Source organism: Chlorocebus sabaeus, chromosome 14 (genome assembly GCF_047675955.1).
Source record: "Chlorocebus sabaeus isolate Y175 chromosome 14, mChlSab1.0.hap1, whole genome shotgun sequence".
Lineage (NCBI taxonomy): Eukaryota > Metazoa > Chordata > Mammalia > Primates > Cercopithecidae > Chlorocebus > Chlorocebus sabaeus.
This window is the reverse complement of record NC_132917.1, coordinates 1,529,173-1,600,872: the sequence shown is the minus strand read 5'-3', so window position 1 is coordinate 1,600,872 and position 71,700 is coordinate 1,529,173. Positions and strand designations below refer to the sequence as shown.

Sequence of the window (71,700 nt, the reverse complement as noted above, 5' to 3'; positions counted from 1 at the left end):
CTAAAAATACAAAAAATTGCCCAGGCGTGGTGGTGGGCACCGGTAGTACCAGTTACTCCGGAGGATGAGGCAGGAGAATCGTTTGAACCCGGGGAGGCAGAGGTTGCAGTGAGCTGAGATCACGCCACTGCACTCCAGCCTGGGCAACAAGAGCAAGACTCCGACTCAAAAAAAAAAGAAAGAAAAAAAAAAATGCAATATCTGTGAAGTGCAAAAAATCAAAGCATAAAATGAATTGTGCCTGTGGTTTTTTTGTTTGTCAAAGCATTCACTAAAAGATTCTTGCATGCGTCTAGTGAACTTCCCCAATGTTTTCTGACCGAATTTCAGGAAGGCACCTGAAGGTACCCACTGAGTTTCATGCAACAGTTTTTCTGGTGAAACCAATTTATCACCACCCACAATTCTAGTCACGACACTCTAGAATCTCGGAGATGGAATAGATGAGTGAGCAAAGTGTATTTGCAAAAGTCATTTATTCCTAAGCTCTCACATGCTTTAAGTTTATCCAAATCCCTGCCATGTGACCAGTTGGAAGCCTCAGCTTGAACAGATTTAAGATTATCCTGTAATTACAGATGAGGAAAAATGGTCCCAGAGGGCTGACCATTGCACCAGGCCACCAAACAATATGAGAGCCCGTCCAACATCAGCCCAGCCCCATGCGCTGTTGCACACAGCTGTGAGCATTGCACCTGTCGATACCCCAGCCTGCTCGTATCCACGCGGGTTTACACACCACTGTGAGGAAGCATGCCCCGGTCACGGCTCCTTAGCTCAGTCCTGCTGATGGGTTGCCATTCCCAAGTTGTCCTTAGCATCCTAGTGGCTATAACAAAGGCACCGAACGACCACTACAGTGTTGGTTTTCGTGTAGTAAGTGTTAAGCCTTTGTGCTTAAAATCTTCACGTTTTAGATTTACTTTCTTTTATGGTAACAACTATGCTCACATCCCAAACCTGGGGATACTGACCGTCAGTTAGCACGTTTGAATCTGGAAGATTCCTGAAACTCCAGTAATGACTGATTTTATGTTTGTGGGATTTGTTAAAAATAACTCTGTCTGTGTTCACCATCACGGTATCTGGGTTTTCTTTGTTCCAGCTGTGGGGACTCCAGAGGGTGGAAGCCAAGGTTGAAAGGCTAACTTCTCCATTGTCCTTCCCGTTATGTCATGAACGTGTCCCTAACTTAACAAAGTGATCCTTTTTCCATCATAACTCTGGATGTCACCCTTATGGTCTAGTACAGTACCACCAAGAAACCACAATTTTCAGGCGTCACTTTGCGGTTCCTCGTTTGGTGTTGCTGAGGACAGAAGGAAACACTGTGTACCCCTTTATCAGCTGCAATGACTGTTGAGATATGGATGGTAAATTGGTGTGGCTTTTCTATTACCGCGGGTTGGGGAAGAGAAGGAATAGAAACCTTCAGATTTTCATTATTATTTTGTTTTCCTGACCTTGAGCATAATCTTAAGTTATAGGTAAAATTTTATCTTCAATGTGTTTTATCAAAAACATACCTTCTTAATGGCTATTAACCCACAATTAAAAGCCCTAAGTTGACCATCCTGGCTAACACGGTGAAATCCTGTCTCTACTAAATATACACAAAAATTAGCCGGGCGTGATGGCAGGCACCTGTACTCCCAGCTACTCGGGAGGCTGAGGCAGGAGAATGGTGTGAACCTGGGAGGCGGAGCTTGCAGTGAGCCGAGATTGCGCCACTGCACTCCAGCCTGGGCGACAGAGCAAGACTCCATCTCAAAAAAAAAAAAAAAAAAAAAAAAAAAGCCGTAAGTTAAGTAACTCTATGACATTACTGTCACATGCTTTTACAATTGTCTGCGTCCTTCCCAGCATACAAACTGCTTTTCTTGTTGTTTGGTCCTCAAGAAGCAAACTCATCAGGACGTAGGAGTGGAGCCTTGCTGAGTGACTAGTATGTACCTGTTTATAGAGGGAGTTCCCGGAAAACATTCATGTTTGTATTCTTTAAAAATTACTGCCCCAGAAATTAACTCAGAGAATGACCACTGGTCATCATTTCTTATGATTCAGGGTGTGTAGGGGAAGGGAGCAGGATGTTTGACGCCGTGTTGTGGCCACGCACTCTGTGGAAACTTGGGACCCTGAGCTTGCCGGGAAGACTCTTGGCTGGGCTGTGTCCGGCAACCTCTCTCTCAACTCCTCGGTGCCCTGCCTCCCATGCCCTGTAGTCAGGAACTGCTGGACTCAAGACTGGAACCCACTGCTTCTGACCCTGAGTCAGGTACTCTCTTCATTTTACCAAATGTAGAGAAACAAAGTCTACATTGAACTAAAACTTGGATTTGTTCCTTGCTAGCCCTGAAACATGGATAGAATTGCAGAGTTCATTGAAAGCTTCGCATCCGAAAGACAAAATTGTGTAACTTTAGGAACCTGAGTGCTTGAAATAAAATGACTGCAATTTATTAGCTCTGTGGCCTTTACCAACTCATGTGACCTTTCCAAATCTTTTTTTTTTCCTTTATAAACCAGAAAGAATTACGCCATCCACCTTGCGAGTCTGCTGTACAGATGACCTGAGATGTTCCTATCACAGTGCCTAGCTCAGGCATAGATGCTGAATTCTCCTTTCCTGGGCATTTGAGCACAGCTGGTAGAGCCCTCAGGCTCAGAGACCCTCCCCCACATCCCATAGTGAGTTTTAGAAAAACACAAAGACTCACTCATGCTTCCAGGCAGCAGGGGAAGGAGAAGATTCTGGACCTCTTCCCTGACTTCCTACACTGCCTGAAGGTAAAGGCAATGAAGTTATGATGAGAAGCAGCCAAAGTTATGATGAGAAGCAGCCGCATCAGACCCAGACCATCGGGCAATTAGAGGCCAGTGGCTAAGAGCTCAAGCCTTGCAGAGGCCAAGACTGTGGTTACAAAAGGTGCACCTGGGCCCAGCGGGAGTCTTCCAGACCCTGCCACACAGCGCTCCCCAGTACCCCTCCTTCCTGAGTGACTCAGTTCCCCCGACTCTGCCGCACAGCCCTCCCCAGCACCCCTCCTTCCTGAGTGACTCAGTTCCCCCAGGCATTCCAAACACACCTTTCCTGTCTTTGTTTGCTCAGCCTGTCTTCTCCCCTCATCCTTGTTTCTTGAAATAATCTCCATATCTCCCCATTGCCCACTGCGGATCCACGGTGACTAATCTCCAGGAAGGCGTCCAGTGTGAGCTGTGAGGCCTGCACCTGGGCCAGGCTTTACCGTTCACCAAGAGTCTCTGCCCACTGCGACCAGCGCAGGTCTTTTCCCTGCTAGATGTAAAGTCAGGGGACAAGCACAGCCCAGATGAGCTTTGCTCCACCAACCTCACCTTAACTCTAAATTATGGCTGATTCCGCCCCCGTCCTACTTCGGTAGTGGCTCCATGAGTTTTTCTTTCTCTTTTTTTTTTTGGAGACAGAGTCTCTCTCTGTCGCCCAGGCTGGAGTGCAGTGGTGGCACGATCTCTGCTCACTGCAAGCTCCGCCTCCCAGGTTCAAGCGATTTCCTGCCTCAGCCTCCTGAGTAGCTGGGATTACAGGCGCCCACCGCCACACCCGGCTAATTTTCGTATTTTTAGTACAGACAGGGTTTCACCATTTGGACCAGGCTGGTCTGGAACTCCTGACCTCAGGTGATCCGCCTGCCTCGGCCTCCCAAAGTGCTGGGATTACAGGCATGAGCCACTGCACCCGGCTCCATGACTTTTTAAAGTGAAAATCTTTGCTTGTCGCCTGATGGTCACACAGTCTTTGTATTTTTGGCAAATAATGCACCTGAAGCCGTGAGATTTGGGTGAGCTCCATTCCTGTTAATTGCTGTTTGAGCTCCAATTATGTAACTCATTCCAGACTCAATTTTCAGCTATAAAATTGTCTACCTAATAAGACTTTTTTGGCCAGGTGCAGTGGCTCCTGCCTGTAACCCCAGCACGTTGGGAGGCCGAGGCTGGAGGATCACCTGAGCTTAGGAGTATGAGGCCACCCTGGGTAATAGGTAAAAACCCATCTCTACCAAAAATACCAAAAAACCCAAAAACAAACAAACAAAAATTAACCAGGCGTGGTGGCTTGTGCCTGTAGCCCCAGCTACTCTGGAGGCTGAGGTGGGAGAATCGCTTGAACCCACAAGCAGGAGGTTGTGACAGAGGGAGACTCTGTCTCAAAAAAACAGAAAACAGTATCTTTCATTTGAACAAAATAAATGTCAGTAAAAATAAAAAAAAAAATAGAAAGGACACAGCCGTCTGAGCTGCCAGGGGGCGGTGGCAGCTTGTTGGGCAGAGTCGTCGTGTCCTGCGCCCAGGTCCTGGCAGAGTCAACCCCTTCCCTGTAAAGAAAGAGGAGGTCCCACCCTCTCAGGGGTCGGAGGGCCACAGCTGTGTTATCTGTGAAGATAACTGGGGAAAATGGCTCTTCTGGATGCTCCAGAATTGTCTGTCTTATGGACCCTGTGGGTAAGTACCTCCCTGGTCTCGCGTGTGGAGGTAGCTAGAGCTTTGCCTGGGGCGTTGTCGTGCTGCCAGCTGAGCAGGCACTAGAGTAACATCAACCCGGTGGTGGAGACTATAAGCAAGTCCAGGTTAGCAATGATCATTCATCTTGCCATCTCTTCCTTCACTTGTTCATTCAGCTAGCGGGAGCCTGGCTCTGTGCTCCTAGCTCTGTGACCAAGGTAGACATAAAATAGGCAGAGACTCTATGCAGGTTAGATACAGACTGGCTGGAGACTGTGTACAGATTCAACACAGACCAAATATAGGCTAAATATAGACTATGTATAGACTACATATGGACTATAGACTAGATGGAGACCGGGTGTAGCTCTATAGGTTTGCAGCCTATATAGCTTAGCTATAGACCAAGTGTAGATTGGATATTGATTAGATACATACAGATTAGATGTAGACTACATGTATTAATAGATGAAATATAGAGAAGATATTGACGAAGACTGGATATAGATGAAAATAGACTAGATATGGCCTAGATACAGACTAGACGTCGAGTACATATTGACTAGATACATTAGACCAGACGGACTGAATCTACATGAGATACTGACTAGAAATAGACTAGACACAGCCTAGATGTAGACTAGATATAGATTAGACTAGATGTAGAGTGGATATTGACTAGATATAGATTAGACTAGATGTAGAGTGGATATTGACGGCATATAAACTGTGTATAGACCAGACAGCCTAGATGTGGACTAGGTAGAGACTGTGCTGGGTTCTACTCCATTAAGGAGCATGGCGACAGAGAAGATGGACGAGTGACGTGTCAGGTTGTGTGATGAATGTGGCGGGGAGAGCACAGGACCACCCAGGAGCACACAGCAGGGGCTCCTTGCTCCACTTGGAAGTGAAGAAAACCTCTTGGCAGTGAGGAGGGGCAGCCATTGCAGGGGACAGTGACATCATGTCCCAGGTGGAAGGGCCTCGGGCTCCAGGAGAGTTCACAGCTAAGCAGGGTCCAATAGCCTCAAAGAAGGTGACCATTTTTTTCTGAGTGTCCTGGGGAAGCCCTTGGCAGGGCTGAAGAGGGGGCACATCTGAATGGAGCACTCAGCAGCCAACCTTTGTCACATCAAGGTTGGGGACGGATCCCCTAGAGCTGCAGGGGAAGAGGGCACCGTCCTTTCCACTCCCTGATGTGGAGGAAGGGTCCAAGAGGAGTTCTGGGGCAAGCAGTGTGTCCTGTGAGCATAAAGGTGTCAGGTGAAACGTCAGCAGGAGACAGGAGAGGAGGGGACTCCACAGGCAATGGGGAGCCGCGGGTCAGCTACAGGGGAGTCAGCTTCAAAGCCACTGGGTTGGAACGGCAGCAGCTCCACTAGCCCAGACGTCACTGTGATGAATCCCCGTCCTCCAGACCCATGACCTCCATTGGCTGGAAAACTCTCACCACAAATATACAAACACACTATGGCTGCCACGTGAATCCAGCTCCCAAAGCTGCATGACGTGCAACCTGCCCAGTTGCAAGCCATCACATGGGGGCCAAAGCTTTGTGTATTAACCTTGCTTCTGTGGGGCATTTGTGCATTTGGCATCATCCACACCCACCCAACTCCTGGTTAGGGCATGCCTTACTGGTACACTGGGGCTTCCGCCACCTCCCTCCTGGGCTCACTATGTCCTGAGACTCCAGAGCAGCCTCATTCACTGATTTGAGATGCCTGAAGTAGTGCCAGCATTAGATTGTTCCTCTGAGGGAAATGACACAGTCAGCCACCGCACTGTTCCTCTGAGGGAGACGACACAGTCAGCCACCGCACTGTTCCTCTGAGGGAGAGGACACCGTCAGCCACCGCACTGTTCCTCTGAGGGAGACCACACAGTCAGCCACCGCACTGTTCCTCTGAGGGAGAGGACACAGTCAGCCACCGCACTGTTCCTCTGAGGGAGAGGACACAGCCAGCCACCGCACTGTTCCTCTGAGGGAGAGGACACAGCCAGCCACTGCACTGTTCCTCTGAGGGAGACAACACAGCTGCCGCACTGTTCCTCTGAGGGAGAGGACACAGTCAGCCACCGCACTGTTCCTCTGAGGGAGACCACACAGTCAACCACCGCACTGTTCCTCTGAGGGAGAGGACACCGTCAGCCACTGCACTGTTCCTCTGAGGGAGACGACACCGTCAACCACCGCACTGTTCCTCTGAGGGAGACGACACAGCTGCTGCACTGTTCCTCTGAGGGAGAGGACACAGTCAACCACCGCACTGTTCCTCTGAGGGAGAGGACACAGCTGCCGCACTGTTCCTCTGAGGGAGAGGACACAGTCAGCCACCGCACTGTTCCTCTGAGGGAGATGACACAGTCAGCCACCACACTGTTCCTCTGAGGGAGAGGACACAGTCAGCCACCACACTGTTCCTCTGAGGGAGACCCCACAGTCAGCCACCGCACTGTTCCTCTGAGGGAGAGGACACAGTCAGCCACCGCACTGTTCCTCTGAGGGAGAGGACACAGCTGCCGCACTGTTCCTCTGAGGGAGAGGACACAGCTGCCGCACTGTTCCTCTGACGGAGAGGACACAGTCAGCCACCGCACTGTTCCTCTGAGGGAGACGACACCGTCAGCCACCGCACTGTTCCTCTGAGGGAGAGGACACAGCTGCCGCACTGTTCCTCTGAGAGAGAGGACACAGTCAGCCACCGCGCTGTTCCTCTGAGGGAGACCACACAGTCAGCCACCGCACTGTTCCTCTGAGGGAGAGGACACAGTCAGCCACCGCACTGTTCCTCTGAGGGAGAGGACACAGTCAGCCACCGCACTGTTCCTCTGAGGGAGAGGACACAGCCAGCCACTGCACTGTTCCTCTGAGGGAGACGACACAGCTGCCGCACTGTTCCTCTGAGGGAGAGGACACAGTCAGCCACCGCACTGTTCCTCTGAGGGAGACCACACAGTCAACCACCGCACTGTTCCTCTGAGGGAGAGGACACCGTCAGCCACTGCACTGTTCCTCTGAGGGAGACGACACCGTCAACCACCGCACTGTTCCTCTGAGGGAGACGACACAGCTGCTGCACTGTTCCTCTGAGGGAGAGGACACAGTCAACCACCGCACTGTTCCTCTGAGGGAGAGGACACCGTCAGCCACCGCACTGTTCCTCTGAGGGAGACGACACAGTCAGCCACCGCACTGTTCCTCTGAGGGAGAGGACACAGTCAGCCACCGCACTGTTCCTCTGAGGGAGAGGACACAGTCAGCCACCGCACTGTTCCTCTGAGGGAGAGGACACAGTCAGCCACCGCACTGTTCCTCTGAGGGAGAGGACACCGTCAGCCACCGCACTGTTCCTCTGAGGGAGACGACACCGTCAGCCACCGCACTGTTCCTCTGAGGGAGAGGACACAGTCAGCCACCGCACTGTTCCTCTGAGGGAGAGGACACAGCTGCCGCACTGTTCCTCTGAGGGAGAGGACACAGTCAGCCACCGCACTGTTCCTCTGAGGGAGATGACACAGTCAGCCACCACACTGTTCCTCTGAGGGAGAGGACACAGTCAGCCACCACACTGTTCCTCTGAGGGAGACCCCACAGTCAGCCACCGCACTGTTCCTCTGAGGGAGAGGACACAGTCAGCCACCGCACTGTTCCTCTGAGGGAGAGGACACAGCTGCCGCACTGTTCCTCTGAGGGAGAGGACACAGCTGCCGCACTGTTCCTCTGAGGGAGAGGACACAGTCAGCCACCGCACTGTTCCTCTGAGGGAGACGACACAGCTGCTGCACTGTTCCTCTGAGGGAGAGGACACAGTCAACCACCGCACTGTTCCTCTGAGGGAGAGGACACCGTCAGCCACCGCACTGTTCCTCTGAGGGAGACGACACAGTCAGCCACCGCACTGTTCCTCTGAGGGAGAGGACACAGTCAGCCACCGCACTGTTCCTCTGAGGGAGAGGACACAGTCAGCCACCGCACTGTTCCTCTGAGGGAGAGGACACAGTCAGCCACCGCACTGTTCCTCTGAGGGAGAGGACACCGTCAGCCACCGCACTGTTCCTCTGAGGGAGACGACACCGTCAGCCACCGCACTGTTCCTCTGAGGGAGAGGACACAGTCAGCCACCGCACTGTTCCTCTGAGGGAGAGGACACAGCTGCCGCACTGTTCCTCTGAGGGAGAGGACACAGTCAGCCACCGCACTGTTCCTCTGAGGGAGATGACACAGTCAGCCACCACACTGTTCCTCTGAGGGAGAGGACACAGTCAGCCACCACACTGTTCCTCTGAGGGAGACCCCACAGTCAGCCACCGCACTGTTCCTCTGAGGGAGAGGACACAGTCAGCCACCGCACTGTTCCTCTGAGGGAGAGGACACAGCTGCCGCACTGTTCCTCTGAGGGAGAGGACACAGCTGCCGCACTGTTCCTCTGAGGGAGAGGACACAGTCAGCCACCGCACTGTTCCTCTGAGGGAGACAACACCGTCAGCCACCGCACTGTTCCTCTGAGGGAGAGGACACAGCTGCCGCACTGTTCCTCTGAGGGAGACCCCACAGTCAGCCACCGCACTGTTCCTCTGAGGGAGAGGACACAGTCAGCCACCGCACTGCTCCTCTGAGGGAGAGGACACAGTCAGCCACCGCACTGTTCCTCTGAGGGAGAGGACACAGTCAGCCACCGCACTGTTCCTCTGAGGGAGACCCCACAGTCAGCCACGGCACTGTTCCTCTGAGGGAGAGGACACAGTCAGCCACTGCACTGTTCCTCTGAGGGAGACTACACAGTCAGCCACCGCACTGTTCCTCTGAGGGAGAGGACACAGTCAGCCACCGCACTGTTCCTCTGAGGGAGACCACACAGTCAGCCACCGCACTGTTCCTCTGAGGGAGAGGACACAGTCACCCGCTGCATTGTTCCTCTGAGGGAGACCACACAGTCAGCCACCACACTGTTCCTCTGAGGGAGAGGACGCAGTCAGCCACCGCATAGTTCATCTGAGCGAGAGGACACCGTCAGCCACCGCATTGTTCCTCTGAGGGAGAGGACACAGTCATTTGGTCAAAGCCATTGCATGTGTTTGTTTTCTTAGGACACTTTCTGGAGAGAAGATTTTGATGGGGAAAGATACGAGAGCATTTGGAGGTCTATGCACTGCCAACAGAAATGAGGCTTCAGGCCAAGCCTTCTAAAATGCAGGATTCCCAAAGTGGCAGTCAGGTAAGACAGATCCCTCCATCGCCCCTCCATCGCCTTCTAGAATATTGAGAAGATCATCACGTCTGGGACTGGCTCACAGCGCTAATCTTTTTCCTGTTAGCAGAGACTCCAGGAAGCAGAGGAGCAGACCTACGGGCCTGCCATGTGCACCGCGGCCCACACTGCCGCCTGCCTGGGATCCTGCATCGCCCCGAGTCTTCCTGTGGACCACCCTGGGTGGTGCACGTGCAGTCATCATTGTGCAAAGAAGTTTTAGTACTATAATGAAAGACCCTTTAATAAGTTATGCTCCTTGAAGACTGGGTCAGCGTCTCGTTCACCTCTTTATCCCCAGACTTAGCACAATTACAGCCCCGAACCGGCAATGGACCTTTGACCAAATGACGTGTCAGTGCTTCAGGGAGCTTCATCGATCAGGACAGACATGAGTGGCTGGAGGAAGGTGACCCGGACGTCTGTGACCCCCAGAAAGGGCGAGATGGCTATTTCATCAGCCAGCATTGCCGAGTTGTTTGTGTGATGACATCCTGTCTGGCTGCTGGGCCTTACCAGTGTGTGCTCTGCTGGAGACGTGGCAGTTTGAGTTGAGGACATTTTACGTCAATCACTGAACTGCACAAAAGATGGAAATCCAGCAAGGGACCCGGTCGGACCTGACTGACCGCAGAGCTACCTTTTGCTCTTTCTGGATGCCACATGCCTCCTCCTCCCGCCTGTCCTTGGAGCTTGCGTTGGTCCACTTTCACGCTGCTGATAAAGCCATACCTGAGACTGGGTAATTTATAAAGAAAAAGAGGTTTAATGGACTCACAGTTCCACGTGGCTGGGGAGGCCTCACAATCACAGCAGAAGCTGAAAGCATGTCATACATGGCGGCAGGCAAGAGAGAATGAGAGCCAAGCAAAGGGGGTTTCCCCTTATAGAACCATCAGATTGGCCGGGCGTGGTGGCTCATACCTGTAAACCCAACACTTTGGGAGGCTGAGGTTTGAGGCTCACAAGATCAGGAGTTCGAGACCAGCCTGATCAATATGGTGAAACCCCGTCTTTACTAAAAATACAAAAATTAGCTGGGCATGGTGGCGTGAGCCTGTAATCCCAACTACTCAGGAGGCTGAGGCAGGAGAATCGCTTGAACCCAGAAGGAGGAAGTTGCAGTGAGCTGAGATTGTGCCACTGCACTCCAGCCTGGGTGACAAAGTGAGATACCATCTCAAAAAGAAAAAAAAAAAAATGAACAAACAAAACAAAACAAACAAACAAAAAACATCAGATCTCATGAGACTTATTTGCTACCATGAGAACAGTATGGGGGAAACCACCCCCATGGTTCAGTTATCTCTGGCTGGGTCCCTCCCACAACATGCGGGAATTATGGGAGCTACAATTCAAGATGAGATTTGGGTGGGGACACAGCCACACCATATCGGAGCTGTGCTCCCAAGCACACAAGGGCTGCCGAGTTCTCAGGCTGGCAGCTCCAGCTGATGGCGTGTCACGGCGGGGGTGAGGGGTTGAGGGTCTGGGCTGCCCCCAGGCTCTGCTGTGGGAAGCATCAGGCTGGACTTGGACATTCTGGGTGGGAAGTGTCTGGAACCTGGACGCTGGGTTGGAGAGGAGCCTCAGGAGGAATCGCCAGGCTTCTCAGCTGTTGAGAATGTCACCTGCTGCTGTATCCCCAACAGCAAGGGAGGCACCTGTCACGTCGTGAGCAACTCTCGTGTATTTGTTGCATGATCTAGTCCAAGAATGGCCAATGAGTTTCACCTGCCAGTTTTCACAGGCCTGTGTGCTGAGACTGTTCCTTACCATTTTTTTCATTATTAATCTGCTAAGGAGGATTTTTAGACATTATGTTCCTAGTCAAGCCCTCACCTCTGCAATGAAATTATAATACCACCATTGACCCAAAGCTGAACAGTAAACACTAGAACTGAGGGAAATCATGGTGAGACTTATTCTGAGCCAAGCTGGAGGACTTAAGCCCAGGAACACAGACTCTGTGTCCACTGAGAATGTATCTCAAAGCAGGCTCTGTGAGGCACCGTGCACTTATATTTTCTAACAGGTGTGTGGCCCAGAAGGTGGGAGAGGCAAGCGGTGAAACAGCCGTGACATTCCTGAGATTCTGATGGGCGCTCGGTGGCACTGCCCAAACGATAAGGTAAATATGCAGTTGAGTGGGGGGCTGGAGGGAGACTGGTTCCCTCCTGTCTTTATTCTACAGGTTTATGATAAACAGGTTTATGACCAGTACCTGCCAGTGAAATATTTAACAAACCCCAATGACATGGGCAAGAGGCCAGCTTTAGGTTAGGGGCCTTGGCTTTATTAGCTCTGTGTCCCGATGCAGCCATTAGAGGCTACTCTTAAGATCTTCTTTTGAATGTTCCTTTTCTCGTCGCGCACAGGAATGATAAACCTGTTCACGTGTTGACCCTCCCGAGAATCGCAAATGTTGCAATGGCCAAGAATTTTTGTCCACCCACGAGCTAATGTTGCCCCCTTGGGAGTGACTCTGCCAGAATGAGGATGCCTGGCCTGGGTGTAGGGCTGCTTTGGGTGTGAGGACAGGAGTGGCCCGCAGCCCCGTGAGCAGCCACCCCCCGTGAGAAGCCCAGGTTCCCAGCAGCAGGGGGCCTTGTGTCTCTGCCCCCGCACGGGTACAGACAGGGGCCGGGGTCCCCACCTGCTAGCCTGGTGCTCGCTGCACAGCAAGGAGGTTTCCCAGTGGGAACAGACTGAACCAGGCCCTGGTCCTCCAAGGACACAGAGGTCAGGGACAGAACTGAACTGTGACCAGTCGATGGATCTGCCATCATTGATCTCAGGCTGCCTTCTTATCACAAGTTCAAAGTTCTTCAGAGTGAGGAAGATCAACTGGAGGATTTCAACTGTGTTCTTTGTTTTTGTTTTTGTTTTTTTTTCGTTCTCAAACCTAACTTCTGGGCCAGGGTTTCCAGCCGTCTCTGTGCCCAAATGGGGCCGTTTCTGATGGCAGCATCACTGGTGCACAGCAGTGGGCGACGGGGACCTGCGCTGCATTGCGCCCCCACCGTGCAGGGTCACAGAGGTGCTGGGAGTTAGGGAGACAGCAGAGACCTTCCTATAGCAGTGACCTTGTTCGCAGTCCCAGGGCACGTCCCAGTCACAGGGCACGCAGTGATTCGTTGTGTGCTCAGTGAAGGCAGATCCGTGCTCCCAAATAACCAAGGGGTAGGAGAGGATGGCGGCAGCCAGGCCCATGCTCCTGGGTGCCACCTCGGGACATTCTGACTCTGGTTTTGGGAGGGACCCGAACATATGCATTTGAAGCAACTTCCCCAGGTGATTCTGAGGCCCGGGTAGTTTGCGGGATCCCAGATCAGCCAGCAGCACCCCAGGTTCAGCAAGGATGCTGGGTTTCCGCCCGGCAGCTTCCTAACCTGCAATAGGAGAGGTGCTTCCACCCTAATCCGATCTGCAGGAAGCCCTAAAAAACTGGTCTCAGCCCCAGTTTCCCAGGAGAGACGAAAGTGCCCTGGGGCTGCGTGGCCTGAGGACAGTGTTAGGACAATTCATAGAACAGGAAGTAGGGAACCCCAACCGAGGGCTGGTGCACTCTCTGGGTCAACAAGAGCCAGCTGTGGGGACTGAAGGGGCAGAGGAAGAAGACACCTGGGGAGAGGGGCTGCCTGGGGAGCATCTCTGCAGTGGCCTTGCCCCAGGGCAGCACAGGGGCCAACCAACCAGCTCCAGTGACCCCTCTAGAAGGAGTCTGGGCCAGCGAGCTCTCATTACCTCCATGCTCCAGTCTCTAGGGCTGCCTTTCAGGCCACACCTGATTGCAGCCAGGGCAACGTGTGGGGTGGAGCCATCCTGCAGGAGGGGACACCATCAGTTCTGTGCAGGCAACCACTCTGGCTGACGATCACTCTCTAACCTGTCTCCCCAGCCTGCGTTATTGAAGTTACTGAAATATGACCATTTTGAAATCATCTGCTAATCTTGTCTATTGTTCCCTTCTTTGTGTTGTGAACCTGGAAAATTTGAGCCAGGCCTCAGTTAATTTAAAAAGTTTATTTTGCCAAGGTTGAGGACGCACACCCGTGACACAGCCTCAGGAGGTCCTGATGACAGGTGCCCAAGGTGGTGAGAACACAGTTTGGTTTTATACATTCTAGGGAGACATGAGACATCAATCACCATACGTAAGATGAACATTGGCTCAGTCTGGAAAGGCGAGACAGCTCGAAGCAAAGGCAGGAAGACTCCAAGAGGACAAGGGACTTCCAGGTCATAGGTAGGTGAGACAAATGGCTGCATTCCTTGGAGTTTCTGATGAGCCTCTCCAAAGGAGGCAATCAGATATGCATTTATCTCAGTGAGCAGAGGGTGACTTTGAAAAGAAGGGGAGGTAGGTTGGTCTTAAGCAGTTCCCAGCTTGACTTCTCCCCTTCTCCCTTTAGCTTAGTGATTTGGGGGTCCCTGGATCTATTTTCCTTTCACTGTGTCCGTGAGTGTCCAATGTTTGGCTTCCACTTGTAACTGAGAACAGGTGGTGTTTGATTTTCTGTTCCTGTGTTAATTTACTTATTACTACAATGGCCTCCAGCTCCATCCATGTTGCTGCAAAGGATTGATTTTGTTTTGTTTTATGGCTGCATAGTATTCCATGGTGCATATGTACCACATTTTGTTTATCTAATCCACCAGAGATGGGCACCTAGGTTGATTCCACATCTTTGCCTTTGTGAACTGTGCTGTAATGAACATATGGGTGCGTGTGTCCTCTTGGTAGAACGATTTGTTTTCCTTTGGACATATACCCAGTAACGGGATTGCTGGGTTGAATGGTCGTTCAACCTCAGAGGTCTTTGAGAAATCTCCAAACTGCTTCCCACAGTGGCTGGACTAATTTCCATTCCAGACAACAGTGTATAAGTGCATCCTTTTCTCTGTATGCTCATCAACATCTGTTACTTTTTGACTTTTTGGTAAAAGCCATTCGGACTGCTGTGAAATGGTGTCTACTTGTGGTTTGGATTTCCATTTCTGTGATGACTAGTGATGCTGAGCATTTTTTCATACATGTGTTGGCTGTTTGTATTACTTCTTTTGAGAAGGGTTCATTCATGTCTTTTGCCCACTTTTTAACGGGGGTTATTTGTCTTTTGCTTGTTGATTTAAACTCCTTATAGATATTACACATTAGACCTCTGTTGGATGCATAGTGTGTGGAGTATCTTCTCCCATTCTGCAGGTTGTCTGTTTACTCTGTTGATAGTTTTTCTAGCTGTACAGAAGCTCTTTAGCTTCATTAGGTCTCATTTGTCAATTTTGTTTTTGTAGTAATTGCTTTTGAGGACTTAACCATAAGTTTTTTGCCAAGACTCATATCAAGAAGAGCATTTCCTAGGTTTTCTTCTAGGATTTTTATAGTTTGAAGCCTTACACTGAAGTCTTTAATCCATCTTGAGTTGATTTTTGAATATGGTGAAAGGGAAGGGTCCAGTTTCAATCTTCTGTGTATAGCTGGCCACTTATTCCAGCACCATTTATTGAATTAAGGGCCTTTTCCCCATTTATTGTTTTTGTCAGCTTTGTTGAAGATCAGATGTGTGGCTTCATTTGTGGGTTATCTTTTGTGTTTCATTGGTCTATGTGTCTTTTTTCTACCTATACCATGCAGTTTTGGTTGCTGTGGTTTTGTAGTATAGTTTGAACTCAGGTAATATGAGGACTCTGGCTTTCTTTTTGCTTAAGATTGCTTTGGCTGTTCAGGCTCTTTTTTGGTTCCATGTGCATTTTAGAATAGCTTTTTCTAATTCTGTGAAAAAATGTCATTGGTAGTTTGAGAGGAATTGCATTTAATCTATAAATTGCTTTGGACAGTATGGCCATTTCAATGATATTGATTCTTCCAATCCATGAGCATGGGATGCTTTTCCATATTTTTGGTCTCATCTTTGATTTCTGTCAGCAGTGTTTTACAGTTTTCCTTGCAGAGATCTTTCACCTTCCTGGTTATCTGTGTTCCTAGGTATTTTACTGTTTTTGTAGCTATTAAAAATGGGATTGTAAATGCAAATTTCTTCATGCCTACTCCTGTCCTACCAAGCTGGGATTACTGGGGCTGGGGCCCAGCAATGTGTTTCAGTAGAGCCCTTTGGATGATGTAAAAGTTTGAAGAACATTGATGAGGAGAGGAGGTGGGGAGGGGTAGCACAGGCTTCCAAAACTGTGCCGAAGGAGACCCCACTGTCTATCTCCTGCTCCAGACCCCAGCACTCTGCACCCCCAGCCCCTTCCCTGAAGGGCCCTCCCCCACTCCACCTTCCCCTCCCCTCGGAGACTCCTCCTGGAGCACCTGCTCCCCTCACCTCTCCCAGCAACCTGGGTTCACACCCCTCCTCGGCCTACTCCCCTCTCAGGCCAGGCAATTCCAGAATGAGGGATTTTGGAGGTAGAGCCCCACTCCCTCCCCTTCCAAATTTGTTATTCCACAAATAAAAGACGTGCCACTTAGAGAGTGGAACTAACCTGCGCAAGGTCACAGAGCCAAGTAACTCAGCCCTGGAGGAAAACCCAGGTTGATTTGCATGTGGGGCCGTTCATGTGTGAGTGGATTTCCCAAACTTGATGGCAGTTCATAATGGCAGCGAGCCTCTCTCTCTCTTTCTCTTGCTCTCTCCATCCTCTCCCTTACCCAACCAACACATCCCCTTTCCACCCTCAGCGGGGGCGACACTAATCGCAGCTGAGATGCATGGTTAAGTCCAGATTGAAGTCATTTGTTATATTGTGAGAACATTCACATTGCATTTCAATCAATGTCACGCTTAATTGAGGAGTAGAAGGCTTCGCAGTCTTTGTTTGTTTACAATTCCTTCAAGAGTAATTAAAATAATAAGACATTTATATTCCTGTTAAATTTCAAAAACAAATTATTCTTTTATTAAAGATGGGATAAATTCAATAGCCTTAATACTAAAGGCCTATGCCTCTTGTAAAAGACTCATGGAAGTTGACATTTTAGAACATATCCAGAGGGAAAATACAGTTTTTTAAACTTATAATTGTTCCCATAGACAAAGCCAAAATTCCTTTTGGCAACTTGTATTTGAAACGAGCCATTGTGTGTGCACGGCTGCATAGGCTGTGGGTCCCGCCTTTCTGTCCCAGGAACCCAGAGCCCCAGCTTGGGCACAAGGTCCCCACACCCCCAGTGGGAGAAGGCTGGGCGGTGACCCCACCCAGCATGCTAGCTCTCCTTAGAAGTTTCCAGCCAAGAATTTTAAAACTCCGTCAGAACTTGGTTTTCATTGTTCACTTCTGAATTACCGAAACATCTCCTGGGAGTTCATGGATCCACTAAGATTTTGTGTAGGGAATGTTCTATTCATTTGGTAATATTGGCTCACAGGCATGAGTAATTACTGAATTCTGTCTGTGTGTGTCTCTGTCTCCCTCCCTCTCTCTTTGTCTTTCTCTTATAAGAGCAGATGACCCAGGGAGATCAGCTGGTCCCGCCCTCTCCCAGCAGGAGGTGTGGGTGTGGTTTTGCTGACTTGAGGCTGAGTATGGGAAAGTGGGAAGGGCAGCTTCAGGGCCAGTGCTTCTGGATTAGGGCCCAGCTCCCTCCACCCCCATGACTGTTTCAGGCCCGCAGGGTCTCTGCCCTCTTGAGAGATGAGGATGGGGAACCCCTGGGCCCCCCAAACACAGTGGGAGGGCTAAACTCAGTATGTGAAATGTGAAGGCATTTCTATAACCAAAGCACCGTCTTCCAGGAGGGAGTCCTCAGGAAGCCACAGCTCTGGCCCTGTGAGAGGGAGTGCTCTCGGAGTGACCCACATTTTCCTTACTGCAAAAAGGCACCTGCAGACAGATAGCAGATTCTTTTTGTTTTTAGGTTTTCTTTTTCTCTGATTGTGGATTAGAATATAGTTTTCAATTCCGGTAAGCACAGGTTAGAAAATTTCATCTCAAGCAATGATCATTATTGCTGTTTTGAACCTTTTTTTAATAGATAAATGGACCCCATAGCTCCTTGTTGCGTTTCTTCGTTGGCGTTTTTCCCCCAGGCTCTCAGGTAATGTGGTGGTTGCCTCCCAAGTGAATGGGCTGTGGTGTGTTCCGTGCCTGTTACACCTCAGAGGGACACAGAGCAGGAGGAGGCGAGGCCAGGTGCGCTGCCGTGGGCCGCCTCGTGCACACATCCTAAAGGACACACGCTGACTGGCGTGGACAAAGCTCTGCTGGGGTGGGAGTGGTGTCTCTTTCTGCACAGAAACCGCAAGAATAACCGCGTCTCTCTCTGCACATCAGCCAGTTAAATCACACTGGAAATGATACCCTCAGTGGGGGATGTGGCCTCTTTAAACATGGGGGAAAGTCCTGAAACCGGAATTCCTTGAGGATGAAAACAGAATCTTTTTGTGCTTTGGAAGGGGGTCTGACCTCCAAGGCTTGTGTAAAACGGAGGCTGTTCACTCCTTGTCCTCCTCGGTCTCCTTGTGTCCTCCTACCCGAGTCAGGGCCCAGCACCTTGCCTGGGTTCCACCCAAAACCACCCCTTCCAATTTCCTCCCTTCATCACTGCCTCTCCTGAGCCTTTTTCCTCAGTGGTCTGCCCTGAGATGCCCGTAGGAAGGAGACTGGTTACTGGACACTCAGCGCATACTTACTGAACATTGATTCTTTGTCAATTGTTGATGAAAAAGGTTATCCTGAAACTTGTCTAAAAGCAGGAAGGCAGGCTATATTCATGGGACTGCAGGGGGCACTGGGATAGGTGCAGGAACCGTGACAATGGGGTTTGCAGTGGGGAGAGGTCAGGGTCAGCTCCAAATACAACAAGGACACGTGGGATTTTACAGCCAGGAGCAGGGGGTGGTCAGTGGGCGGAACATTGGGAGAGGAAGCATCAGGCTAAGCCACCGAACAGGGTCCCACAGAAGCCAGGCCAGGCCAACAGGAGGATGAGGAACCGGTTGGATATCAAGGATAACCAGGCAGCAAGGGCATGGGGTTCCACTTAAAATGATTTAGTGGGATTTTTGATAAAATTGGACAATGCATAAAAGGACACAAAAGCCCCCAAGTCAGGACCCCGTTGAGAGGAGAGTTCAGAGGAGCCTGACTAGAATTACTCAAGGAGAAGATCTGTGTCACCGCTTGCACTGGAAGTATTAATGGTGGGAAAGACAAAGCTCAAGACCAGGCAATGCAGTGAGAAGCGCGGAGAGGACTGAGCCCATGGGCCACAGCGAGGGGCGAGCGGGGACGCTGGTGCAGAGAAAGTGGGGGAGGGTGAGGACGGCCTTTAGAGGAAGAGAAGTGGGAAGGGAGAGGAATGCTGGGTCACAGATCCTTGGGGAATGGGCGAGGAGGGGCTGGAGCACCGGGAACCCTCAGCCACCAACTGAACTGAGAGAGCAGCCAGTCAGGGACGACGGGGCCACAGGTGTGGTACTGATTCCATTTTATCCCAAAGACAAGAGGCAAGTAACCTTGGGCAAAGCATGCCACCATGCTTTGGTTTCTGAGATGGCATCTTCCCGAGACTCCTGGCCTCATCCTTCCTTCTCCCTAATAACAGGAGGCAGCTGGGGCACCCTGCTCATTCGATGGGCTCCCAGTCTCATCCTTCCCTCTCCCCAGTAACAGGAGGCAGCTGGGGCGTCCTGCTCATTCGATGGGCTCCTGGCCTCATCCTTCCTTCTCCCCAGTAACAGGAGGCAGGTGGGGCATCCTGCTCATTCGATGGGCTCCCGGCCTCATCCTTCCCTTTCCCCAGTAACAGGAGGCAGCTGGGGCATCCTGCTCATTCGATGGGCTCCCGGCCTCATCCTTCCCTCTCCCCAGTAACAGGAGGCAGCTGGGGCATCCTGCTCATTCGATGGGCTCCCGGCCTCATCCTTCCCTTTCCCCAGTAACAGGAGGCAGCTGGGGCGTCCTGCTCATTCGATGGGCTCCCGGCCTCATCCTTCCTTCTCCCCAGTAACAGGAGGCAGCTGGGGCACCCTGCTCATTCGATGGACTCATGGCCTCATCCTTCCCTCTCCCCAGTAACAGGAGGCAGCTGGGGCACCCTGCTCATTCGATGGACTCCTGGCCTCATCATTCCTTCTCCCTAGTAACAGGAGGTAGCTGGGGCACCCTGCTCATTTGATGGATTCCTGGCCTTATCATTCCTTCTCCCTAGTAACAGGAGGCAGCTGGGGCACCCTGCTCATTCGATGGGCTCCTGGCCTCATCCTTCCCTCTCCCCAGTAACAGGAGGCAGCTGGGGCGTCCTGCTCATTCGATGGGGCTCATCAGAGAAGAGTTCCATCTCTGTTTCTCCTCTCTGGATGGTAGGAGGCAAATATCATGAATACAGGCCACCTCTGTGGACCCAAGCTGTCCTTCAGGTGGATTGTCCCAGGATCTAGACTGAGGGATGTGGGGTGGAGGAAGGGAGTTCTAAAACACTCACCAGGCAACCAGAAAGAAGCCATTCGCTTCTCTATCAATTGTTGGTAATAATATTACATTTCAATCTTCATTCGTGTGAGTTCGATGGGTTTTGAACTCAGGCTTCAACTTCCCCCAGCGTAGAGGAAGAGCCACGTATCTGAAGGAATAGAATTTGGGGGCCAGAACGACGTGTGCACAGACCTTTGGCTGAGTGAAGAAGTGTGACTTCAAGCCTCAGGTAGGACCATGTAGGGTTTTTATCTTAGTGGACGACTGCAGTTGTGATGCTCAGTGACGGCTGCACTGGAGGGGCCAGTGAGTGTCCATTTGTGGTGGCTGCACTGGAGGGGCCAGCGGGTGTCCAGTTGTGATGGTTCGGCTGTGGCAGGCTGCATTATAGGGGTCAGCAGGTGTCCAGTTGTGGTGGCTCAGCTGCGGCAGGCTGCACTGGAGGGGCCAGCAGGTGTCCTGTGCCTTGGGGACAGGGTGGCTGTAGCATACGGGCATGGTCAGGAGCATCAGTAAATAAGGCACACTGACGAGCCTCAGCAGGCACAGCTGAGCAATGTTAGGAAAGAACAACTTCCTCCGTCTCTCTGGCATACACAGGTTATAAAAAATATTGCTACTTTTACTGTGTTTCTTAGCCAGGAAGCATAGAATTTAAAATTCAAAGAAAGCATGTTTCCATCTGTTCCACATCTCACATTAAAACTGAACGCACACATTACATTTAGCTGTGATTTGAGTGACCGTGGATTTCTCTCTAGAAACCAGCACATGAAGGTGAAGCTTGAAAGTGTTAAAAAAAGGAGAACTGTCAACCAATAATTCTATCCCCAGCAAAAAAATAATCCATCCAATGAAGGCAAAATAAATTTAGTTTCAGATGAAGCAAAACACAGAGAATTTTTGTCACTAACAGACCTGGCCTAGTGAGTGCCTTTATACAGAACTTGTTTAGCATGAGTGGAATGAGTGCCAGGGTAAACCTGGATATTTAGGAATGAGGAAAGAGAAGTGGAAACAGTAAGTATCAGAACAAATATAAAAGACTACTTCTTTTTCTCTTTGTTATTTAAAATTTGTGAGCATGGAAAGGAAAATTTATACCGTTTGGCGTGGTTTTCAATGTACATGAATGTAAAACACCTGACATCTGTGACAGGGGTCACTGGGGAGGACTGTGCCGCCGCAGGTTTTCCACACTCTACAGGAAGTGGTGTCACATCTGTGACGGGGTCGCTGGGGAGGACTGTGCAGCCGCAGGTTTTCCACACTCTACAGGAAGTGGTGTCACATCTGTGACGGGGTCGCTGGGGAGGACTGTGCAGCCGCAGGTTTTCCACACTCTACAGGAAGTGGCGTCCTATTCCAAGCCAACTGTGAAAGATTGCATGTGTCTAGTGCAATAATTAGAGCAGCTGTTAAAAGAATGATTCAAAGAGATATAGCAAAATGCAATACAAATTTAGATGGAATACTAAAAAGACTTAATCTGAAAGACCAAGAAACAGAAACGGAACAGATACATAGAAAAAAATGGTAATTTTAAACCAAATTGTATCCATGATGACATGTTAATAATTACACATTATATATTAATAAATAATTTAACTAAAAGGAGACTGAGTGAATAAAAACAACCCAGGTACTGTTTTCAAGAGTCACACCTTAAAATTAAAGATACACATAGGTAGAAGTTCAATAGATGACAAAAATCATACCATGGAAACATTAAGTACAGAAGACTGGATGGCTATGTTAATACCAGATAAACAGACTGAATACAAATAATATTACCAGAGACAGAGAAGGGCATTTCATAGTAATAAAAGGAAAAATTATCAGGAAGGCCTAAGTTACCAGTGTATAATTATGATTACATGAAAAGTGAAGAATTAAAGGGAGAAACAGACTTTTTCACAAAGCAGAAGACTTTAATACTCCTCTCTCAGCAATTGATAAAATAACTAGAAAAAAAACCCCTAAGACCTAGATGATCTTCAAGTACTGCCAGTTCCCATGATCCAATCAACATCCATGTAACACTGCACACAACAATTGCACGTGCTGTTTTCAAGGGCACATGGGGCATTCGCTGAGGGGATGGCTGTCGTCCCGCGGAGGGAGAGGAAGGGCAGGTGTGAGGCTGGAAGCTGCGGCAGGTGCACTTCTGGGAGTCTTTATTCCGAGTTGAGATGGAACTGGATCCGTGTTCGGAGCAGAGGTGGCCTGCACTTGTCTCTGAGAAGTGGTTCGAGGCAGGGCTGCTTTTCTATTTGTGTTACTAATCATCCCCTCTCCATTACTAGACATAAACTAGGGAAGGAGAAGAACCATTCAGTGAGTCAAACTCTTGACTTGCCTTCCCCAGCTGAAAAGCACCACTGTGCAGAAACGGTGTCTCCCAGGGTGGAGGCAGGGAGGGAGAGCATGTCCTGTTAAAATTCCCCAGAAGTATTTGTTAGTACCCATGTGCTTGGGTTTTACCTTCCAAGATTATGACATGCCCGATGACTGAGAGCCTGCTCGTGCTGGGAAAGAAAGGATCTTGGTGTTCTGATTATTCTTCCTAATGACGGGTCTAAATCAAACCCTAATGGCTGTATTTCTACCAGACTGAGGGGGAGTATTTTAGATCAGTGCTACTCAACTTTATTGCACTTAGAAATCAATAACATCTAACATCTGCAGATCTCAAAAATGAATGTGGCCTCAACTATCAGCAACACTCAGTCCCTGGACGAACCAGAAGACTGGCCAAGCAGCTCTGGTGCGTCCTCACGTTCCCTTCCTCTCTGCCTGCCCAGACGCCTACACACTGCACCTGCATCTGGATTGGTCCACAGGGAAATTCCGTGGGTGGAGAGAACCCTGCTGTTGTGGGCACAGGATGTGAGGTCACAGGGGTATTTTCTGTTGCCTTTGGTGCGTAGGGTGACCTCAGAGCCCATCCTCATCTTTCCTGTCCTTCATCGTCAACCCCAAGGGCCTCTCTCCTCAAAATTTCCTTCTGTCCCTCTCTGGGAAAGGTCTCTGCCTGCTCTGAGCATTCTTGGACTTGCTCTGCCCTCCTTGGGGTTCCTTCTGATATGCCTTGGTTTCCCTCCCTGCCCTCTGCCACCTGAATCTCTGCGAAGAATGCCTGGCCTGAGTCCTCCTGGAGTCGGGGTGCCCAGTTTTGCCAGGTTGTGTCCTGGCAGCTGCACTTCACTGGACCCGGGTCCCCAGTTCCGCCAGGCTGTGTCCTGGCAGCTGCACTTCAGTCTTCCCCTGTTCTCGTTCCTGGTGGCCATGGTGAGGATGTTCGTCCCTGCATGCCTCCAGGAAGAGCACATCACCAAAGGTGGTTCAAGTTTTTATCCAGGAATTTTGGGGGAAGTCTTGGGAAGCAGAAGACCCTTGTCTACTGGGACAACCAACACTCAGGTTAACGTGAGTGCGGATCTGCTGGGAGCCAACGTGTGGAGAGGGGTCTTGTGGGGAAGGTGAAGGCAATGAGGACGACAGTAGGGAAGAGAGCTGGAAGGGGCAGAAAGGTGGAGGGGAGAAACTGGGGCAGATGTGGGGCTAGAGAGAGATGGGAAAGAGATGGCAAACTTCATAGAGAGAGAGGAGCAAGGGAGAAAGGAAGAGAGTCTGACCTTAGACACACTTTGAACATCTGGACCCAGCTGTTGTCTCACGCCTCCCCAGGAGTTTTGCATTATTTGAGCCAACAGACTCATTTCCCTTTTTACTTAAAATCATTTCAGTTGGGTTTTCCATCCCCTGCAGCACGCACATTTCCCATTCCTGCTCTGCAGGGTGCAGCCCAGCACCTGCACCTCCTGCCACGTCCCACACAACCTGACTCTGCCCCTCCCCAGGCTGGTTTCCTGTGATTGCACCTGCCTCCACCCAGATGCCCTTCCTCCTTTCAGGACCTCCCTCCAGGTGTACCTCCCGCCCAGGCCGACCTCCCGGAGTACCTCCCACAAAGCTGTGCTTCCCACCCAGGTGGACCTCCCATCCATGTGTCTCCCCTTAGTACCCCCCACCTAGGTATACCCCCCACCCATCCAGTTGTATCACCCCTCAGGACTTCCCACATAGGTGTGCCTCCCACGCAGGTGGACCTCCCCTCAGTACTTCTTACAGCTATACCTCCCACCCAGATGTACTTTCCACTTGGGTACCTCCCGTCCTGGTGTACCTCTCACTCAGGTGTATCCTCTATCTAGGTGTACAACCCACTCAAGTGGACCGCCCACCAGGTGTATACCTCAGCTACCTCCCAATCAGGTGTTCTTTTCGTCCAGGTGGACCTCCCACTCAGGTGTGCCTCCCTTTCAGGTCCTTTGCACTCGGGCGTACCTCCGCCACACCTTCCAGCCTGAGCCTCCAGCCTTCCGAGTTCCCCACCACATTTGGTCAGCAGCATTCCTTCTTGGTAGCCCAGGACTGGGTACAACGTGAGTTGTGTAGAAAGTGCTCAGTCCATGAGGACGGACTGGACCCTCCCTTGGCATTGTGTGGGCTGTTGTATTAATTGGTGCGAGCTCTTACCCGTCATATACTTTAATATCCCAGAGAGGGAAATTTGGGGGGCACAGAGGGGTTGTTCCCTGTTTTAATGGAGTGTGAGTGAACACATGATAAAGGGGCTGAACAGAACCCAGTGCAGGGTCCTCCGGACTCAGCACGCTCTGGAGTTCGAAGAGTGTGGGCAGATGAACAAGGAGAGCACACAGTTAGAGTCAGGATCGCCCAGGCCTTCCTTAGAACCCGCGTCTGCCGGTCAGTTCTGTGGTGGTCGGCCAGGTCCTTCGGTGAGCCGGGCAAACCTTGAGTGCAGGACAGCTGTGGGAAGGCCCTTCGTTCCACGGAGCCCCTCGGCTGTCCCCTCCCACAGATCCTCCCAGAGACAGGCAGGCGGAGCAGACTGCCCCAGTTTACAGATGGAGAAGCTGATACTCAGAGGACGAGGCAGAGCCGTGGCTGGATGGGAATTCCTTTCTCTCTTTCCTGCTTGTCGCTGCGGGAAATGTGCCTTGGCGGCTGCTGCTGTCTGGGGGCTCTCCCCAGTGCTGCCCCGTGTTACCTGATCCTGAGACACCAAGGGGGAAATGGGAGCGGTCTGCAGACTGGGTTTTGGTGATTTGGCCGGGTCGTGCCCCATGTTTAGACGTGGGGCTAAGAGGCTTCCCGAGGATGGACGGATGGACGTGCTGCAGCTCCCGGCCCGGGGTGGTGCCTGGCTGGTGGCAGCTGCTCAGACGGCGTTTGTCGCCAGTCTAATGAGTGAATGCCCAGGAACGACCTTCTGCATCCAGCATCACCTTAAAGGAGGTGCCGCTTTCAAGTGTATTTTCCACATAATCTAGATTTTGTCTGTTGTCACTTTTAAAAATTATATTGCCCTCTTCTTCACTTTCTTAAAGAGACAGACTCTGCTAAGTGGAATTGAATTATTTGCGGTGGAGACCACTGAACAGCTATTCCACACATAGGTGATGCTGAAGTCGTTCAGGCTGGGGGAGCTATTTGACCCCCAGTCAGGGCCACAGGCTGCCTGCGGCGTCAGCACTGCCTCCTCCTGCCCGGGCAGAGGCCAGTCACTCTCCCACAGCTTTCCTCACCGTTTTCCACGCCGGGAGGCCGCCTCTCCCCACCGGCTGTCCTGTGCGGGGCGGCAGTGGCTTCCAGGCGCCGGGAAATGACTTCTCTGTCTCACTTCCTATGTACTTTCTGGAAGCAGACGCTGCCTCTCGTGATGTTTTTATCTTAGGCCCAAGCAGAGTCCCTGTCACACGGGAAGTGGCCAGCCTGTGTTTGTGGAAGAAACGAACAAACAAAATCATTTATCCGCCTCCACTTTCCAGCCGTCCTGTCTGCTGGGGGGTACCAGAAGCAGGCCCAGGAGTCCATTCGCCCCTTCTCAGCTGAGATGGGTCAACCTCGGTGACTCTGTCAGACCCTGTGGAATAGTGTCCACCTAAAGTCTCAGAGTTAACAAGGCACAGGGATTTTTAAAAATGTGTGTTTGTATATGTGGGTCTGTGTGTCTTTGGGCCTGTGTATATGTACCTGCTGTCTGTGTCTCTGTATGTGTCTGTGCATAAGTGTGTGTATCTGGGTCTTTGTATCTGTGTGTCTCTGTGTGTTTGTGTGTGTGTATGTCTATATGTCTTTGTGTGTCTATATGTGTGTCTGTGTATCTTTGTGTCTGTGTGTGTTGTGTGTGTGTAGGTATGTATAAGTGCGTGTGTGTGTGTGTGTATGGGTTGTATATGTGTCTTTGTGTAGGTGTGTATTTGTGTGTTTTTATGTCTGTGTGCATGTGTGTGTAGGCTGTATATGTATGCATAGGTGTGTATATGTGTGTGTATCAGTGTATTTGTGTGTGTCTGTGTATATGCTGTATATGTGTCTGTGTCTTTGTGTGTTTTTGTCTATGTGTATCTGTATGTGTCTTTGTAGGTTTGTGTAGGTATATGTATCTTTGTGTGTTTAGGTGTGTGTGTGTATTGTGTGTGTATGTCTGTGTGTAGGTTGTATATGTGTGTAGGTGTGTATATGTGTGTCTATGTTTTTGTGTTTGTGTGTGTCTGTGTGTATTGTGTATATATCTGTGTGTAGGTTGTATATGTGTGTGTAGGTGTGTGTATATATGTCTGTGTGTAATTATATGTGTATAGGTGTCTATATGTGTGTGTATTTGTGTGTATGCTTATGTATGTGTAGGTTGTATATGTGTGTTATGTGTGTATCTGTGTGTGTGTCTGTATGTAGGTTGCATGTGTGTGTGTCTTTCTGTGTTTGTATGTATGTGTGTAGGTTGTGTATGCTTGTGTCTATGTGTGGGTTATATATGTGTGTGTCTCTGTGTGTGTGTGTGAATCTGTGTGTAGATGTGTATGTGTGTGTGTTTGTGTGTGTGTCTGTGTCGTGTGTGTGTCTGTGTGTGTGTGTTGTGTGTGTGTCTGGCTGTATAGCTCTGTGTGTGTGTCTGTGTGTTTGTGTATCTGTGTGTAGGTGTGTGTGTGTCTGTGTGTGTGTGTGTTTAGGTTCCTGACTGGGGTCTAAGAAGATATTGTTGTTGGACAAGAGGTCTGGGGCTTACTCACTCATCGGAAAGTTCCGTGGCATGTGCGGCCTTTCCTGTTTCCTGTCACTGCCATCCCTGCTTAGCCCCCCGGACCCACAGAGGACCCCGTCTTTGGGATGGGGATGGGCGGGGGATCCTCTGCGTGCCCTTGTCGGACGCTCCGCCCTGGCGTGGCGGCTTGCTCACTAACCGAGAGCTTGGGCAGAACGGCAGCTGTCGTAACACCTTCTGTCTACAATTCGAACAGGTTGCATGACCCTGTTGTCCAGTCTGGTTACAATGTATTTTCCTGATAGTGAAAACACAAAGAACAAGTCCATTTGCTTCCTAGGGCGGTCTAGGTAGGTATGGTAGCTTATTCAGACCATCAAACAACCCCACACTCGCGTCTGTCACGTTCTCTCTACCTGACACGCTGGAGAGTCGGGCACCACGTCAGGCAGCGTCTGTGCACAGAAGGCACGGGTCCGATGGCAGCCCCAGCCTGGCCGATTTGGTGGAAAATCCAGGGAATCCAGGAGCAGGCCACCAAGGCCGAGGGTGCTCCCAGGTGTGCCAATGGCCCCGTCTGCTCCTGTGACTGGGGAGGCGCCACCGCACGGAGCTGGGAGAGGAGCAGCACCTTGGCTCTGGATGGCACAGGGGTCTCCCCAGCTCGCCTTGGTAGACGGGACCTGTGGCATCTATTTTGATGAGAACTTAGCAGATGGTGGCTCATCATCAAAAAGCAGTTCAGTAATACCGGGGTTTGGTGTGGGAAATTCACTTTCTTCCTTAAAATCTTGTTTTATGTTTTTTCTTAATTCCTTCTGGTGACATTTCTTGTACTGATATTACCCATGGGTTGCCCTTGGGAAGAATCCAGAGATGGGGTGAGGTTATGGTAAGAAGACGGAGATTCCAGCACACTGGAGACCCCAGGGGAGGAGCGGGGAAGGGCCTTGAACCTGGGCCCCTGTGGCCGCCTGGTGCCTGGTGGGCTGACCTCCTAGAGCGACCTGACAGGGCAGCGAGACCCCAGCTTGCACAGGGCAGGCACTCAGCTGCGTAGACCCCACACAGCCTCCATTTGCTGCGTGACGCTCGGCAAGTTGCTTAGCCTCTCTGAACTTTGGTTATGTTGTCTGTAAGGATAAGGATTTCTAGTCTAGGATTATTTTCAGATTCAATGACATGGTTGTGGGATACTTAGCACAGTGCCCAGTAAATCGTCCGTTATTCTCATGGTCCTCATCCCCTCTGTTCTGTTGGGTTCACGCATGTTCCTGCTTCACCCCTTTCCCCTCTCACACCATCCTTGTAAGCAGGTGACCGACTCCACTTCAGCACCACAGGGGAGAAAACAGCCGGCCCAAAGCTCAGGAGTCCTGCTTTTTTTTTTTCCTCTTGCCTGTGATTTTCCAAAAGCCTAGATCGTTATGAGAGTTTAGAGCGCTTTAGGAGAAGGTACAAGGCAGAGGAGGCAGAGGGCCAAGCGAGGAGCAGACTGGCCTAGAAGAAATGTGAGCCTCTGGGTGGGAAATGAGAGGGGCTGTCCAGGGAGCAGAGAGAACCCTGGAGGCCCAAAGCGACAGGCCCGGGGGCAGCTGAGAGCGTCCTGCGTGGGCGGGTGAGGAGGACGCTCTCCCTGACTCCTCATGCTCACTGCAATCCTGGGCGCCTGGCATGACCCTGGTTGAATGTGGGGACAGGATCTGCAGGGATTGAAGTGGGTTTCCACTCATGCAAAGGGTGTTGTTGGCTTATAGAAAATAACAGCAGAGGTCAATTCTGCACATCCACTCCTGGGTATAGAAATCTATCCCTGCATGTTTTAAATTATGTCGTAGTCTTCATATTGCTCCTCCGAACCCAGGTTCATTGCAGTGAATGCCACCTTTCCTGTCTGGCTGCAGAATGTGTTCCCCTGTCTTTCCGACCAGTGCCTTGTGTCCTCTGACCACTGCCTCCTACCTCTCTGAACCTTGTGCTCCCAACCATTCTCCACTCTGCTGCCCACATGATCATTCTAAAAAGCAAAACAAATTACACAGATTCCCTGCTTCACATCTGCTGAGTCCAAAGAGTGAGTACAAGGGACATCGCAGCTTGGCCTTGACCCCTCTGCCACCCAGCTGGTTCCATTTCCCGAGGCCTCAGGGGCCTTCCACACTTGGCCATGTCTGCCAGGGACACCCTCCACCCACTCCACATACTCAGCGGACAAAACCTCATTTATCCCGGAAGGCCCAGCTCTGAGACCAAGTGCGTGGTGAAGCCTTCCCCAGCTTTGCTGAGCTGAAGAGGCCGCACCCATCCCTGGCAAACCCAAACCTTCCCTCTTTCTCGAAAGACACCTGGGGAATCCCCGGGGTATTCAGGGAGGAGGAGGAATGCCTGCCTGTACCTGGGGCCCTGGGTCTGCTGTGCACTGGACCAGACCGTTATCTATCCACCCAGGTAATTATTTTAAAGTACATATTTACATAGTACATGTTTATGCAAATGTTATAATATAAACTGATAAATATTTATAGAGGTATGTTCATATGTAGTAGACACTTCTCTGTATGTGCATATTTACATTTGTAATCCAAGCCTCATGACACAACCAGGGCCAGTGCAGGAGGGTCCTCTGAGTGGAGGTGGAAGAACCGGTGTCCTGAAGGGAGCTGGCACCACGGGCAGCGTCTGGGAGGCTCGGGCACCTTTGGGTGGAGTGTTGGACAGGAAGGGCAGCCGGGAGGAGGCTTGTTTGGATTTCAGGCCTATTTCCCCAGCACCATGTTTAGACCCTGGTAAACAAATGACTAAGCCTGAGCCTGCTCTGCCTCTTCCATCTCTGGGTCTCATGTGGAGTCACAACCTCTCCCTAAGAATGGCTAAGGAGGTCATGGCAGGTCAGCTGTGGCTTGGACTTTGGACGTAGCAGGCCTGACATCACTGGGTTAGGGGGCACAAACACAGTGACATCACCTCCAGATGTGGGGCCCTGTGGGGCCCTGCACGTCTGTGGTTTGCAGACTGATGAGCCGGGTTTTCTCTGGGAGGGCAAATCTTCCACATCTGGGAAGAGTCCGAAGCACACAGAGTGCCCTTCCCCTGCTTGTTCGTTAGCAGATGCGATGCTGCTGACCGTCCTTGCTGGAAATGGTCAGCAGATGACGGAGGAACAGGCCCCAGGGGTCCCACACCAGCTCTGTGAATAAGCCCTGTCCTCATGAGCAACACAGATCCACGCCTCCCTGAGACCGGGGCTCCTGACGGCACAGGCCGCAGCTCATCTGCTCATAGTATTGTTTTTAAAGTCCAGCTCTCATCCAGGGCCCAGCATGGTTCCTGACACGTGGGAGTGTGTCAGTCAGCACTTGTCTAATCTCTCATTCCTTGAACACACATTTATTGAGGACTGGTACTTTCAGGGCACTGTTCTAGGCTCTGGCAATGCCTCAGTGAACCAAACAGAGACCCTGCCCCAGGGAACTTCCCTTCTAGTCGGGTGGGTGTGGAGGGACAGGTGGCAATCAGTTAACGATAAGCATCATTAATAAGAACATCACAACAAATGCTGGAAGATGATACATGTTACAGAAAAAGAAGTTGAACAGGGTGAGGGCCCCAGGGAATCAGAGGGTGGTGGGGTGAGCTGGGTGTGGTGCTAAACAAGGTGTGACATGAGCCGGGTGCGGTGTTAAACCCCGTGGTCGGGGGATCGGCGGGTGGTGGGGTGAGCTGGGTGCGGTGTTAGACCAGGTGGTTGGGGGATCAGAGGCGTGTGGCGTGCACAGAGCTGTGGAGGAGACTTGCTGGCAGAGGGAAGAGGCACACAAAGGCTGCAGCAGGGAGACCCCTGAGCTGGGAGGGCAAGGAGCAGCAGGAAGAGGAGGGGCCAGGGCACAGCGCAGTTGGGCCCTCCAGGGCGTCCCAGGCCACTGTGAAGACGGTGGCTTATCCTGTGGGTGGAGAAGGAAGGCTTTGCTATCTTAAGCTGAAGAGTGAAACACTCTGGTTTGGGTTTGGTGACGAGCAGAGGGCAGAGGCCATGAGCAGAGCTGTCACGAGCCACCTAGAGCCGGTGCCTCACCCTGGGTTCCTGGAGAATGAGCTTCTCCCCGGGAGGGCTGCAGACAAGCTCACTGAAGACGTGGGAATCACACTGTTTCTGTTTCTCTTGTCCCCATGGTCCCACCTCTTTGCCAGGAGACTCTGCAATACCCTGGAGCGGGGAGGTGGCAACTCCTCTGGCCAGGAGACGCTGTCCATGGCCACATGGGAGGGGGGACAGGCCAGGGCACCTGTCTTCTCCTTCTGACTCTTGTTAGTTTCACCTTGTACAATGTGTCTTGTTCCTTAATGTTCACTCTGAAGTGCTGTGGGATGCAGTCCCCAAAATCATGCACAGTAGTTTTGAAGGTAGAATCAGCATGATTTCTAATTGGTTAAGTGAACTTTATTAGAGAAAGAGAGGGGCCAAGAAAGGCTCCAAGGCTGATGGCCTAAGCAGCTGGAATGAGATGCTCACCAGACTCACCAGCTACTGAAGCAGAGAAGGTGGTTCCCAAGCCCCCTTCCCAAATCTGGAAGGGGCCCTGGTGCCCTCTGGTGAGATGAGACCATTTCTTTACACGGTTAGGAAAGTGAGCCTGGAGCCGGGTGCCAGGCTGCATCTCAGAGGGACACAGCCAGCCCCGGGAGGGCGCGTCCACCCCCGAGACGACCTTCTAACTTTATGAGCCAGTGAAACTAACTTGATGGGCTTAGTGAACTCGGATCTGACTTTAGTAAACAACTTTGAGAACAATCCCCATTTTCAGGGGATTCTGAGGCTCTGTTTGCTCAACAACTTTTCTAAGTTCACGGAGCAAGGCCGACGGCCGGGCTTCTGCCTGCAAATCCATGGCTTGTTGTGATGGAGCCTGACAGCATGGACCTGCTCAGATACAGACTCGCCAGTGCCGCCTACAAGCCCTGAGGAGTGGGGACCAGAGGAGGCATCACAGCATCTCCCAGGGCCAGGCCAGGAACACCTGGAGGTTCTGAGACTCAGGGCAAGCTTAGACACCAGAGATGCCACCGAGAGCAGGGAGTCCAGAGGGTGCGCAGGGCTGTGCAGCCAGTGCCTGTGCGTGTGTGTCTGTGATCTATGTGTGTGTATGATCTCTGTGCACGCATATGATCCGGTGCCTCGTGCAGCCTCCGCGTGCTCAGCTTCTGCTGTGGGTGCCCTGCCCTGGGGCCCAGCCCAGTTTGGGATGTGAGAGACTCGAGGGTGCTCTGTGCCCATTGCCAGCTGCCTGGCACCTCCCTCCTTGGCTAGGAGTCAGCAAGGTCTGTTTTTCACCTTTCGTGTTTCCCGCTTTCCTGGGACAGCTGTATCTGCGGTAGTCACCAAAGGCACTGATGGTGTCCAGCTCCTCAGCCCTGACCCCACGGGGTCACACCTCCTCCTGCTCCCAGGGCAGTGGTTACCTCCGGCTTGCTGTGTCCCAGTGCAGTGGCAGCACCCTCCCTCCCCTCTGCACGCTGTCCTGCAGGCCTCTCTTCATCTCCCTGACTCTTAGTGCTGCAGGTCGTCATGAAAAGGAAGATTGGAAGGCAGGAGGCTGTGTGTGCATGTGCACATGCGTGTGTATGATCTCTGTGTGTGCATGTGTATGCATGTGTGCGTGATCTCTGTATCTGTATATGCATATGATCTCTGTGTCTGATTTCTGTGTGTGTGAATATGTAGGTGTGTGTGCATGTGTGATCTCTGTGTGTGTGCACATCTGTGGTGTGTGTGTTTGCATGTGTGTGATCTGTGTGCACATCTGTGTGCACACATCTATGCTGTGTTTGCATGTGTGTGTCTGATCTGTGTGCGTGCATCTGTGGTTTCTGTGTGTGCATGTCCATGGCCTGTGAGTGTGCCTGTGCATGCACGTGTCTGTGCTCTGTGTCGTGTGCCTGTATTATGTGAGTCCTTTGGGCCGAGACTGCAGCTCAGTGCTGCCATGCACTCCATCCCTGGGCCCCGCACAGAACCCCGGGGGGCTTCCTCCCTCATGGGCGCCCCCTCTGGGAAGGCTGCCAGCCCCCTGTCTGCTGTGTGCAGCCCTGTGGACGCAGGGACAAGAGCCACCGTCCCCACCCCAGGTCTGCCCCAGACAGTGGGGCAAATGAAAATGTCTGTCCCGACCACAGAGTAGGCTCAGCTGCAGGAATGGGCTACCCAGCATGTCCAGGAGAAGAGGGCAGTAAGCGCTCAGCAGGGGATGCTCTGGAAGCTTCCTGGAGGGTGAAACGTCTGCTGAGCTGAGGTCTTGGAGAGAAGTGAATGCTAGCCTGCGGGGTGGGAGACCAGGGGGCAGCAGAGCCTGGTGCAGGGCTGGAGGCTGGGCCTGAGTGCTGGGGGTGGTGGGTGCTGTGCCACAGGCCTGGGAGGATCCCACTGTGTTGAAGCGCTCACAGTTTAAAGGACCTTCTGGCAGCTTTGCGAAGAACAGAATGAGAAGGGGCTGGGGCGGCCGTGGGAGGGAGGCAGGCCAGAAGGCCTTGTTTGAGGATGAGAATAACAGACGAAGGCAGAGGTTGGAGAGATGCGGCTTCCAACTGAGGAACACTGGGGCATGCAGGGGCGGGTCCCCAGGTGCCCGTGGAGCAAGGAGACCTCGTGTCTCAGGTCTCAGCTCAGCCCGGTGGTTGTTTCCATGGCGGCCAGCTCTTGGGACCTGTCTGCAGGAGCTGCCCCTCAGGTTCAAGCACCACCGGCAGGAGCCTCTTTCCTTTCTAGGCGTTCCTGAAGCATCAAGCTCAGCAAAATTCCTTTCTTCTTGTTCATTATGAGTCAGGGTACTATGGTGGGAAAAGAGTCTTTAGAAGTTTTTGTTTGAGACCATTTATTATGATGTCCTTTGACACTTTTTCTCTTTGGGCCTCCTTTCTCTACAACTTGTATTTGTGGATTCCTATGAGACTTGAAGAGCTCTAGATGCCGAGCTGACAGCCTTTGGCTGACATTCAGAAAACTTCAGATGAAATGTTAAGTGCCCCAACCACAACTTAAGCAGATGTGTGAGTCAGAACCCTCACCGCCAGTGACAAAACCTCAGTTCAAAGGAGCAGAGATGGGAGTGGGGGCCCAGGCCTCATCTCTATTTCTCCCCACTATCAGCTTGGGCCTCTCTGCCAGGCCTCTCTGCTAGGCTGGGAACAGGACTCCTGGCGGGTCCCAGCAGGCAGCATCTGGCTGTTGGCAGCGAGTCCAGGATTCTCTGTGGCCAGACGCCTGCTCACAGCCCCAGGGAGGGGCAGCAACCTGGCGGCCTGACTCAGTGCCTGCGGCTGGGCTGGTCACTCGTGGAGTCTGTAAGATGACAGCAGCTTTTATGCAAAGCACATGCTGGAGCTTCAGGGCTCCTTCTCACAGCAAGGGCTCATCCCAGAGGACAGGGATGCTGCAGGCACCGTAAGAGGCCTGGATGCAGCAGATGTGCAGCAAATCCAGCTTCCTCTGTCCTCTGCCTTGGTCATCCGGCAGCTGTGACAACCACAGCAGATGGGGCTTACAAATTGTAGACACTCGTCTCTCTGCTCTGGGGGCTGAAGTCCAAGACCAAGGCCCCGTGGGTTTGGTGTCTCGTGAGGACTGCTGCTTATTTCACAGACCTCTCCCAGGGGAAGACGTGAGGGTCTCTCTGGGGCCTCCTAGAAGGGCACAGGTCCCCCCATGGGGCTCCACTCCATGACCTCATCACCTCCCAAAGGCCCCCAGCTCCTGGAACCATCACCTGGGGAGTTAGACACTTTGAGGGATACTGACATGAAGGCCATGGCACCCCTTTGCATTTTAAGGTTTATTGTGTTTATAAACCACAGGCACATTTTTTACCACAATGGAGCACAGCTTCTTTACAGGAAACGTATAATAACAGTGTGATGTTTGCCTACTGTTAGAATAGTCATTTAGGTTTGTTCACTTTTTAAATTATTTTGCCCTCTACCATTTTAATTTTAATTTTTTTTTTTTTTTTTTTTTGAGATAGAGTCTCACTCTGTCACCCAGACTGGAGTGCAGTGGCGTGATCTTGGCTCACTGCAACCTCCGTCTCCTGGGTTCAAGCAATTATCCTGCCTCAGCCTCCTGAGCAGCTGGAATTACAGGCACACACCACAATGCCTGGCTATTTTTTCTTTTTCTTTTTTTTTTTTTTTGTATTTTTAGTAGAGACAGGGTTTCACCATGTTGGTCAGGCTGGTCTCAAACTCCTGACCTCATGATTCGCCTGCCTTGGCCTCCCAAAATGCTGGGATTACAGGTGTGAGCCCCACGCCCAGCCATTTTTTTTTTGCTCTTTTACTGCATTTAATATGATGTCTATATTGTGGGCAATAGAGAGTCTCATGAAACTCAAAGGCTTTTTCTCCAGTTTTGCCCAAAGTATTCCCCATGACTGTGGAATTATTACTAAGTGCTACTTTTGATGGGAATATTGGCGATCTGAGTTATCCATCACCCTGACTGATGTCTTTGGCTCTGCCAAGGTCTTCTGGAACGTTCCAGGGTGCAGTTGGGCAGGAGTGCTGTTTCTGTTAGGAGCCAGTGTGTCTTGCCTTCGAGTTCTTGGAGGTATTTCTTAACATCTGCCAAGAGCTGGGGCAGTTTATCCTGAAATTATCCTGAACGACCGGATCTTGCTTTTTGGGCCTTTTTTTTTTTTTTTTTTTTTTTTTTTTTTTTTTAGGCTTCTTTGCATCTTATCAGGGGGAGTTTTCCTCCCCCTGATAAGTTTCTGGTCTGTGTTGCTTTCCCAGACTTGAGAATACTCATCTGTTGTGAGACAGCTGGAATTTCTGCCCCCAGCTGGGACCACTGGGAACCAACCCAGAGGCTGTTTCCCACTCTCCGCTCCCAGCAGAGCAGCCTGCGGGCTTAGGTGCGGCGCTCGCACAAACAGGCCGGGCTGGCTTCTCGTCCACCACGCGCGGTCCTCCGCGCATCCTGCAGCCCCAGCGCCAAGGCACCCTGGTGGTGCAGCAGGAAAAACCGCCACCCAGATGCGAGCCCAGGCGCCGTGTCCGTGTGGCCAAGGCCACAGCACCCTCATCTGGGATTTGGGATGAGGACGCGTGGGATACAGCTGGAGATGCGCAGAGCATCTCTGCAGCCCAGACCCGGCCCGGAGCCTCAGGCCCGGCCGCTACCTGATGTCTCCCTGTGAAAACCCGAGGAGTGGGTCACCACAACGTACCTACGAGGACCTCTGGATCCTCCTGCAGCCCCTTCACCTGCCCAGGCCGGTGCTTCTGTGAAGTTAGAGGTCAGGTTAGCGGACGTGTGCTGGCAGCTGCGGCAAATAAATGACCAGCATCGCGCACCCCGGGCTTGCTTCCCCGTCGTGCCCTCCCGTTCAGGCTGGGCGCTCGCAGGGAAAATGCTCCTCCACATGTTTGCCGGGGGCTCCGTCCCTGGTGTGGAGCTGCGTCCTGCCGACTGGGCTTCTTCCTGCAAAGGCCGGAGAGGTGCACAGTGGGCAACCGGCCCAGCTGGCCTAACCTGGCCGGAAATGACAGATGTGACCCATCCACAATCCAGCACCCATAAGGCAGGCCCTGCCTGGGCACGGAGTGTGAGTGGAACACAGGCCTGCAGGCCCCGCCTGGCCATGGAATGTGGCTGGAACAAGGCCTGCCTCTGAGGTGCCTTGAGGCTTGTCCCCTTAATAACCACATAATGTAACATACCAGTCAATTCCACAGGATTTTCTCCAAGATGCGTCTTGAACATCTGCATTTCTCCCCACATTCTCTGCCCCTGCACTTGCCCAGTGTCCCCTCCTTCACTCTGCCATTTTGCTGACTTTCCTTTCTTTACAGAAGACATCATGCAGTGGTCCTCAGCTGGAGGCATCGTGCCCCCAGGGGACACTGGATAGGCCTCGATCAGTTGTCATTGTAACTAAAGAGGAAGTGCCCACTCCCAGTGCGGGGAGGGCAGAGATACAGAGAGCAGCACCTCCCGCATCCACAGGCCTGGCAGGTATCCTGGCCAACACAACAGCCAGGGTTCAAGGGGCAGCCCCTGGGCTAGCTCATTTTCTCACAACACCTCCCAGTGACTTCTTATTGCTTAAAGAATAAAATCTGCAATCTTTTCTCGGGTCTACAAGCCCCTGCCTTGTGGGATTCTCCCACTCCAACTTTGTTGACCTCCCTGCCATGCATGAGGTGCTGTCTAGTTGATGCAGCTTTCTCAGGCGGCATGTGGCTGGATAGGATTCAGAACCTCTGGGTCTGCCAAGACCTCTGCCTGGAGAGCCTGTCTGCTTCTGGGCCCTCACCATCTGCACAGCCCTGCTTGCACCTTCCGGTCCGAGCTGCCTTCCTCCTGCTTCAGTGCTTTGTGTCCTGGTCATTTCCTTTGCAGCATTTAGGCCAAGCAGAATCATCTGCTTGATTTATTTGTTTACTTGAGTTACGCTGGTGATCAAGTTCAGCTGCTGATTTCCCAAAGAAGAGTGGATTATTACAATAGAAACCCCAGGAACAGTCGCTTCTATGAAAACGCATTTTTCACTCATAAACCTGGCGGTGGGAGTGTCTGGCTGGCTTGGCAGCCCCACGTTTCTGCTGCACTGGGCCCTGTGCACACGTCCTCATGGAGGCTGCTGGAGCTCCTGCCATTGTTTATTCATTCAAGCAGTAGCAAGAGACAAGGTCCAAGAGCAAAGTGGTGCCTGCTGGTTGGGTTTGTCCCCCTTTTAAGAGAGTCTGTAGCAATCCCACCCCAAAACTTCCACCTACCCCTCTATTGCCAGAGTAAGACATGGGCTATTCCTGTCTGCAACAGGGGCTGAGAAAGACAAGTTTTCAGATGTGCAAATTGCTGCCTGGGAAATAGCAAACACAGACCTTATTAGTGAGAAAAAAGAAAATGGCCACAAATTGTTTTTGTCTGGATTTCTGTCTGAAATTTATGCTCTCGGAAGAGAGAGTTCGAATTGCTCCCCCCTAGATCTCTGGCACTTCCCACAGCGTCTGGAACATGCCAAATTCTCAATGAAGCTTTGTTAGAGTCGAAAGGAGATTTCTCATCTGCCCTGTGGGTTTTCCACTTAAGACTCCAATATAGCCTCAGAATTCTCTGCACACAGGCAGTCGGACTTGGCCCTAGGGATTGCGATTTTTTCACCATATTTGCTGTTGTTGGTTTTTTAAAAAGCACATCTGGGGCAGTGAAGTGGCACCAGAAGCTTTGCCAGTGGCTAGAGCAGCAAGGACCTCCCAGCTGCTCTGTGCAGGGGCCTCGCAGGTGCAGGACAGAGGGTCTTTGAAAGCACCTTTCACTCCCACCCCTGAGAGAGGCGTCATTAGGCTGACTGTTCACTGAAGGGTCCCTGCTGGACAGACTTTAGCAAGTGAACTTCCAGTAGGTTTGTGTTTTCAGATTGACATGGGTTTAGGCATTCTGGTTCAATTGTCTTATACATGTTTTCGGAGCTGGTTCAACTTGATGCTGCGGTCAGAGGGACAGCCCCTTATTGCCTGGGCCCCTCCCCTGGGAAGGTGCTTGGCACTTCCTGGCCTTCTCTGGACCCTGGGCTTCTGAGCTCTCCCCTCTGAGCCACGCTGCTGTCTACTCTCACGATATCTGTGGTCTGTGCCCCTCCTGCAGGACTATTCTGAGATTTGCAGTTTGCATCAGCATAGACCCAGCAGTTACAGTCACACTGGGTGTCTAAATGGGACCCACTGGGTACCTGCTCCTGGGCCCTGCGTGGTCTGTCTGCTCCACCACAGACACGCCGCTCCCCGGCGCTGAAGACCAATGCATCTGCACACACAGGTTACAGGCAGAGGCTCCGTTCAGTCGAGGAAGGGCTGGGCAGCTCTGCCCAGGTTTGCATAGGCCTGGGGCACTGGGTGGGGGAATTTGTGGTGTGACCTGGCTCTGCCACCCACCACGCTGCTTCCTCCACACCCCAGGGCTGCTGGTGATAAGGGGTCCAGCCTTGGCCTTGTGGCCCTGAGAGTAACATCTGCAGCGGTATGTGTGTTAATCTGCTGGAGCCGCCGTGACAAAACACCACAGGCTTTGGACCGAACCACAGGCGTTTACTTCCTCGCAGTTCTGAAGGTGGGAAGTCCAGGACTAGGGCCTGGCCGGGCGGGTCCTCCTGGGCGTCTCTGTGGGCTGCGGGCTGCGGGCTGCGGGCTGCGGGCTGCGGGCTGCGGGTGGGGCCCTCCCCCGTGTCCTCATGTGGACCCCTCTGTGCCTGCCTGATGCCCCTCTGTGTGCCCTCCTCTCATGGGCCGTCTCCAAGTACAGTCAAGCTCCGAGGGGACCCGAGGCCAGAGTGCAGCCCATGGTGCTGAGCAAGGCTGGAGCTGGAGGTGTCAGGGACATGGGTGTGGGGGACACGGGTGTGGGGGACACGGGTGTGGGTGATAGGGAAACAGCCTGAGCCTCTTCAAGGCCCTGTTCAGCTCTCATGTCCAGGAGCCAAGTGGAGCCCAGGATGGCTTCTGGCCAGTGAAGACCTGTGCGGGGGGAATGGGCGGTGTTGCCCAGGCCCCGGGGTGGCAGCCCTTCTTGGAGGGCTTTGGGGAGCATTCTTGGCCCAGGGTTTCAGGCTGAGGATCCGGTGGGGGCCGTGGAAGGCTTGCGAAGGACTGAGTTGTCCTTTTGAGAGGTGGGGCCCTGCCCTCACCCAGAGCTGCGCTCGCCCATTCATTGTGTGAAAATGAAAGTTCCTGTGAGGAAAATCCATGAGCACAGGGCACAGACTGATAGGGACAGAGGGACAGAGTGGAGACAGAGGGACAGAGCAGGGACAGAGGGACAGAGTGGGAACAGAGGGACAGGGCAGGGATAGAGGAACAGGGCGGGGACAGGGTGGGGACAGACAGAGGGACAGGGGAACAGAGGGATGGGGACAGAGGGATGCAGGACAGAGAGATAGCACAGGGACATAGGGACAGAGTGATAGGGCAGGGACAGAGGGACAGGGCCAGGACAGAGGGACAGGGTGGGGACAGACAGAGGGACAGGGCTAGGACAGAGGGACAGGGTGGGGACAGAGGGACATGATGGGGACAGAGGGACAAGGCAGGAGGACAGAGGGACAGGGTGGGGACAGGGACAGGGACAGAGGGACAGGGACAGAGGGACAGAGGGACAAAGGGACAGCGCAGGAGGAGAGAGGGACAGGGCTGGGACAGAAGGACAGAGTGGGGACAGAGGGACAAGGCAGGGACAGAGGAACAGGATGGGGGACAGAGGGACAGAGGGACAGAAGGACAGGGTGGCAGGACAGAGGGACAGGGCGGGGACAGGGTCAGGGCGGGAGGACAGAGTAACAGGCTCTCCATGGCCACTGACAAGAGCTGCTGCAGGCGGTGCTGCCTCCACATCTGTGTGGGAGCCCAGCCCATTAGGATAAAAGTTGCACCTTCAGGACGTAGCTCTAGGATTCCCTGGGGGCGGGCTCTCCCTGTTCCAGTGTGTCTCCCGGCCCAGTCTCCCGACCTGGTCTCCCCACCCAGTCTGCCCGGTCTCTGCAGTGCAGGTTCCAGGGAAGTCCCTGTGGGTGGGGCCAGGGGTGGGGGTGCTGGCCTGGATAGGAATCTGGGTGGGGAGGGCAGCCTGCAGGGCAGAGATGACCACAGGGAGGGCCGGCCTCGCCCTCTGCCAAGTTCCACCTCCACATTCCTCCTCCTTGTCTTCCACTCCCAGTCCTGACGTCTCAGCTTTCCAGGGAGAAGTGGAGAGGCCAGGAGCCGGGCTGCAGCCAGGGCACAGCCAGATGGACTGAAGTGCCCCGCAAGTAAGGGGGTGGGGGAGGAGCTGGGTGTCATCGCAGGCACTTTGATAGCTTGGGGGGCCTGGTCTTCCTCTTCCGGAACTTGTCCGTGAAGGTAATGAGCTAAGGAGCGTCTTCTTGATTGCAGGCCAGTAGGCAGAAAGGTTCTCTAATAAACACCTGCGGCGTGCCCAGCCTCCACATTTGCAGGGAGTGGGGCTCCTCACCTCCCCGGGACAGCCAGGCTTATCCTAGGGACAGGTGAGGCTGAGCCAGTCCTTTATGCAGAGGACCTGGGGCCAGAAAGGGATGGCTTTCACCCAAGTCTCTGTGCAACTGCTGAGGTCCAAGGTGATTACTTCCTGAGAAGTGCTCTCAACTCACCTAAAGGGTCACCAAGGCAGGAGGACTCAGGCATGGGTGAGAATCAGCCTGTGTGGATCAGCCCTGGGTTGAACCTTTGCATGTAGCTTGGCGGACTCTGCACCGACGCATGGAGAGTTGGCAGCTCCCTCTTCATCTGAAGGGCTGGGGAGGCACAGTTGCGCACCTCCCTGTGGTTACTTGCACCTCCAGGTGTCCAGGGATCTTCCCTCGGACCCCAAGCTCAAGGGGCAGAGCTTTGCCGTGGAGCACACAGTGGAACCTGGGGGGATGAGACGTGACAAGCTGTCTGGTGGAGCAGCCATGGGATGTGCATCCTCCCGGGAGGATGGGCTTGAATGCCCCTGTGACGTGGAGCTCACTCCTCTGGAGGATTTCTGTTCCTCCAGAACAGAACATTTAAAAAATTGTTTCAAAAAATATTTTTCCATTACTTCCATTCCTTGGATGACCTGCGCATTTCCCCATAGGATACACCGAACACGTTCGAATCGGGAACATGGCTCTGGCTGTGGTTCATGGGCTTCCAGGGACCATCTTAGAGGTGTCTATGCCCGTTTCTCTGAGAAAAGCTCCCGTAGACATAACTGGGCTCTGGGTGACTCCTTGATCACAGGCTCAGTCCTATGTAGAGGAAAAGCCGGAAGACAGGCACCCGCCCCCTCAGCCTGCAGATGGCCGCCCACAGCCCTCGAGAGTGGCCGTCCTCTCCTGTCTGCCACTGCCTTGGGCTGATGCTCTCAGGCAGCCCCACGGTCTCTCCTTGGGGCTTGGTTGGGCTCGGCTCCCTCCTCAACTCTGGTCCAGTAGGAGATGACCATGGTCAAGGACACACACGCTCCCCAGGGTGGAGGGCTGGAGTCCCAAAGCAGGAATGCTATGTTTTGTTGTTTACTCTAAAGAGCCCCGGAGATTCATTAGGAAACAGGGCATGTGCTCCTGGGACATTTGCAAAATCAAATTTGAAAAAAAAAAAATTTATATCTATATATATACACACACACACACACATACACACACATATACACATGTTCACTGGGGTGTGAGATTAAAACTTGGCGGCAAAAATATAACCTAGGTTTAGCCTAGCAAAAAAAGAGTCAATCTGAGGCCAAAAATCACTCCTTGGGCATCCTGAGGCATTCCACACCAAAGCCTGGACCAGAGGGCGAGGAGGCCAAGAGGAGGCTATGCCCCAGCGTCCGGGGTGGGAAGAGGGGTCCCCAAGGCGCTGAGTCAGATGGGGTCCAAGGTGCTGCTGATTCAGAGGTGAATGAGACAGGCACGCTTGCAGCTGGTGGAGGTCAGCACCCGAGCAAGCAAATAAATAAATATAAATTATAGTAGACAGCAGCTCAGGTATTTAAAGTTGACCAGCTTTTGAAACTTTTCTGGCGCCTATGCTGAGCTCTGATGGATGGAAAAGGGGCTGGTTCTCGAGCACAGGCCCTATGAAGGCTCAGAAGCTGGGAATACAGAAGCCTCTATTCGGGCCAGGGAGGTGTTTACAGACCAGGCTGGTTTTAGGAAAATGCTCCCATTCCTTAAGAAAATTTGGAGCAGATGATCTCAGGGAACGGTTGCTGGGCCTGGGAACGCATTGTGTAGTGTTTTTTAACAGCCAGGACAGAAGACAGCAACAGGCAGGAAGAAGGCAGGACAAAGAGAGAGGGAGTGAGGGGCCTGTCTCCATTTGCATAGCCGGGCATCCTCAGAAGGCACAGCCTGGGGTGGGCAGGGCTCATCTGGGTGGCTATGCGGCTGCTCCTCTTGGTGCTGTTGGGGGAGAGAATAACCTCTAGAGTGAGACCATCCCTTAGGCAGGGAGGTGGAAATTGTCCTGAAAGTGGGGGGAGATTTTCCACAGGAAATACTGGGAGAGGTGGGAAGGCAGTCAGGCTTGGACCCTGGGGATCCTGGGAGACCCTTGCGTAGGGCCCAGGGTGGGCCTCACGCTTGTCCTGGGAGGACTGACCAGGCTCGGGTTCTCTGCTCTTACCCACTAATTCCAGACCTTCAGGAGGGTCTGTGACATCCATGTTTGACTTCTGCTCATGGTCCTGGGGGGTCCAACAGGCAAGTAGTGAAGGAAACCTGGCCAGTGGGTAGTGCTGGCTGAGACCTGGGGGCTGGGACTTTCATGAAATCTCAGAAGGGCAGTACCCACAGTGGGTCGGAGTGCGCTGGCGGGGACAGAAAGGGAGCAGCGCTCCCGCAGAATCCAGCCCAACTTGGAAGGAGGAAGCCTCACTCCCCAGGGGACACAGTGTCTCCCAGACCTTCTGTGCACTCAGCCCAGGGCCTGGTCAGGGCCAGGACACCAACCCAGCAGACCTGGGTGAGTTCTCAGGGAGCAACTGATATGGAGCCCACAGGGCAGGAAGGAGGGAAGCAGGGGACACCCAAGGTGGAGCCAGGGCGCGGGAGTGGGACTTGGCACGTCGTCATCCTTGAGACCTTGACTACTGTGCTGTGAATAATGGGGTCCCTCCCAGCAGCCCCAGAGCGCAACCCTGCGTAGCAGAGGGGAGCCTGTGAGCGCAGCGAGTCATGCCCCTCTAATCTGGGACCAACACACTTTCCTTTGGAGTTTTAAGTGTTTTCTGAAGTTGGCCCACACATTTTCTGCCCATCGTGGATTCTGTTTGTTCATAGATTCATACAGATGGGGTACCTCCAATCTTTTTTAGAAGAAAGGTGAGATATAAATAAAAACGTATTAAGTCTGTATATCCATGATCGAAAGCATACTTGAAAGTGCAACATGCTACTCAAATCCATGAAAGATTATTGTGTAACTATTGTTGAATTGAGCCTGCTCTATTTGTAATGAATTGACTGAAAGTTTCTCTGTACAAACGGTATAAGATAATAGGATCTTCAAGCTGTCAGATAAAAAAAGGCTTGTTGAAATACCTCCCTTAGCCTTTGCTTGTAAGCCACATACTTTACTTGGATAAATGGCATGAATTTGGCTTATTTTTATGAAGAGATTCATACCTGTTGATTCTGCATATTGTGACTGTTTTTCTGTCCTTTTCTGCCTTCTCTGCATCTCTGCGATTCTTTAGACCACTGTCTGTCATTACAACCCCAGGCTTAGCACAGGGACTGGGATGGAGGAGGGGCTGGAAGATGCTTGTTGAATGTTTGGTGAAAAACAAAGTGGGGAACTAAGCACATGAGTGAGTTGTGGGGCGAGGGGAGGCTGTGAGGGAGCATGACCTCCCCTCCCGGCACCTCCAGCGTCCAGGGACAGCCACAGAAACAGAAACAGAAGAGTGACTAGTGGGAGGGAGGGCACAACGCAGGCCTCTGAACACGAAGATTCTGTGTACACAGGGGGAGTGGAAACGGAGCATGTCTGTGCGTAAGGATGAGGTGCGGAGCAGCGGTGCCCTGGCTGGAGGCTGAGGGGGAGTGTGAGGGTTATGAGCGGCTTGGCGATTCTCTCCCACTCCTGCTGGCACAGGATGAGGCCACATGAGGTTTGACAACAGCAGTGGCTTTCAGCTGAAGAAAACCCTGGGTGGGCACACAGGTGTGATGGCCAGCCGAGTTCTGTGTCTGTTTTCTTTCCAACAAACACTGTTTACCCAGCTCAGTCTGCAGGGTGCCCACAGCCCACGGGGACGTAGAAGGGGAACCCGTCCTGTGTGTCAGGCATTTCACACTTGTGGCGATGTGTGTGTAAGCTCTTACCTGGTTGTGTGGGTTCTGCTGAGTTCTGCTTCAGTGTGGAGCTCTGCGGATGTGCAGAAGGAATCAGCTCCGGTTTCTTATCAAGCAGGAAATCCCAAGTTCTCACATAAAGATGAAACTGGAAGATGGCACAACTTTTATAGCCACACTCCAATTGCCAGATCTGGGACAAAAAAAATATGTAACATAAAAATATATAGTATTTTATGTTCTTTCGGTTAAGCAGTCAGAAAAGTCCCCATGAGTGACAGAAGGTTCCTAAGAAACAAGCTATTGTATTTGGTGAAAAGGCTTCACTGATCTCCAAGTTTTGCAAACAGGAAAAAAATGTATTTATGTAGCTGTTAAGAAGAACTTAGAAATCCCAGTCTGCGAGGACAGACCCCATCGTACAGGATGACATGGCCAAGCTGACTGTGTTATTGCCTGTCTCAAAGAGTGTTAAGAGTTAGTAATGGGAACTTTCTGGTTTTAATAAAGTGGATTCTGTGCTGAGATCTTATGGGTTTGCCGGGTTTGAAGGAGGAGATGGCTGAGGAGCCTTGGCCTTGGACATTGTGGCAATCTCTTAATCTACCAGCTGGGAATTCCATTGTTGGGAACTGGCGGGGCAGCTTTGTTAAGAAGGAAGGCAGGTGGGAGAGAGCGAGCAGAAAACGGGGTATGAGAAAGTATAGTCTTCATGGTTTGCCAAATTCATGGAGAAGGCAGCAATGCAGTGAATGTGTGGATGTGAAATGGCTCTCAGTGAACCAGAGACTGCTTATTTGGATTTTTGTGAGGCTGCTGCAGGAATCCCGCTTCACTGTGGGAAGGATCCACGGATTGCTGTGAGAGCCCCCTTAGGAAGCCCACTTCACTGTGGGAAGGATCCACGGATTGCTGGGAGGCCGCTGCAGGAAGCCCGCTTCTCTGTGGGAAGGATCCGTGGATTGCTGGGAGAGCCCCGCAGGAAGCCCGCTTCTCTGTGGGAAGGATCCACAGCTGCTTCAGCACAGTCCCACCTCCAGGAATCTCATAGGATCCCTTGAGGAAAAGCCTAAAGCTGCCGCCATTAGAAATCCCCGAAAGAGCGTGGCATTGTCAGGATTCTGGGGGTGAAATGGTTGTCACGAACCACCCAAGAGAAGAACCGGCCTCTGCTTGGTTTATTCATTCTCTCCCTTCGCTTTGATTTTAAACTTCTTTTGGAGAGATATTTCCTGGGTTTCTTTTGTGAGAAAAGTTTCTTCTCTCTAAAAGAAGATAATATTTTCAATGCTACAAACTCCAAAGCATAAGGACTTTGGGTGAACTTTCTGTTGAAGTACAGCATTTAGACAGCAAGGCCCGCACATCTTAGCTTTTATCCCAGTGAAGTTGGACAGTTTATTAACACCTTCAATCAACCACCACTCAGTCAAGACAGAATACTGGCTGCACATTCATTACCACAGATTCATCTTGCCTCGTTTTATGAACTCCCTGCAAAAAAAATCAGACAGTACGTAGTTTTCTGTCTGTGTCATTTACCACTTAATATCCTGTCTGTGATTCATTCATGTGGTTTTGGGTATCTGTGTGTGTGTGTGTGTGTGTTTTTGTCATTGTTGTGTCATATTTCATGTTAAATATACCACAATTTATTTAATCATTCAAGTGCTGTTGGATAGTTTTTGGTTTTAGGCTATTACGAATAATATGGATACGAACAAGTCTTTTGGTGCACATGTGAATGCATTGCAGGTGGGTACCTGCCTAGAAGTGGAGTTGCTGGATGTGATAGAATTCCTGCATGCTTAGCTGTATAAGACACTGTTAAAATGTTTCTCTAATGGCTTTGCTGATTTACATTCTCACCAGCGAAGGATCAGACTTCCAGCTGCTCCAAGTCTTTTCCAGCATGTGATGTTGGCAGCGTTAAAGTGCAGGCACTCTGGCAGTGAGCAGTGGTGTTTCACGGTGGTTTTAATTTGCATTTGCTTGATGATTAATGAGGTCGAGCCTATTCAGATGTGTGTATTGGTCATTTGACCATCTTTTGTGAAGTGCTTAAGTCTTTTTCTCACTTAAAATAAATTATCTTCAATTTGTTATTGATTTGTAATGTTTGATATTACCTATATATATATATCCTTATATATATATAAGGATATATACCCTTATATTTTAGATGAGTTTTTTTAATATATAGATATATTACATTTCTTCTCTCAATTTGTGCCTTTTGTTCTCTTAATTGAACAGAAGTTCTTAATTTTCATCAAGTCCTACTTGTCAATCTTTTATGGGTTTTTGTGTCCTGTTTAGGAAAGCTTAATGAACATTAAGTTGTTTTCCTATGTAATCTTCTAGAAATTTAATAATTTCACCTCTCATTTCCAGGTTTGATGGTCACTTGGAAATGATTTTTAAATATATCATATTGCACGGATTCAGGTTCATGTTATGACTCATGCATAGCTGACCTGGTGATTGTCAGCTGAAGAATGAGGAGGTTCATACATGTGGAAAGGAGGGCTTTGTTTCCTGTGAACAGTGCAAAAGTGGCCATTTTGACAGGCTGGGAAGTGTAGCCTCCACTCAGAAGCTGGAAACAGGTACTACATGGATTGAAAGACTAAGACAGAAATTTATTCAGAATGGGACAGCCAATATACATACTTAATAAGCTATAGGAATCATTAATATTTATGAAAAGAAAACATGCACATGTGCACCTGGGCGTCATGCTTCTCCGTGGATCACATGTTCAAAACCTAGTGGTGTTAATGTGATCTGAGGATGGAGATTTTGGCCCTCTGGCTTCAAAAGGTGAAGCAGAGGATAGGAAAACCCTCCCTGCACGTTCCCCACAGAGTGGCCAGAGCCATTCCATGGCCAGTGGTTTCCTGTCAGGAAGGAATGCTGTTGGCTGTTGAGTCAAGATCATAAAAAGGGAGGGTCAGTGATGAGGCTGGTTGATTCAGCAGTGGCGCAGGTCTTCCAAAAGGGCTGGTGTCTCTTTAACCTTTAGGGAAGGAAGCCTAATCATGGTGGCAAGGGAGGGGTGTCATGAGGAGCGTCCCACCTCCTATCCTGTCATGGCGAGGAACTCAGTTCAGGTTTTTCTGGGGTCCCCGTGGCCAAGAGGAGGGCTATTCAGTTAGTTGGAGGGCTGAGGATTTTGTGTTTTACTTTTCATGACATATATTTGAAAGAGCGTCTTCTCCCCATGGCCCTGCACTCTCACCTCGGTCGTCATTGAGTGACTATCTATGTGTGTCTCTTTCTGGAATTTCTCCTGTGATTTGCTGACCTTGCATCAACACTGTTTTAAATGCTATAGGCTGATAAAAGTAGTCTTGATGTCTGGTAATACGAATGCCTCAGCTTAGTTGCTGTCTGTCAAGACGGTCTTTGCTGGTCTGGCCCCTGTGCCTTTCCATATGTATCTTAGTATCCACTTGTCAATTTCCACCAAAAACAAAACTAATGCCTGCAGCAGTTTTGATTGGTATTGTATTGAATCTATAAATCAATTTGGGCTCACTTGACAATTTTAACATTTAATCCTCCAGTTTGTGAATGTGGTATATTCCTATCTTTATGTACAACTTCTTTAATAGGTTTCAAGAACATATTTTTTCAGTCTTTTATAAAAGTTTTGCACATTTTTGTTAGATTTATTTCTTGGTATTGGTGTTCTTATGGTATTGTATTTTTTAAAAAAATTTCACTTTCTAGATATGTAACCATATAGAAATGCAATTGAATTTTGGATGTTGACCTCATATTCAGCAATCTTAATGAATTAACATTAATTTAAATAGTTATAATTTTTTTTGAAGTTCTACATTCAAAATATTTTTGTTTGGATAAATAATGAAGGTTTTATTTGTTTACTTCTAACTCTAATTTTTAAATTTCCTTTTCTTACCTCGTTGTCTCAGTTAGTACTTCTAGTACAGTATTGAAGGAAATGGAGTTCGTGGAAATTCTTGTCTTATTTCCAATTTCCTTAGTTGTGTCTTCAGTATTCCACTATTGCATAGGTATAGGCATTTTTGTAAATACTCTGTCATATTTGGGAAATATCCTTGTGCTTATGGTTAACTGAGATTTCTTTTGAATTGCTTTTTGCCTGAATCATGAATAGATATTGAGTTTTATAATATTTCTGCAGTTATTGATATTCTTACATAGTTTTATCTTTTACTCTGTTTTTGTGTTGCTTTACTATGACTAATTTTAAATATAAAGCTCATTTCAATTAGTAAAATAAATCCTACTAGGCTTAACATATTATTCCTTTTACATAGTGTTATAAATAATAATGATAGCCTTTTATCTGTATGAAATATCCTTTTTTATCTTCAGTAATACTTCTTGCTTTAAAGCAGGGGTGTCCAATCTTTTGGCTTCCCTGAATGACATTGGAAGAAGAATTGTCTTGGGACACATAAAATGCACTAACACTAGTGATAGCTGATAAGCTAAAGAAACCAAAATCACAAAAAAAAATCTCATAATGTTTTAAGAAAGTTTATGAATTTATTTCGAGCCGCTTTCAAAGCCATCCTGCGCCGCATGCAGCCCATGGGCAGTGGGTTGGACAAACTTGCAAAGTCTGTCTTTTCTCTTCTTTAGTTATATCAGTTTTTAAAATCGGGTATGTTTGGTTTTGAACTTTGTGGTGTATCTTGTGCAATCCTTTTACTCTATTACTTCTTTGTGCTGAGGTTTAAAGTAGCTCTTTGCTGGTCTGGCCCCTTTGTTGTTATAAGCAGCGTACCATGGGATCTTTTATTTTATCCAGAGAGATAATCTTTGTTTTTCAGTTAGCATGTTTAGTCCATTTACAGTTAATACTATTACTGTTGTATTTTATTTTAAATCCACCATCTATTATTTTCTATTTGCCTCGTGTTCATTTTTCTCCTTCCTTGTGTTTTTTAATGAATGAATCAAGATTTTTATTTCTCTGTTTCTGACTTTTAGCTTATTGTTAACATTTTTACTATTATTTCAATGGTTACTTTTTACCAAAAATTCACTATCGACATCATGTATCCTGAATTATTACTTTTACATTTTATGCATTTAAATTATTTCACTTTTTGGGCTTTGTCTTGCATTTTGTCCCATGTTTCAAATGCATGAAACATTTTTATTATTATCTTAAATATTAGATCTTTATGTAGGTTTACTTGAAATATTTACCCTTTTGTTATTCTTTATTACTTTTAGCATTTCCAGTCTTCAAAAAAAAAAATTGTCCTGCCTCATGTTCATGAGTTTTGGTTGTCTGGGAACATCTTGATTTCTACCTTCATTTGGAAAAGCATCTTTATTGGGCATGAGTTGTTATATACGATCTATAAACATTCCAAGGCCATCACTACATGCCTTTTGTTTACTATCTGTTGAGAAGTCAATTGACACTCTAAATGTGGCTCTTTGAAAGTGTCATGTTATTTTTCTCATGGTATTTTTAAGATTTATCTCTTTGTCTTTGGTTTTCAGACTTATTCTGATGTGTCTAGTGTCAAAAGCTAAAACTATAAAAAGTCTGAGGTTTTGCTCTCCCTGTTCCCTAAGTCCTAGGTGAGTGTGACTGTGGGTTTGCACCACTGATAAGGAGCTTGAGCACAGGGGATCTGGGTCCTACTGTGGACTGTGAGACTGACTGGCCTTTGGCCCGGAGGGACACATCATGACAGTGGGTGCTGAGCAGACCTGCCTTTTCGTCTCTGGGCGGAAGCACTGTCTGTGTCTCCCAAGGCTGCACACTAAGTAAACATACTTGAAAAGACAGTGGGGGGTCAGTGGGTCTCAGTGCCTCTGCCCACAGCCTGCACAGGGACCTCAGGGGCCCCATGGGGAGCTGTCTCCACAACAGCCACCATGGTTTCCACACTGTGTTCACTTCTGGTGAATTTTCCCATGAGGACGTCCACGACTATGATTGATCTGACAGATAGGAACCATGTGCGCAACTTTGACTGATCTGGACAGATAGGAACCACACCCACTCCATCTGTCTCACAGCCTTGAATTCAGGCCACTAACCACAGGCCGCTCATCCAAGGCAGCTGTGCTGATGGTCGAGGGAACCCGCATGCACTCAGTCCCTTCCCATCATCGAGTGTCAGAGGTTCCCTTTATCTCAGCCGACTTTCCTAAACTTTGTGACTTTAAGCATTGAACTCCCTTCATTTTTATTTAAAATTTTCCCTTCTAATTCCTTCACAAACTTTATTGACACATGAGACCAAAGCCCCAGATAAACTGAAAAACTATGTCCTGGAATGATGAGTCTTCAAGCCTTCTAGGGAAATATGTGTATGAAACATTCAGACATCCTTTTATTCCAGAATCTCAGCTTCTTTGCCTGATTCTTGTAACATTATTCCCTCCCAATTATACTGTATCTAACTTAGAAAAGGCTTTCACATTGCCATGGTCTGAATGTTGGTGTCTCCCTCAAATATTCATGTTGAAACGTAACCCTCAAGGTAGCAGTATGAAAAGTTGGGACCTCTGGGAGGTGATGGGGTCATGAGGGTGAAGCCCTCATAAATGGGGTTAGTGCCCTTGTAGAAGGGACCCCGAGAGCTCTCTCGCCCACCCCATTGTGTGAGGACACAGTGAGAAGGCACCATCTGTGAACCAGAAATGGAGCCCTCACCAGACAGCAACCCTGGCAGCCCCTTGGTCTTGGACTTCCAGCCTCCAGAACTGTGAGCAATAAATGTCTGTTGTTTCTAAACCCCCTCATCTAGGGCACTTTGTTACCACTGCCCAAACAGACCAAGACCCATGTTTATCCAATATCCACTCAACAGTTTTCCTCCTTCCATCCATGAGACCTGCTCTAACATACCCCAGTGGATCGTGAACGCTTGGCATTTCTGATGCTTTTTGACGCTTATCTTACTCAGCCTCATGCTGCAATGTCTCTGGTATTCCTGATTCCGCTCCACAGAGGGTCCCCCGTCTCGTCCTCCTCCGCTGCCCCTCACTGCCTGTCTGCCCTGCCATCATCTCCCAACCTGTCTGGTCTCCCCCAACCATGTTTTCCCTCCACCGAGCAGAAGGGAGGCATCCACCTGCCTGGAGAATGCTCTGGGTCTGACCCCCACCTGCTTTTTCGTGTTATTTGTTTTGTTGCTTTTTCCTACCAACTTTCATTGGAGCTAAAGTACCTTGCCCTCTGTCTCTGCTAATCTGGGCGGCCGCATCTGTGGTTCCCTTGGCTGGCTGCTTGGTAGTTTGAATTTATTTTCTGTCTCCCATAAGCCTGACTCCTCTTTACTTCTAGGTATTTGAATCCCCCTTTCTGCTCCCAGAAATCCTTTCCTGGTGTTTATACCTCTTCACACTCTATCCATTCTATCCACCTTTTCAGGGTCAGTTCAGATGTCGCATTTTCCTATCAGAACTTCTCCATTCCAACTGAAAATGATTGCCCCATTCTCTATGATCCTTTTCCAAGTTATGCCACCTTTTTTTGTATCTGAAACATTCTGGTTTTGATAATTTGAAAAATGTTTTGTATGCTGGCATCTTACTTCCCAATTGTCTTGAGGAGGGGGAGCTTCCAATGTGTTTCTCACTGAGCCGGGCTCACTGCTTGCCTTCTGCTTGGATAGAGTTATTGTCCAAGGATATTTGTTGTTTCACTGAATATTTTTGAATATAAATACAAAAACAAATGTGGGTTTTTTTCTGCCTCCCTATTATAACCGCTTTAAACATATTTTTGCAATATGTAATTGTACCAACTTATTCGGCAAATATCATGCTTTTGTGTATTTTAAGTTCACAAATAACCACTCATCATTTCTAGCTCTGTATGTGTAAGTCTGGACCCTACGTGCAATTTCCATTGCGTTAATATTGACTATCTTTGTAATGCCCGTGTTTAGTTTGAGCACATTGGTTAATTTCACTTATATGATAAGGCACCCTACACTTCTTAACCATACTTTCTTGCAAGACTGCTGGAGCTATTTTAAATAATGCCTTTCAAGGTACCCAGGCTCCAGAGAAAAGAGTGGAAGTTGAGAGAATGAGGGGAACCAGCTTCCTGAGCAAGTGCCCTGTCCTTGGCACGGGGCTGGGAGTCTCCTTTAACCTTATCTGGCGGTCCACACCATTGACTTTGGCAGTTGAATCTGTCTTGGGATAGTCAGTATTTCTCTTGGTGATCTCAAAGTGCAGATTGGGATGGAGAAGGGCAGCAAGTCATGGGCTCTTCCTGGGCAGAGAGGCTACCTCGTAGTGTGGGCACTCATGGGGGATTCTGGACAGGGCATTCCCCGCATGCTTTTTGCTTTGTTTTGTTTTTCTTCTTAGCCTTGCCCTTCAGGAGGCAGAGGGCGGTTGAGTCACTGTAGTCGTCTAAGAACTAAGGACATCTAATTACGTACAGAGTCTTCGCCGTCCTCCTCCGACCTTGAGTATCCAAGGAACAACTTGCAAAGTGGTCTGTTTTCCCAGCAGGAAAATCCACTGGGGCGGGGCGTGGGCCAGTGTGGGTGGAGGAATGACTCCTCTCCCAGGGGTGAGATTCTTGAAGCTTGAATTGTCCGAGCTGTTGTTTCCTCCCCTTCTTGGTCACTGCAAATGCAATTATGAAATAATTCTCGGGGAAGCATGAGAAACATTCTCTGCAGTGACTCCAGACTGGACCTTTCAGTTTTGATCATTTGCAGGACTCAAGTCCACACAGGAGACTGAGAGAAGAAAAAAGGACTCAGAGGCAAAGATAGCTCTGAGCCCCTAAGGGAAAGCTCAAAGTCAGAGTGCTAGGAGGACTTGCCCAGCTCTGTCAGGGCAGCAGCTGAGCTATGTCTACATTGAGGCCGAAAGTTAGAAAGACATTGACACTAAGCCCTGAAAAGAATTCACATAACGATCATGCATTACCTGTTACAGGTTAGCATGATGACTGGCTGCAGGACGGTTTTGGTTTTCTGATTGTTCTCTGACATCGCCATTGAAGCAGGTTTTATCATCTGTGACCTTGTGTCCATCCCTATGATGTTGTGTGCGTGTGGGTGTATATGGACACATACAACACAGATGTCTTCGGTTGTAAAGCACACCTGGGGGAAGGTCAGCTCACACACAATGTACTGCCAGGGAGCTCTTCCCCAGGCCTAGCAGCCTCACCACGCGGTGGCCACCACAGACCCATCAGCCTCTGCCATCGTGGTCTGCCTGCAACTGAGTTTGTTAATTGACATAATATATGTTGAAAATAATTTTCATTGGCAATTCAGAAGTGTGGACTGCTGTAGAAATACTGTGCACGTCCCCGTGTATGAATAAGGGTCTACGAACCTTGTAGGTGGAATGCCTGAAGCCCCTGGTGGTTCGTCCCACACCTCCCAGAAGGACCTGCCACCTTGTCTCTGCAGGTGGTGGTCTGCTGCCACCCAAATGTGACCCTGCCTGTCTCTCTTCTGAGATTGGTTCATAACTCGTCACCCCTATGAGCTGCAGATTGCAAGTTTAAGAGAGGACGCTGGGAGGAGAGCCAGAAAGGGGAGGTTGGGACATGTGAAACCCTGCACAGTGGGTGGGGGCAGGACAGTGGGTGGCTCAGGTGTGGAGACAGCATCCTTAGGGTGTGGACTGGGGCTGCCACGTGTGGACTGGGGCTGCCACGTGTGGACAGCTCTCTGTCTCTCCAGGGAGAGCCCACGGGACCCCAGGTTCTGCAGGACATGTCCTGGGGCTGGGTGGCCTCACCCCTGCTGGCTCCTCTCCTGGCAGTGGGAAGGCAGGGGAGGGTTTTCTTTTCTTAGATGTCTAAGAAAAAATGCCTGTCCATTATTAACCGAGCTGTCTCCCCAGAATCCACACATTGACATCCCAAACCCCAGGATGACTGCATTTGGGGAAAGGGTTCTAAGGAAGTAAATCAGGTCCAAGGGGGCCATGAGGGTAGGGCTCTGATCCAACAGGATTGGTGTCTGTAGAAGAAGAGGAGGAGATGGCAGGGCTGTGCTGTCTCTACCATGTGAGGAACCAGTGAGAAGGCACAGCTGTCTTCAAGCCAGGAATGGAGCCCTCACCAGATGCAGAATTGCCTCACACCTGGATCTTGGACCTCCAACCTCCAGACTCAGAGAAATGCATGTCTGCTGTTTAAGCCACCCATCTGTGGGGTTTTGTTATTGCAGTTCGAGCTGGCTGAGATAACAGAAGAAAACGCAGAGAGAACACGGGGAGACACCACTGTAAATGCATGGAACTCTTGAGACTTCAGGCTGCAGCTTAAAAAAATCCTTCTAACAATTGCAAAGATACGGCATCTACCTAAGTGCCCATCAACTGATGAGGGGATAAAGAAAATATGCTGCATGTACACCATGGAATACTACTCAGCCATGAAAAAGAATGAAACGATGTCTTTTCAGCAACTTGGATGGAGCTGGAGGCCACTATTCTAAGTGAAATAACTCAGGAATAAAAAACCAGATGACTTATGTTCTCACTTATAAGTGGGAATAAGGCTATGGGCATGCAAAGGCAGACAGGGTGGTATAATGGGCACTGGAGACTCAGAAGTGGGGAGGGAGACGGGGGTGAGGGATGGAAAGTTATGCCTTGGGTACGATGTGCACTGCTTGGGTGACAGGTGCACTAAGATCCTAGACTTCACCACTGTACCTTCATCTGTGTAACCAAAAACCACTTGTACCCCTAAAGCTATTGACATTATAAAATTAAAAAAAAAAATCCCTCTGGCCATCACAGCCCCTGAGACAGGTCCCTCTGCTTGGTCAAGCATCCTGGGTGTGGTTGAGGCAACACCCCGAGGGCCAGCTGCTTAGCGACCCCTCACCTTGCCTCAAGCCTCAGGCAGAGCTGAGCTGTAGACCCCTGGGGAAGAGGCTCTAGGTATGTACAGGGAGCAGGCATCCCCTCAGGGTTGGGGTTCCGGCAGATCCTCATCCCCCACCGTATGTACCGGAGTTTTCATTTAGAGTTTTCCTTCACAGCCCTCAGGGCAGGAAGAGCCTGTCCTGTGCCTTCCCGTGTCCTCAGCTTCTGCCTGGGACCTGTTCCCAGCAGCCGCCTCTCACCTGTGCTCTCGCCATCTCACACCAGAGCCAAGCCTTTCCTTTTTGACCCACCCTCCCTTTGGGACCTCATTTCCCTGCTTGCTCTCTCACAGGCATCTGCCCTGCCCCTTCCACGAGGCCACCACGCAGACCCCATCTCTCCCTGAGGCAGAACGTGGGTTCTGTGGGTGTCACAGTGCCGGCCACCCTGCCCTGCATTGACTGCCTGGACGCGCCTGCAGGAGAGGGAAGCCGCTGTCCTTGGGTGCCAGCTCTGATTTGGGTCTTCTCACCACTTGCCTTTCATGTCCTGTGGGTTCGTGGCCTCGGCTCCTTTATTAGAGTTTTATTAGGGATTTCCAGATACATCTTTTTCCTCCATATCGGGATTCCTCCAACTCTTCTTCCTTTCCTTCCCTTCCCTTCCCTTCCCTTCCCTTCCCTTTCCCCTTCCCTTTCCCCTTCCCTTTCCCCTTCCCTTTCCCCTTCCCTTTCCCCTTCCCTTTCCTTTCCTTTCCTTTTTGAGAAGGAGTCTCACTCTATCGCCCAGGCTGGAGTGCAGTGGTGCGACCTCAGCTCACTGCAACCTCCACCTCCTGGGTTCAAGCAATTCTCCTGCCTCAGTCTCCTGAGTAGCTGGGACTACAGGCATGAGCACCACACCCAGTTGATGTTTGTATTTTTAGTAGAGACGAGGTTTCGTCGTGTTGGCCAGGCTGGTCTCGAACTCCTGAGCTCAAGTGATCCGCCCATCTTGGCCTCCCAACGTGCTACGATTATAGATGTGAGCCCCTGTGCCCGGCCGCCTCCAACTCTTTACTCCTTGTGAAAAATGTCACATTTAAAAGTCACAATTTTATTTCTATGGATTTCCTTTTATGTTGAGTCCATACTTGTATTCCAGTTTATAGTTCAGTGAGTAAGAAACTGACAAGGAAATCACTTTTCAAAGTCATAGGAGGAAAGCGGCTGCTTGGAACCGGCTGCCTAGACAGCACACGCTGATTATTCACTCCCCTGCGTGGTGGCCGTCACAGCGGCCTCCAACACTGGAACCCACGTCCCCTGTGTCGCGGCCATCACTTCAACCCACGTCCCTTGTGTTGCAGCAGTCATGGCTGCCTCTGACACTGGAACCCACGTCTCCTGCGTCACGGTGGTCACAGCTGCCTCCAGCACTGGAACCCACATCCCCTGTGTCACGGCTTCCTGCAATAGTGGAACCCACATCCCCTGCATCACGGCCATCACTGCAACCGATGTCCCCTGTGTCACAGCAGTCACAGCTACCTCCAACACTGGAACCCACGTCCCCTGTGTTGTGGCTGTCACTGGAACCTATGTCCCCTGTGTTGTGGTTGTCACTGGTACCTTTGTCCCCTGCATCGTGGCCATGATGGCTGCCTCCAACACTGGAACCCACATCCCCTGCTTCACGGCAGTCACGGCTGCCTCCAGCACTGGAACTCAAGTCCCTTGCGTCGCAAACATTTATTCCAGACCCACTGCACTGTCTTCAGTCTGAAATCTAATGATGTAAAAGAAGAGAGATCATTAGGTCACTAATCAATACAGCGTAGTCAGGGCATTCAAAACTGTAGCTGCAATTATTTTTTTTTGTTTTTTGAGACGGAGTCTGGAGTGCCGTGGTGCGATCTTGGCTCACTGCAAGCTCCGCCTCCAGGTTCACGCTATTCTCCTGCCTCAACCTCCTGAGTAGCTGGGACTACAGGCACCCATCACCACTCCTGGTTAAGGTTTTTTTTTTTTTGTATTTTTAGTACAGATGGCATTTCACCATGTTAGCCAGGATGGTCTCGATCCCCTGACGTCGTGATCTGCCTACCTCGGCCTCCCAAAGTGCTGGGATTACAGGCGTGAACCACCGCGCCCGGCCTGTAGCTGCAATTTTAGAAATAAAATATGTCAGATACCCCTTTTCATTCTGTGGTAATGATGAGACTTGCAGGGTTAGCACATCCCTGATCATATATTTTTCTTCAGTCCCCTCCCTCCTGAAGAACCCTCAATGGCTCTCCATCACTAATGCACGGGGGAAAACTGGTGTCCTCTCTTCTGCCCAGCTGGGGACTGGAAGTGACCCAGGACCATGCCAGGAAGAGTTCTGGAAAGGCTCCTGGGACAAATGCAGGATGACCTGACCTCTGCTGCCAGGGGCTGACTCTCTCTGACTGCAGGGACCGCGTCTGCTGCTTTGGAAGAGCCAGGCGCCAGTGTCCTGGCTGGTGGGCAGTCCCTGTGGTGGTCACAGGCATCGTTGCCAGGTTACTAGTGTAGTTGTTGGTTTACTGGTGAAACAGCTGGTTTATTCATAAAGCAATTGGTTTACTGGTGTGTTGGTTGGTTTACTGGTATAGTGGTTGGCTTACTCATAGAGTGGTTGGTTTACCAGTGTAGTGGTTCATTTACTTGTATAGTAGTTGGTTTTCCCTTTGTTCCTTCTCACAACTTTCCAGAGGTTTCTGAATCATTTGGGAGGAAACGCTGAATCCTGCCCAAACTTCGCAAGCTGCAGCCCCAGCTCTCAGGTCCCTGGGCCCTGGCCCAGCACATGAGGCCTTGGTGTCTCCAGAGGCCGCCACCAGGTACACGTGTCCTCTGTTGCTGGCGATTCGGGTCCACCACACTATACAGAGTTGCTCCCAGGCCCTCTGACTGATTAGTGGTTGATTTACTCTTGTAGTGTCTGGTTTACTGGTATAGTGGTGGTTTATTGCTGTAATGAGTGGTTTACCAGTGTAGTGGTTAGCATGGTGATTGCTTTACCAACGTAAGTGGGTGGTTTACTGGTGTAATGGATGGTTTACCAGTCTAGTGGCTGATGTACTGGTGTAGTGGCTGGTTTACCGATGTAGTGGTTGGATTACCAGTTTAGTGGGTGGTTTACCAGCATAGTGGCTGGTTTACTTTCGTAGTGGCTTTGTTTACTGGTTTGGTGGCTGGTTTACCAATGTAGTGGTTGATTTACTGGTATAGTTGTTGGTTTAGAGTATAGTGGTTGATTTACTGGTGTAGTGGTTGGTTTACTGGTGTAGTGGTTGATTTATCAGTGTAGTAGCTGGTTTACTGGTGTGGTGGTTGGTTTACCAGTGTTGTGGTTGGTTTACTGATGTAGTAGTTGGTTTAGCAGTATAGTGGCTGGTTTACCGGTATAGTGTTTGGTTTACTGGTATAGTGGTTGATTTACCAGTGTAGTAACTGGTTTACTGGTGTGATGCTTGGTTTACTGGTGTAATGGGTGATTTACCAGTGTAGTGGTTGGTTTACCAGTATAGTGGCTCGTTTACCGGTGTAGTGGCTGGTATACTGGTGTAGTGGCTGGCTTACTAGTGTAGTGCTTGGTTTACTGGTGTAGTGGCTGGTTTACTGGTGTAGTGGCTGGTTTGCTGGTGTAATAAGTGGTTTACCAATATAGTGGTTGGTTTAGAAGTATAATGGTTGATTTACTGGTGTAGTGGCTGGTTTACTGGTATAGTGGCTGGTTTACTGGTGTAATAAGTGGTTTACCAGTATAGTGGTTGGTTTAGAAGTATAGTGGTTGATTTACTGGTATAGTGTCTGGTTTATTGGTGTGGTGGCTGGTTTACTGGTGTAGTGGTTGGTTTACTGGTGTAGTGGCTGGTTTACTGGTGTAGCGGGTGGTTTAGTATAGAGGGTGACTTAGTACAACAAGGGACCACTGCCTCCCAGGGTTGTGTCGGGGACTCCCCTGTGGCCTGGGCACAGCTGCGGCTGCGGCTGCTTCAGCACACAGGGATGTCCCCCAGGATGTGACCTGACCGAGGGCTCAGGAACACTGTGGGTGGGAGGGATGAGCAGGGCATTCAGGGGAGCTCTGGCCCATGGAAGCCGCCCAGCATCCCCCTTCTTCTGGGAGCCAGTGTTTTGCTGAGATTCAATGGACCCAGAGATCTCAAGCCTGGGGACCCAACTCCCCAACCCACGTTCTGCCTCAGGGAGAGAAGTCCACGCGTGGCCCAGGGCACAGGAAACCCCTCCCCACAGGAAACCGCAGGCTCCAAGAAGGTCGTTCTCGCCGACCACGGTGTCCAGAGCTCTTCCAAATGAAAATTGTTTTTCCATTTTGGGGGTTGAGGGAAGTGGATTTAAATGCTGCCAGCAAAAACCAGTTCACAAGGCAGTTTTGGACGCTTCTACCTTCTCCACAGGACGTTTTACAGCAGCGCCTGTGGGCCTGCATGAGTTTGTATTCAAGATTGGAGGCTTCTGTCGTACTAAGAAATGTGAAGTCATTACAAGTGACCAGTGTATGGAATCCGCCCGCGGTGAGCAAGATCACGTTAGAACCCCCAGCTTGTTATGATTATTATTATTGCACCTCTACATGAAGCCCAGCAGTGGTTTGAAGTTGGAATGTCACAGACTCTGAAGCCCCATCAAGGGCCTCTTCGACCTCAACAGAGACGCCCATCTGAGGATGGGCTCCAGCAAACCTGCTCTGAGCCTTCCCTTCCCTTGTGCCCCTGCCTCATCGCTGCCACGTCTACCTCTTGGGCCCACGTGCAGACATGGACAGGCCCACCCTGCCCTATTCTCCTGGCTTTCGCTTCCCCCACCCCAAAGCCTGAGGAGTCCTTTGGAGACATCAGCCTGATTTCCTTCGTTCCTTTTCACAACTTTCCAGAGGTTTCTGAATCATTTGGGAGGAAACGCTGAATCCTGCCCAAGCTTCACAAGCTGCAGCCCCGGCTCTCAGGTCCCCGGGTCCTGGCCCAGCACATGGGGCCTTCGTGTCCCCAGAGGCCGCCGCCAGATACACGTGTCCTCTGTTGCTGGCGATTCGGGGCCCCCACAAACATCGGCTATACATGGCGTTGCTCCCAGGCCCTCTGACTTCATGCATCACCCATGACCTCTGGACTGACTGTCTCTGCCGCAGCCTGTGCTCACAGAGAGTCCAGCACCCCAGGCTGCGCCCGACGCCTGGCATGGAAGAGACACCCAAACGTTTGTTGGATGAATAATTCACAAAAAGCTCTCTGCTGGCCAAAGGTGCCTCTCCCTGGAGTGGAGCTTGGGTAGAAGTGAGGGGCGGGGCTTGGTGAGACCAGCGGGTGCAGGTGCTTGGCCGGAGGAGGTCGGGAGGCGATGTGTGTGTTGGCAGAGTGCTTTACACTTAGAAAGCTCATCATTTCTACGACAATGTGAGGAGGTGTGCTTCATGCAGCCCCGCGTGTCCCGGAGGACCTGGGCCTCCTTCAGGACCTCACCAGCAAACAAGGGCCAGGCTCTTAGAGCTGCTGGCACAGCTCTGCCTGGGAACATTCGTGGCATCCAGGAGGCCACATGGACTCAGGAACGGGAGTGTCAGGGTGGTAAGTGACCATGGGCTGAGGTTGCTTGAAGGACACTCCGTGGTGAGGCTTCTCGAGGGAAGCGTTCTGAAACATCCACCAACTGCTGCCCATTCAAATTCCATCACTGCAATCATTTTCCTCCTAAAATTTAATAACACAGAGCTGGAAAATTTGATGACCCATTCAGACCCTTAATGGTTTTATAAAACAAAGCTAAACTCACTTAAACTCACAAAGCTAAGCTGGAGCACACAATAAAACCTTTTCATAAATTGCTTTTTCTTGTTTCTGTCACTGATATGAGTTGTCACCAAACTTAGCATTCCACTCTCATATTTATGCAAAACATTTGTTTCCTGGCTATAAATCACTGTCATCTTATCCCACTTCACCTTCTTTTAATTTTTGTGGTCAGTGCTAGCCATCAACACAAATACTAACTTCCCCCCCTAACGATTAGCTAATGAAATGCACATGACTTAGATTTGTGCCTCAGCAAGATGATGGAGGTCACTGTCCAATGTGAGAAATTTTAAAACAGTACCTGCACCTGTGGCTGGAGGGCACTGGGAGGTGCAGGTGGGGTGGGAGGGAGGGCTGGGGGCCTGGCACTCGCAGGGGAAGGGGTCGCTGTTGAGGTTTGTGTGCCACCAAAGATGGTCCAGGGTAAGGTCTGGGTGTGGCATGACTTGAGGTATCTGCCACTTCCTCGAGGCTGTGTCCCCGGGAGCCTCCCGTCGGCGACCCACGGGCACGCTGGTCTGTCTCCAGTGGGATTTGGGAGACTCTGGTCCCTGTGTACTTGGAAGGCCCCGACTTTTCCACCCCGATCATGTGGCTCCTGGTAGAGCAGCTGAAGGAGGTCCCCTCCCTGCAGGGCATCCAGCCCGGAACCTCCGTGCCTCCTTTGGAAGCTGCAAGAAGGCAGCCTCGCAGAGCCAGCCCAGGAACGAAACACCGCCTTTCTGGCATGTCCTGAAATGAGCTCCAGAAACTGGAAAAACTGATTTCCGTAGGTCTATGGAAAAATCTTGTGGCGCTTCCTCCACCCTCTAAAAAAATAGGCTTCCCAGCCTGTGTTTCTGTTTGATCGGCAGGGCCAATGTTTTAGAACCGTCTCTGGTTACCCACCAGGCTGGCCTGCGGTGCGTCTAAGGTAATCACAACAGTGCTGGTTAATGCTTTTTGAACATGCTGTCTATCAAGCTGGGCTGCAGACTGCACTTACACTGTTCTAAACCTCACGACAGCCCTGCCATTATGGATTACTGCCCATACTTTGCAGACGAGCGAACCTTGCTCAGAAGTGCCGAGTGTCCTGCGGGGCCCACAGGATCGGCGGTGAGTGTCCCCCACCTGCTGTCCAGGTGGGGAGGAGTCCTGAGGTTTGGCATTAGCTGATTTCTGTGGTGTAAATTCTCCCTCTACCTATGACTGACTTCCAGCTACAAACCCAACATCAACCAGCTCACAAATTTTCTGAAAATCTAATAGTCGGTAAAATTTACAGAGCCAGTTCCAGCACTGCTGCCTCTGATCTTCCTGAGCCTGAAGCTCTTCGTTTTGGCTTTCCTGTTATCCTGGCTTAGACGACAAAAGTCAAGTCATCAGACCCCTGAAGCCGGGTGGAGGGGGCAGCACAATCAGCCTGACCATGGCTTTCCTTCTGCACAGTTTCCCCTTTTCTTTTCTGGCTTTTCCCACGTCTGCTGCACCACCCACTCTGCACTGCCCACTCTGCACCACCCACTCTGCACCACCCACTCTGCACCGCCCACTCTGCACCACCCACTCTGCACCACCCACTCTGCACCACCCACTCTGCACCGCCCACTCTGCACCACCGTGCTTCCTCTTCCCAGGCAGGCCCACTCTGCAGTCCCCGCGTGGAGGGGCCAGCGCTGAGGGAGGGCGGACTGACAGCAGGGTCTCTTTGCTGAGCACATACACACCGTATTGTAGGCATGCCTGTCGGTCCCCAGCTCGCCACTTTAAAGGGGGATTCTGAAGGGGGCACAGTCCAGTTCCTCTCCTCCAGTGACTCCCCACAGCCTGCTGGGCCCCAGAGCCAGAGGCCAGGCCCTGTTCCAGCCCCAGTGGATTTTCAGTAGCTTTGCAAGGAAGGGACTGCCATGCACGTGTCCCCGTCGAGCACCAGCAATTTTACTCTCTGCAGGGTAGAATTTTTTCCGTTGCCAAGGTGGGGGCACTGCCCAGAGCAGGAAAGGGAGCTCCTCAGCAGAGACTAGCCTGGGATGAGGACACTGTGGTGCAGAAGAAAATCTGCCTGGCCGTGGTGCTTAAAGCTGCCACGCTCGGCCAGAGGAAGCCCCCAGCTGCATGTTTCCACAGTTGGCCAAGGGTGACCCAGGCCATGGACATGGAGTCCAGACAGCCCGGGCACGGTCGCTTGCTTGTGTATTCAACTAGCCTGACTGCACAGGATCTGTCAGAGCCGTCCCTGTGTGCTGGGCCCCGGGTTATCTTCCATCCCTGTCTCCTGTCTCGTTGAACCTCTATTGGGCCCATCCACAATGGGCGGGACTGGTTTTACGGCAGAACCTTCTAGAATGAGGGCATTGTGGGGAGCAGGGCCTCTGGCTGGCTGGGGTTTTGTTCTGTCTTCACCACTCTGCAGCTCTGTGATTTGGGGACGAGCACTAATCACCCTGTGCCTCAGTTTCCTCGTCTGTATAATGGGGTAATACCAGCTCCTGCCTGTTTCTCTGCTTATTTGTTGTCCTGAGAATGACATGACTTAGCAGGTGTGAGGCACCAAGGCAGCACCTGGGTACAAAGCTCCCCAGCCACATTCATGGCCACAGCTGTCACCGTCACCACCTCACTCCCCAGGGTGGTGGGAGCGCTCTCTGTGGCTGAGAAGGAGGGGGTTCAGGAGATGAGGAAGGCGGGAAAGGTGGAACTTGGCCCAGGGGAGGCCAGGATAAGGGGCTGCCCCGCCCTGGCATCCTGCAGGCTGGGGCAACTCGGCTTTCCCGGGTCCATTCCCAAAGGAGCCCACTGTGTGCCAGGGTGGGCTCAGAGGACCTGCTGGTGAGGGGCCCTGCATAGGGTTCGGCAGGACAGCCCCACTGCCCGGTAGCTCATAGCACAGGAAGGACCCCCCCGTCAGTGGTCGCTTACGGCGCAGGAAGGACCCCCGTCAGTGCCTCACTGCTGTGATCACGCCCTTTCCTTTGAGTTCTCCTTCTATGGATGATGAACCACAAAATACTCTCTTATTTAGGGACAAAGTTCAGGCTTTTTCGAGCTAAAGAGAGGATTTTCAAGCCCCGTGCATGGTCTCTGGCTACAAGCATTGGCAAAACCCACTCATCATGCCCTTTCCGTCCCCTCGTCACCCAGCTCTTCTCGGGTTGGCCGGTAGCTGGGCCAGTGGCTCCCTGCACAAAACCCCTCCGCGTGGCCTTTCCTTTTTATTTTCCAGATGAAGCCATCAGGCTCCCAGAATTGCTGCCTTTGAGAAGGCAGGGCAGATGCAGCTTGTGGAGGGATAGGGTCCAGCTCTCTACCCGCCGTGGGGGAAACCGCCGAGTTGCTGAGTTGAGCAAGCAGGGTGAGGCCTCCATGATCTTTACCTGGAGCCTCAAACTTGTTTAAGATCAGGAGGAGGCAGGAGTGGGGAGAAGATCAGGAGGAGGCAGGAGTGGGGAGCCGGGACTCACTCACCTGGAAATGGACACATGGCCGGAGTTTCAGAGCAGCCAGAGAATCCCAGCTACCTGAGGATCTTCAGGGTATAGAAGAAAATGTCATCAAGCCATGGGCATGAGAGAGGAGAGCATGTCCTTATTCTTCTCTTCCTTTAATTGTAATAATTGAAGAAATTTGAGACAGGAAGGGACCTTGGGGGATCTCACTCAGGGGTCCTGGTCTGCGTGAGGAGAGGCTGGGCCCAGGCGGCTGTGCTGAGTCCTGCGAGCGCCTCCCATTCCTCCCGCTCTTTCCTTCCCCCGGGTCTGCAGGGCCCCTCTGTGTCCCACACAGTAAGGGGGAGACCCAGGCGCGTCTGCAGGGTGGAGGTCAGCAGGAGAACATGTCTGCGATGCACGGAGGGACACGGTGGGGGCCAGGCATGGCGGGGATGGGCGCAGCCTCCCACACCCTCTGCCTGGAAGGGTCCCACGGGACTGAGTTCCAACAGGAAGCCCCCCTGGCTCTCCAGGGAGACAGTTTCGAGGTTGTTTATCTTGAGCCTGAATTGATCTGTTTGATGAAGCAAATCCTAAATTGAAGGCCTGGGGCTTCCTTGGCCCCACCCCACCCCCAGGCAGGGTCAGGGAGGCCCCCACAGCCTGAGTCCTGGCCGCTCACTGCGGCTGCCTTGTGCCCTGTCCAGGGTCACGTCCTGGCCCAGAAGCCTCGTCCAGGCCTCCCCTGAGGAAGAGGCAGGCCGGGTCCTGCTGGCGTCTCCCTGTGACACTCAACATGGGGACAGTGGGGACCTCACCTGGGTCGAGGGTGTCTGTGAGGCTGGATGCCAGCTGTGGAGACAGCAGAGAGCTCGAGGCGTCTTGCAAGCAGGGCCTTTGTGATGCCTCGGGCCCCACTGGGTATGGCCTCCCAGTTACATAAACGCAGGCAGTGTTCCCTTTGCTCCCTGCCTGCCTGGCTGACCCCACCTCGTTCTCACCACTGGAGGCAGGTTATTCCCATTTTACAGAAGAGGAAATTTAGACTTGGACAGACCAGGGCTGAGTCAGCCTGCATCACTCTGAGTGATGGGTCCGGCTGCCATGGAAGCCAGCTGCATGTGAGCCACGGGGACCAGCCAAGGTCGTGCTCTGAGCAGGGAGGACTTGGGAACACAATGTCCTGGGCCGCCTGCGCCAGCCGAGAGCTTGATGACATGTTCCCGGGGCAAGAACTCCCCCACCTTGCCCTCTCTCAGATGACACACGTTAGAAGGAAAGGAGGCCACAAGTCATGAAACAAGCTGCAAAATTTCCTTATGTTTTGCTTTTCATACTTAGAAATTAGACAAACCTGGTAACTTATAAATTTAGTTGAATATTTTTTTTAAGACACAAGGTCTCACTCTGTTGTCCACGCTGGAGTGTGGTGGTGCAATCGCTGCAGCTCCTGGGTGCAGGAGATCCCCCCGCCTCAGATTCCCAAGTAGCTGGGACCACAGGCGTGTGCCACCGTGCCTGGCCTGGCACATTTTGCATTCCCATTGGAAGTTAGAGGGAGCCTCCCCTCCGTGTCTCATGTAAGTCGAGATTCCTGTGCCGGTGGCACCTGACGGCTGCCAGAGGTTCTGTTCGCAGACTCCATTCTGCCTCTTTGTTCCTGCCACCCTGAGACTGTGTGGGCCAAGGGCTCTTCACCGCTTGGACTTCAGAAGTAAGAGGCAGAAACTTCACCAGCAGAGGCTGAGAAATAGGGAATTAATAGACAGTCCTTGGTATAAGATGATGTGATGGGTTCTTGTGTACAGAACGGGAGACTTTGTTGGGTGGCGTTGTCCATGAGCAGCCCTTTCCCGGAGTGCTGGCCCCTTCCCTCACTGCAAAGAGAAACGAGTCCCCCTCGTCTCAGCTGCAGTGTTCAGTTTAATTTCATGCTCTCAGGGCTGAGGAGAAATCCCTCTGGGTTTGAAACCTTCCTGTGAAATCTCTGCAAAATGTGGCTGTTGTTCCGACATCCTGCTTCTGCCTGGAGCGACTTCTGAATCCATTACCCGAGTCTTCACTATCGACACTTACTCATTTTTAAAAATTAATTATTTTTTAAAATTATACTTTAAGTTCTAGGGTACATGTGCACAACGTGAAGGTTACATATGTTTACATGTGCCATATTGGTGTGCTGCACCTGTTAACTTGTCATTTACATTACTTACTCATTTTTAAAGGCTCAGGTCAAATATCACCTGCTACTTGGACTGGCCTTGGTCTCCCCAGCTGATGTTGGTTTCTGTACTGACCACATGCACACAGCTGGCACTGGGCCCTGTCCGAGGCTCTGGGCTCAGCTCACTGTAGGGGCTTGCACAGAATAACTCCGTCCATCTGTTGCAGAGGTCGCGGTGCATGACCTTACACGTACCTCATGCATACGCGTGTCTTTGCAGTGGAGTGTAACTTCCTGTGTCTTTTGCAGGGTCTGCTACATAGACGGTTCTCTGCAAATGTTGGGCAAATATTGGGCAAATGTTGGTGGATTGATTGCTTGGTGTGTGGTGGCCACCTCCATCACTTCCTGGCCCTGGGTTGGGTCCTGGGCCCACCTGTGGATGTCAGCTCTGCTCACAATCTGCAGTGGCCTCATTTCACCCACCAGATGGAGACTGAGGTCCTTTGCGGGCTCCCAGGGCGCTTGGGGACCCATTTGCCATTGGCCTGGCCTGGAGTGGCTGAGTCGCCCCTGTGCCATGGCCACCAGTGGCCTCTGTGGAGTCCTGTCCGGGGGCAGAGGCACTGGACACCTGCCTCAGGTTCCTCAGTGGAACCTCCATCCCCTCAGGGTAGGGGCTCCTGGGGCAGATGTGGTCGGGGAGAGGGAGGGGCGAGGGAGGGGCCAGAAAGGAAAGTGACACTCAGCACATTTCAGTCACACATTTTCTCTTCAGACCTTGAAGAAACATGGCTTCTGAAACTTATGACGGTGCCTCTTCCTGCGTCTGCTCGATGCAGATGGTGAAGCTGATTGTCTACGGCCAGGATTGACCTGGTCCTGCTGTGGACGTTTAAGGGATTCCTATTATGAACAAATGACTCAAACATCTGCCAGAATTCAGTGCAGCCTGGGGAAGAAAGGTAAGCTGGGTTTTGCAGAAAGGGTGGCTCCTTCTCCTCATCCTCCAAAGGGCCTGGTCCCCCTGTGGAGTGACACATTAGAGGGAGGCCCCAGGGAGGAACCTGCACCCGGTGGGTTGCCCTGGCCAGTAGCCTTCCTCCCCGCCCCCCACTGCCCACAGCAGCTTGAAGGAAGCCCTCCGAGCCCCTGTGCGCCCATGAGTCCTGCACTGTTCTCTGCCCCCAAACACCCCGTGCCTCACCACAGTGGCCTAAAATCCAGTCCCAGTAAGGAGGTGTCCTACAGGGTACTGGCTGTAACCCTAAGAGAGTGCCAGGACAATGTCACCCGGGGGCCTGAGCCCACCAGGAGCCCACCCTTGTGGGCTCCCCACACTCAAGTCCCTGGACCCCAAGCCAACACGACCTCCTCCTTTTCTAAACCTTCTCAATGCTTCCATGGAACCTCTGAAAGCCATGGAAACCCGTACTCAACCCAGCAAAGCCCATGGGACCTCCTGGCTCTCCATGAAGCTAAGGTGTCTGCAGGGGCTGGACACTGCCTGGGAGCGGGATGTCCACCCCGGAGTGGCCACACTTTCCCATGTGTCTCCTTTTTGATTCTTCCACAGCCCAAAGGCAGGAGCAGATGGAAGCCCTACCCAGCCTGCAGGGGCAGGAGGGACCAGCACATGCCCCAGGATACATCGTGCCCCTGAGAGAAGCAAGGGCATGTGGCTCTGTAGACCCAGGTGGCTCCTGGAGCCAGGGGCTGAGGGTGAAGGGCACCCTGGGCCAGGGAGAGACATTCAGAGTACAAATGCAATCTCGGGTGTGACCTCGAGGACACAGAAACCAGTTGTGGAGGACACTGAAGATAAGGACCCAGAAGCCAGAGGCTTCATACATGAACCCTCCATGGATACTGAAGAGGAATATTCAGGCTTTCCCTGGATGGGACCACGGGCAGCTCTGAGCAGGAGGAGGTGCAGGGTCTGTAAAGCACATCACAGAAGGGAGGGTGCAGTGTCAGAGACATCTGCCATCGGGAACCAGAAAGCACACACGTGCACACACCACACAAGCTTATATGCACATACAGCACACACTCCACACATCACATACATGTATCACACATGCATAATCCCATACACAGCACACACTACAGACATGCATCACATATGCACACAACACATGCATACACAGATACTCTACACACACACATCATACATGCACACCCATACAACACATTCTCCACACAATGCATCACACATGCACACACAACACACACATTCTCCACACACCACACACATGCATCACATATACATACCTGTACACATATACAACACATACATGCACACATACTCCACACACCAGACACCACACACGTATACACACATGCAACACTTCACACACAACACACATCATACACATCACACATGCATAAACCCATACACACAGCATACACCACAGACATGCATCACAAACATATGCACACACATAACACATGCATACACAGATACTCTACACACCACACACACAAGCTTATATGCACACACATGCACACATACTCCACACACCAAACACATGCATAAACCCATACACACACAGCACACACTACAGAGATGCATCACACACACATGCACACAAACACGTGCATACACACTATACACCACAATCATATATGCACACCCATACAACACATTCTCCACACAATGCATCACACACGCACACACTCCACACACATGCATCACACATGTACACACACCAGACACCACACATATCACACAGGTATACACACATGCAACACTTCACACACACCACACATCATACACCACACATGCATAAACCCATAGACACACAGCACACACCACAGACATGCATCACACACAACACATGCATACACACTCTACACACCACACACATCATATATGCACACCCATACAACACATTCTCCACACAGTGCATCACACATGCACACACAACACACACATTCTCCACACACCACACACGTATCACACATACATTCTCCACACACAATGCATCACACAACACACATTCTCCACACATACATGCACACACATACTCCACACACCAGACACCACACACACACAAGCAACACACTTCACACACACCACACATGCATAAACCCATAGACACAGCACACACCACAGACATGCATCACACATATGCACACACACAACACATGCATACACACAGATACTCTGCACACCACATACACATCATACATGCACACCCAAACAACACACATTCTCCACACACCACATACACCACACACATGCATCACACATACATATGTATGCGCACACATCCAATGCGGCTTCTGGGAGGAAGAAGTGATGATATCCAGAAAGCCACCTGGTATGACCCCAACTCCATCCCCGAGGCTCAGGGAAGGATGGAAAACTTCAGCAAGCATTGTCTGTGCAACCCCCAAACTTACCCCTCTTATTTCTATGTCTCCCAACACAGCTTATTCTGAGGCAAAGGGATACTATCAGTGACTTACATTTTAGTGAGAATTTTAGCACTAAGATTTTAAACAAGACTTTCCACTGCCCTCTTCTAATATAGCGAGTCTTTTGTAATGTGGCTTCATCATGTAATGGGGAATTTATAGCTCGTGTAACTTCACTTTCCATCTAGTTTAAAAAGTCAACATAATGCTGTAAGTGTAAGATAAAAGAAATAAAGTGAAGGAAATTTATAATATATAACATGCACTTTAATATGACCGTGATCATTGACAACTGCCTAGAAGGTTGGTTACGGTTGCCTAATGCCTGCTAATGAAGATAAAAACGAAGTAAAGCGATTGTCAACAAAACAGTCTCAATGCTTTTTATTTCCAGTTCCTATTTTGAAGGAGTGACTAAGACATCCTGAGCAGGGTTTTGGAAGGTGTAGTGATCTTTGTGCGACATGGAAAACCTTGGTATAAAGCCCCTGTGAAATTAAATAATTCAGACCTAAAGCTGTTGAAAGTTAAGATCATTTTGCACCTTGAGAGGAGCGTGGCTGTGTGGCCTGAGTCACATGGTGTGAAGCTGCAACTTCTTTGATTCGAGGTCAAATCTCTTCCTCATTCTTGTCCTGTAAATGATTAGGAAGGACTGAATGGCACCAGAGGTGAGACCCCCTCGAGAGGATGACCCCTCCTTGTGGAAAGTTAAAGCGAGTTTCCTTGGACTGTAGCAAGCTGTGAGCAATCAAGTGAAATAGATTTAACCTGTGACCTCCTTGGAAAAGGCCGCAGCCCTGTTATACTTCTGTCTCTACTTATAACATGAAACTTTAACTTCTCACTTTAAAAGCAGAGCCCATTCGTCTAGAGTCTGTGTTTCCCAGGTGACGACCCTCAAGCTTTGCACTCAAACTCTATACTGAATCACCTTTTCCAAATTTCGTGATTAAAGATTGACATTTTGCTAACCACAAAGGGATGTGAAGTGGGCCT

At 50.9% G+C, this 71,700-nt stretch overlaps 1 long non-coding RNA gene across 1 annotated transcript; it reads left to right on the top strand.

The window, feature by feature from the left end:
• The first annotated feature begins 13,778 nt into the window (after window positions 1–13,778).
• Window positions 13,779–71,075, top strand: LOC103220947 (uncharacterized). The gene is made up of 3 exons (XR_012095480.1): window positions 13,779–13,983; window positions 68,057–68,243; window positions 68,855–71,075. It is a non-coding gene; the product is annotated as an uncharacterized lncRNA (long non-coding RNA).
• Window positions 71,076–71,700: the final 625 nt, after the last annotated feature.